The sequence below is a fragment of the Lonchura striata genome, chromosome 1 (assembly GCF_046129695.1).
Source record: "Lonchura striata isolate bLonStr1 chromosome 1, bLonStr1.mat, whole genome shotgun sequence".
NCBI classification, from domain to species: Eukaryota; Metazoa; Chordata; class Aves; order Passeriformes; family Estrildidae; genus Lonchura; species Lonchura striata.
This window is the reverse complement of record NC_134603.1, coordinates 29,428,711-29,500,799: the sequence shown is the minus strand read 5'-3', so window position 1 is coordinate 29,500,799 and position 72,089 is coordinate 29,428,711. Positions and strand designations below refer to the sequence as shown.

Genomic DNA, 72,089 nt, shown 5'->3' with positions numbered 1-72,089 from the left:
GATGCTATGAATTAAAAAAGATAGTGTTTTGCTTGTGTATTAAAAAATAAGTATTAAAGCAACGTGGAGACAAATGAAATAGACAAGAAATCTTTGAATAATAATTATAAGGTGCCAAAGACAACTTAGAAAGCTTATAAATGTAATTTTCACTAGAGTTTATTGCTTTCTTATCTTTTAGCTCGCTAATTATAGTATTCCCCAGTACAACTGTTCTCGTTCCACCACAGTTTCTCTACTTCAGGACAGAGTGAAACTTGACATCAAAATGTATATAAAATCACCTGCTACAATATATGGAATATTTGACCACATTAGCACTGATCATCTGCTATGAAAAGTATTATCACAAATAATGTGTAAACTCCCCAGTATATCACCTCATGCATCTATGCTTAGCAGAGATAGCTACTGCCTAAGAAGACTATTTAACATGGGATTGAAGTTCCACGTCCACAAAACTCACAAGTATTTTAATAAACAGTGCTTGACAATTATTTCCCTTTTTCTCAGTGACTAAACACCCAGTAACTTCCTTTACTCATCATAAGTTGGAATAATATGGATAGCAACAATGCAAATGTGTAAAGGATTCTGAATTCCAGACGATGATGAGCTATGAAGATCTGTTTATGCCTGGATTTTCATTCAGCACAATTCATTAACTTCCATAGTTTAAACCCCAAAATTCATACAAACTATCCAAGGTCAGTACAGAAGATGTTTAAGTCCCCTTAGCTAAGCATTTCATTATGTCATTCACAGATGTCAATCACCTACCATAAGTTTATTACTTACTTTCCATCAACTTCTGGTCTTTTGCACACACAGTGAAACTTGCCACCAAAATCTATGTAAAGATCATCTTCCACAACATGGAATATTTGACCAATGGCAATTTTATCTTTGGCAGGCCCCATCTGAATTAAAGGAGAGCGTCTCAACATGGATGCAAAGGATTCTGATTTCTCTGAAAGAACCTAAAGACAAATAATAAAAAAGAAAAATTAAATGTTTCACAAAACATGCTGTCTGAAGGATTTAAATTAAACTTTCAACATACAAGAGGCTTCATCCACTGAATAGCAAGTAAAGATTTCACATGTTTGTCACATTTTTAGCAAGACTTCTAAGGAAGCACCTGGTACCTTTCTCCAACTCCAAACACTTATCACATTAAAGGTAAAGTTTTCGTTAATTCAGTCAAAGAAAAGCATAACAGTGTGCATCTCCTGCAAACATCTGTCAGTTCTACTACTGGTTAGGTAAGTTGCAATTTAAAAATACATCCCAAATGTAGGAGATAGTCCCAAATAGAACACTGCTCATCTCTTGACCAAACCTGAATTAGTAACCCTGCAGCTATTCATGCAAGTATTTAATTATGAATTATACTTAAGTCTTTATTTTAAAGAACAAAGCCATTTTTCAAAGGCAGCAGAAGCAGAAAGCATGCACAGGATGGATCTAACATTAAAAAAAAATTGAACCATTACTTCTCTAATTTTTCACTCTACAAAATCAAAGTAAATAAACAAAATGCCAGTTTTTTTCTCATAGAGCTTTGGGAAAATGCAAGAACATAAACCTTCCTGCTATGCTTCATGGAGTGAAAGATGTCTGTTCTGTAACCTGAGAAAACTTACCGTCACAGGCTTACCATCATATGCTGGGTGTAAAATATCCAGATATATTAAAGTGAGACTCAATCTCACACATACCATCTCTGATATCCTGAGTATTACCACTTTTTATGATTGTCACCTTTGAAATGCAATTAGTAAGAAAGCCCACTTGCTAGGAACAAATGAAGAGGGCGAAGCATTTTGAGAGAAACACATATCCAAAAGTGAATGTAGGGAAATAATTGTATAGATGGCTAAATAGATTTTAAAAATTAGAACCTATTAATTTTCCCCATATTAAGTATAAGTAATTGATAATAATTATTTTGTGCAAGATTTCAAACTGTTTTGGAACCAGCAGAATAATTAAACTGAATAATCAAGCAATTAAAGGTTCAGCGCTCTACTGGCTTCAACAACACACTTTCCCATTGCTTCAAGTGGATGCTGAAATTCCATCTACATTTTATATGAATAGAGAATAATACCATCATTTTGCACTTGTACTTTTGGAAACTTTTATTCTTAGAGAAGTCAAAACAAGAGACAGTTTTGAATTCCAGCTCTGCTGGAAGACATAAACAGCACAGATTGTTCTGACAGGACAAAGCCTCGGGAATTACAAGCTACAGACCTGACACCTGGTACATTTGCTGCTTCAGAAACAGGAACTGTTAAACGCAGCATCCCAAGGACAAGGGCTGAAAAATGTGCAACATGTGCATATGTGCACACAAACCACAAAAAGAAAGCATCAAGCCATGGTAAACCACAAACAGAGCAATAGGATCTTACATGGGAAAGCTACTATCATATAGGGTTCCAAACACAGCATTGTTTGAATTGCACTATGCATTCTAAATTCAAATACATGAAAGTTAATTATACAGGATGAATTTGTAAGTGCACCAAGAAAAAGATGCAAAATGCTGGAAACGGTAAGAGGACATATTTAAATGAGATGATCCACATCATCAAATGAACTGCCTTTTCTTGCATGTAGATCATTTGACCAAAGCCTGAACTAGCAGAGAGATCAAGAAAACTTTTAAGTTTGGTCTGAAGGAGATTTTCCTGTATTATTTACATAGATGTCATTAGCAATGACATCTGAACACACTGAGCAACACTGAGATTTTTTGCTAAGCAATCAATACAATTCACAGTAAGTGAGCACTTACATTCACTAAATGGCATTCACCTCATCCATGCTGCCTTCATACAATGGCACACCCAGTAGGGCTCTCTACACTAAAAAAATCTCACAGCAATTAATGAAGATTAATACACTAATATCTTATAGATTTCCTGTTTTCACCACCTAAAAATGGTCTATCCTACTTAATAACATCTCTCTTCTTTTTTTCCCAGCAAGAAAAAAATACAGATGTAAAAGTCTCCCATGTGCAAACTTGCTTGGGAAATAATCCCTGTACACAACAAATGCTATCTTTACACAGTGACAGATGTGCTCATTGCTTACTAGAAATAAATCAAAGTAAAATACAGATGATAATGTACAGAGAAATTTTTTGCCATTCTTCATTGTGGACAGTTTTCCAAGAAGCCACTGGGAATCTGTCAGAATTCTATCATGGGCTCACAAGTCTGCAGCATTCTCTATTCTGCATCCTGGAGAGGAACTTCTCAGGAGCACAAATTGCTGATTTATGTATAAAATAATCCTCAAGAAATGTCATTAGTTACTGCCATCAAGGACTCTTTTGTGGACATTCTAGAAATACAGTGAGATAAAATGCAGTATTTTCTGCTGGGGTGCGCTTTAAGTTCCCCCCCACTTATGGTTGCTCCCTCTCCCCCTCTTTACGTTAAATGGTCCGGCCTCCCTTCTCCTCCCGCTCCGTCTGCAGTCACCCCTCCCTGTACCCCATTGGTTCATTCCTGCCGGGTCCCTCCCCTGGCCCCTCCCCAGGCCTGTCCGTCACTCTGGGGCCCCTCCCCTTCACCCAGAGAGTTCTACCAGGGCCTCGGGTGATAGGCTGCTCCCCGGGGTCCCCTCCCTCCCTCTCACCCCATTGGACGTTTCCCCTGCCCGTCACCTCGGTTGCCACCCCAGCTGTTATCCCATTGGCTGACTGTTGTTCCTGCCCCTGGTTACCTCCCCCATATAAAAGACCGTGCACCCAGTGCTCGGGGCCTTCTGGGGCTCAGCTCCCTTCGAGCTACGGTTGTCTCCTAAGACTTCTAATAAACTCGGAACGTGGATACCCCCGAAAGGCCCGCTCCTCGCTTTTGTCATTGTCATCACGCGCCTCATCCTGTCTGGCGGCTTCAGGCCCACAGGCCATAGTTCTTGCCCGCAGTGGCATGTGAACGTGGCCCTTGCTGCCTGCAGTGCCAAAGGTACTGGGCTGCCAGACACTTTGGGAAGGCACCGTGACAATTTTCTCCCATTTTCTGCATAACCTACAGCAGATCTCATTAAAGAGTAATTTATCTCAAGCATTTAAAAAGATTTAATGACCTTTTTAGTGCTTTCCCCTACAACTTCTAAATCTCCTTAACTGGATTCTCGACAGTAGCATTACAGAAAAACAGTAAAACTGTACAGTAACAGGGCAACACACTTTATTAAGCACTCTACTTTTCTGATTGCCAAGGAGTGTTGGCCATGCAGTTCTGATAGATGATGCACCGATAACATGTCAAGTCGCAAAAAACCTGGAGATTGTTAAAAATTCAGAAGCACAAATGGTACATTCTTTTCAAGTACCTGAAGTATGAAGGCTTTTTTTTTACCCTCCTCCTTCTTAAATGCTAAATCTGTTTAATTTTCCTTCTAATTTCTGAATTTTAAAGTGATGTTTGTAGATATTTAGATACCAATCACTTTCAGCATGCATAGTTCAATGAAAAAGTAGCAGCTCTTTCAGCAACAGAACTCTCCAAGATGATACATATTAACCACAGAGTGGTAAAAGTCATAGACTAAAACCCCAGTAGGATCCAAACAAAAGAAGTAACTCCAATGGAGGAATGCAACATACTATTTGTGGAGCACAGCCTATGACTGTACAAGCAGGGTGGCCCTATCCCACCCACTAAGCAAAACATCTGAAAACTCAGGCTATGTGTTTTATGTCTGCTTGCAAAGGCAAGTCGAACGCACACTGGAATGTGAGAGATACGGATGAGAAGAGATGGGAGATTGATAATCTGATTGATAAAATTAAGGGGTGAATGACATAGGAACACCAAGCAGCATGCAAAGAACACAACCCTCTGCAACTATCAAATTGGTTTTCCTCAGCATTGTCATCCCTAGCTAGACAGACCTTTAAAGTTAATTACACAAAACAACAAAATGGAAAAACCAACTTGCAGTAATAAGTTAGTGTGAATCCTCAATAGGCCCCAACAGCTTGGATATCCAAAACAGGACTAGAAATGGCCTTGAGCAACCTCAGCTATGTTTATCCTGCTTGGAACAAAGGGTTTGAACAGATCCTGAGATCACTTTCAACATGTACTATTTTACTTTGGAAAGGTGACTGGAGCCTGCTATAAGGAATATTAAAACAAAACCCAGTATATTAAGCTACCCATTGAACAAGAACATATTGATAAGGCATTTATTTCAACAAGCAATCTAAAAAATTCTACTATCTACTAACCCAGCAAACCTTTATTTAAAATACCTTATAACTATTGGAAGTGTGCACTGTTGCTTAGATATAAACCTAAATCCCAGGATTTTTTTAAATGTCAAAGGCATTATTAGGGTAACAGGTCATAGAGATTCATGCAGTTTATTTACCAAATTTCTCTCTTTTACTACTTTTTTACTCGAATGCAACAAGCTGTATTTAAGTCAGAACTCCATTATGCAGGAGAATATCACCTTAAAGACAGCAGGACCAACTCAGACACTTTACCACAACATCTGATATCCAACAGTTAATGGCCTTCCATCCAGAAGCAGCTCAAGAAGCATTGCTAACTTGAGAACTCTCCTGAATTCATCAAAGAATAACCATCAAGCTTTGTTTTCACCAACACTGTTTCCCTGACACTGAGGTTATCCCAAGAAACAGCACTGAGGAGCTGTTTCACACACAACAACACTCATCAGGAGTGCGAAGTGGACTGACATGACTAGAGTGACTGAAATTTTGATATATAAGCATACAAGCAATTACATCTCAAAGTGCCTTCTTTAGGTGCTGCCTTCTTTTTATGCATTCAGCTATTTGTTCTAATGCTGATGAGTCCTTCTTGAGAAGCTCCATGTATTTTATTCTCCTCTCAGAATATAACCGCTCAAATTTTAGGTATCATGTCTTTAACTCATCTCAGCTCTCAGTCTCCCCTGGACCAAATAAGTTCATGTAACTTCTCTATCTTCAACTTTGAACATGTTCACAACTTTGTGCCTAGCAGTAATCAGTGATTCTTAGAGCCTTCCCAAAGAAAAAACTCTGCTTCCTGTATTAGTAGGAAAAAAATGTTTAGGGGAAAAAATGTTTAAATATAAAAGCTGACATTAACATTTATTATTTACTCAAAAAGTAGAGACAACCTCTAGTACATGCCTAAGCTACATTTCTTAAAAACCAACTAAGCTTTGAATATTCAGGCTCATTCCACTGCACAGCCGTTATCTACCAAGACAGCATTCTCACTAAACCTGCACAGCCCTCCACACCTCAAGTAGTCACAGGCAATTTATCTCCCCTTCTCAACTAATTCTGCACTGGGCAAAACATCCTGCACTGCCCACTTTGGGTCTCTACCACCTGTACTTCTACCCAAGGGACAAGGTGACACATAAATGGTTTTCTTGCCTTCCTTGAAAATTTTAAAACCCTGTCCCACAGTTTAGATACATCCTGAAATGCAGAAAACACCATCAGCAACCACCTCAGTATACAGCACTAACTACCGTATTATACAACCTACTCCTTTGGAGAAGGTTTGTGTCTACCATTATTTTTTCAAACAACACAAACTATAGTTCTGCAGGCCAAGGATTCACCTACTTGTTTATTATCAACGGCTAGAACAATAAAGACAAACAAAATTTGATAAATACTTGCACTTGCAATATACATTACATAACTTGCTTATATTCTGGAGTACATGGAAGAACAGAAAACCTGTGTATGCCCCATCCCTGGAAGTGCTTAAGGCCAGGTTGGACAGCAGTGGGGCACCGAGAAACCTGGTCCAATGGTAGGTGTCCTTCCAACTCAGGTCATCCTTTGATTCTATGAAAAGTCTAAGATGAAATATAACTCAGGAGCATCTTTTGGATTTGAATATGAACAGTAATGTAAAGACAGGAACCATCTCTTCTCCATCTCTTGTCTAGTATTTGACAACCACTGGAAAAAGTACCAAATTACTTGTTATTCTCTTATTTGCCAATGGCATTCATCTTATGCAGTATTAAAAACGACAATCTGCAAATTGCTTATTAATATATGCCACTCATATACATAGACAACACATACAATAGACACCAGCATGACACCATTGATTCAAAAATTTACAAGGCTGTTTTAGAATTTTTTTGAAGCCCAATGCTTAATTATGCAATACATACCAAGGAAAACTTTAAAATACTATTATTTAAAAGCTCCAAATGTTTATGGATAAAACAGACAGGTGAAACTATGAACAGAGTAGAAAATAGAAAGATCAGATTAGGCAGAGCTGTATAAGCATAAACAAGGACACAGAATTTATTTAGCATACACATAACTAAATATAAAAGCCACAAAATTCACCTACTAATGCTTATAAATAGCAGCACATCATCCCAGATACAGCACAGGCACAATTATAACCAAAGACAGCACGAACACAGAGTCTGTTCTTTAAAGTCCACTGTCTATTTTACATTTATCCTCCCAAGAATACAATTCTTTTTCCTCCCCAATGAGTGGCCTGAGGTTTTGTTCCATTAAAAGAAAAATCAAAAAATCTGAAGTTTATGCTGTTTCCCCACATACTCAATTTACAACCCAGAGTGGTAAACCACAAAGGCAGGGAAGACCTCTTCAGTTTCCCTTTAAACAAGAGACTTTTTCACTTTATTCTGTACAAAAAGATTAAAGTGAAGAACTGATTTAAACTTCTTGTTAACAAAAGGTTTTGAAGACTAAATACTGAACAAAGCTTAAACAAAAGCAAGATTGGTGTTATTTAATAAAACTACCGAAGGGAAATAGTCCAAACAGAAAGCATAAAACAAGGATTTGTGATTCAAAGCAGTAATTTAGGGAAAAATCCAAGATTAATGACTGCACAGTCACAAAGAAGAGCTTTGAAAGCAGTCAAGGAGAAAACTGAAGCTTCCCTGCTATATATTTACTAGATATACAGATATATATATAGATATATATACAAGATATTTATAAAAAGCTTCATATTAATCACTTTCTATGCAACAGTTGTTACAAGGCCACACCAGCTAGCATGCTCTGAATTGAATTCTATAAGGGTATTATTTTAGTTATAAAGATTCTAGTCTAATATTAATTATTTAATATCTACAGGCCAGTAGAAGAAATAACAGTGTAACTAAGAGTTCCAGCAGACACCATATTCCTTCATTTCTTCTCAATCTGAGTAATGACTTGAATTGCACCTCAATGGTAGAAAACTCCTAATTCTATAGTTTTCAAATAAATAGATAGTATTCGTACTCAACTTTTTAAAGTCAAGTTTTGAAAAAAGTAGGAGGGGGAAAAGAAAACAGAATCACTTTTTAGTACAATGTGGTACTACAAAAGTGATATTCAAGAAGAACACAGTAAGCACTAGATTTTCCTCCAAAACTGTAGCATTTGGAGGGAAACAAATCTCTCAGATTTTATGATTGGAAAAAGCAAGGCAAACAGCTCTGCCTATAAGAGGACAAGGTAAATTGATTGCTATGTATTAATTCTTTATTAAATTTTTATTAACTATCAAAAACTTTGCATACTTCAGGTTTTAATTGTACAGAGTTATTTCTTATAATTTTAAAATTGCAAGTACCCATAAACAACCAGAAAGCAAAGCAAACTTCTGCTGTTTCAATCAAAAGAGGAACATCCATACACTCTCCTCAGCACAGAGAAGAGATATGGTTTTATTTTAAAATGCAAACCACACTAAAGTTGTCAGCTAAAAAGGTTGGAAGAAGCTGAAATAAGGCATTGATGAGGAGAAGTAAGTGTTTTGGCAAACCATCACTTCAACTTCCCACCAGATATTAAGATTTTTGGTGGATTTTAGATTTTATTGTCAAAGCCTTAATAGTATTTTGCAAAAACTCCCTCATGAAAGCCCTTGTTTTTGTTCATACTTCAGGAAGCACAAAAGAAGCACAAGAAGCACAAAACTCCACTCTCACTGCTAATTTGAAGGTAGAATCTCATAGTGCCTGCTGCATACGTGTGCTGAAAGTCTCTAAGTCCCACCATACTTGTGAGCATACTGAACTGAACTCTCTGGAGAAGAGCATCCTCTCCTCTGTGGACTATCTCAAACAGCATGATCTACTCCATAAGCCTTCTTTGCAGCTTGGACAGAACAATCTGACAGTATTTTAAATCTTAGTTGTAAACTGGTGAACTTCGAGCTGCTCTTGCCGCTCCATTCGAAATCAGCTAAGCTATAAGCACTGGAATATGAAGAATATCCTACTTAGTTATCAATTTAGACCTAAATAAACTACAATAACACTAATAAAAAGCCTCTAGGAAATCCCATTTAGATAGTTACATCAACTGGATATCCAACTGCCCTCAAAAGGCTGAAAACCTTACCAAAGGTAACACTGGAATAGAAACTTGGATGGATGTTGCTGTCCTACACACACATTACAATTGATATTTTTTTCACAGAATGGTTTGGGCTGGAAGGTACCTTAAAGACCACCTAGTCCTAGTGCCCTCTGCCAGGGGCAGGGACATCTGCCACTGGACCCAGTTGCTCAGAGCCCCACCCAACCTGGCACTGAACACTTCTAGGGAAGGGGCATCCACAGCTTTCTATTCCCATGCCTCACAACCTCCACCATTCTTCCTTTGGTCCAACCTAGTTCCACCTTCTTCCAGTTTAAAACCACTGCCCCCATCATTACAGGCCCTACTAATAAAGACTGAGAGAGATTTTTCACTTTATGTTAAAAGTACACAGAAAGGTCTTTCCAGAGCCTTCTCTTCTCCAGGCTGGACAACCTCAATTCTCTCAGCCTGTCTTCACAGCAGCAGTGCTCCAGCCCTGCAATAATTTTTGTGATCTCCTCTGGACTTTCTACATCTTTCATATACTGGGAACCCCATGACTGGATAGAGTACTCCAGGTGGGGTCTCAGAAGAGCAAAGGGTATTTATCAATTTTTAAGTCCACAAATTTACCTGAAAGACACACTTGCTAGAGTAAATGCAAAAGTCTCTGGCTGAAATTCAGTGCATTATGTCAGTCAAAGTCAACCTAAATAGCCCCAGTGATCATCTCCAGCCTAAAAATCAATAGTCTAAGCTTAGTTACATAAGTACACATTTTACTTTCAATAATGCAAATACCATGCAAGCCATAAAAACTTCTGGCACATAACTCCTAAAGAAAAAATTTAAGAACAGTACTGCTTCACTGACTTCCACCTAGGAAGAACTATAACTAATTAAGAAAGAGGCTACTGCACAAAAATATCTACAGGGGTATTTTGAAATTCATGTAATGCAGGAATAATTATTTTTACTGAAGAGTATCTTCATTTTGTCCAAGTTATAGCCCCTATTTACCAACCTTTCTCATCCTAAAAAGGAAAAAATATGGAGAGTACTAAACTTCAGTTTTACCAAGAACAGGATTATTCATATTTAGTAGCGTTGTCAAAAGGAAAGCAAACACAGTTGTAGGAAGTTATAAGGGTTGTCATTCTTGGCAAAGACCACTGGAAGATTTTGCCTGGCTATGGACACAAATGTTAAGCCAACTTCCCATAGTGAAATTATATATTTTTAAAAAGTGTTTAAAATCATATTTTGATTGCAGATTAGGAAAGGATTACACTTCAATTTTAAAAACAACAAAAGTTTCATCATACACTACTGGATATAAATTTATGTTCATTAATAACCTTCCATCAAGCTCCATATTTTGGTACTCACTGCAATGCTGACTGAAGACTATAGCATATTACAAACCTAGTTTAATTTTTGCACACAGAACAATTTCTAATTAAAAATATCTCAGCTGTGCAGAGAACACATGATATGCTTCAATGTATATATTTGTATATATATTGCCCTTATAATAATGAATAGTGTAATATTGTGAACTAAGCACATTTTTAGAAGAGATTCAAGTAACAATAAACCAAATACATATAGTACTAAACTTATAAAATACCATGGTGAAAACTACCCTTGTCTCTCACAATTACACTTTTCAAGAAGGATCATGTAGGTCTCAAAAGAAAAAAATCACAGGAATAGGATTTGGGTGCTGTGCCTAATATTCAATAGGTTTTTTTGAACTGTACTTTTAGTATCAAAACTTCTTTGTTGCCTAGAAACCTCCATTGTTAAAGCTATTTGAAGCTTTTTCTCTATTTGAAGATGGGATGGGTGCTTCTTAACCTTATCACTGGGATGCACTATACAAACTATCCTTCAACTCATGAAAGAGTATAATTATTAAGAATTCTTTGTAAATGTATTTAACTTACCAGTGCCTTACTACATGCTACTAACTCAAGTGTAGAAGTACTGTTCACAAAACAAATGTCAATTTTTTCAATTAACAGACTCATATGTCTTACAACAAATAGTGTGCTACCAGAGTAAATGAAAATTAAGGTGATTATTTTTTAGTCAGTTATGGCTATCCCTGTCCATTATCGGAAAAGTCAAATGTTTACACTATTGTGATTGAGTCTGGGTGTTTTGGTATTATAAACAGTGACACACATGACTAAAATTTAAAGATATACTTTTTTTTTCCTGTGACTTTATGTAACTGAGCATGTGCTTAGGAGGAATAACATAAAACATTAGAGGACATCTGGGGAGGGGAAGGTTAGCCCAGCTGTATCACAAAAATTAATCATCTGCTACTTCTAGATCCTTTTTTGAAACTTTTTCATCAATCAGCTGCCCATTTAAAACCAGAAAGTCATATTGCTAACACACTAATGCTACCCAAACCACCAAGGCTTACCCAACAAGTCTTATAAATGTACAATCTGCTGCACTGGTTGACTCAATACCAGCTTCTTTGTGTTTGTAGTAAAAGGAAGGTTTTCCATTTATCTTCACATTTTGACTGGATACACAGCAAAGAAACTGCAAAACAAGACTTTCATAAAGAATTTCAAATGCAGCTTTGAAAATACGCTGTTGACTAGCCAGGTGGATCATTTACTAAACAACGCTGAGCTAAGATTTTATTTCACACACAAAATAGCACAGAATTTGGTCACAATAAAGCAGCTTGTTTTTCTTGAAATTAAATAACTTCTATATAGAATTTAAAACATGAAATATTTATCCGTATATTTCTTTCAAGGGTAACTTTATAGCTAACAAATAGAACATTAGCATCTAAATCACAGAAAGTGGGTGAACCTACTGCAATGGATTGTCAAAAAGAAAATCTAACCAGATGAGCACACACAGTCCTGAGAACAGCCCATGGTGTTTTGAGCCCAGTATCTGCCTTTCTGCATTTATCACTACCCTGCTCTTCCAGGCACTTCTTTTTTTTCCAGGTTCCTGGGGGACAGAATGCTGTTTCAATAGTCATAATAGGAGAATAACTGGGCTCTCCCACAGCAACAGGGGATGTAAATATCCTGTTGATTATTGTAACCACTAGAAAGGATTTCAGTTCCTATTTAACTGTCACATTATGGTTATATACACCTTCTTCCAGATATCTCACATGCAGTCAATCAAACCTAGACAGCTGTCATGCACTTCCTTTTCTCCATGATACTGGCAGTCCCAAGAGTTTAATTTTGGGGATTTCACTCTGACAACCAGTCATCAAGGGCATATCACCTACCACTCATGGATCTCCAGCAATGCCAAAGCAACCAATTGCCAACCCAGAGCTATCTGAAGGAGCGAGTTCCAGAGACAACTCCCCCAGAGCTGTGATCTTCATCTTCCTCAAGTCAACCAAGGACTAAGGGCCCAGGGCTTTCCCACATGAATTTGTGTCCGTGAGTACATGGCTGTGATAGGCAGCAGTGACAGTGTCACTGTACTATAATTAAGAACTCCAAAGAGCACCATGCATCATTCTTCTGTTGTCCAACATCAGAAGTCCTGTCTGCTCCACTTCAGAGAGTGTTGCTCCAACACCATGTGAGTTTTACAAAATCCTGTCATGCAAGCACTTCTGTCACATGCAAAGCAGGTCATCTGACAGACCCAGCTGTGCATTCAGCTGGGACAAACCCAAGTCAGAACAGACAAGTTTTGGTGCCTCAGCCAGAGCATCCACAAGACAGAACTGTTTCTGCACAGAGGTCAAAAGAAGGACAAACAGGTTCATTCCTACTTTAATACAAACCAGCATTTCAAGCAGATCCAGCTAACAGGATGCTGAGAAGGTTGTGACACAGTCCTTATTTAGCACGAACCTGAAAGTACTGGGATGTGTTCACAGCACAGTATGAGCACACGTAACCCAAGTTTCTCAAACACAGAATTACAATCTGGCAAAGCAAATCAAGAGAAACTTCCAGGTAAAGACTACTCATTCCAGATCCCACAAACCCATAAATGGCAAGTCCCCCTCTCAGTCAGTCAGCAGATTCCAGCACCTATAATCCACCTAAAACAGTAACCTCTGTGCTTGTTATTTATTAGCACTAGCAAACCACTCCAGTCACACAAAGATAATGGGTATACTAAGAAATATTACAGTATGAAAATCACACGTGAAAATTGCACTAAATATTAATCAGCATTTTTGCTCTCAAGTAACTGCAAGTTCAGGAAAATCATCTTCTAAATGCTAACTTAAGTGGGAAGACAGATTGAGAGAAGTATTTCCAATCAATTATTAGACGAATATAATTTAATTTTTTTTTACTATTTCAAAACATCCAATGTCACAATTTTTTTTAACCTGAAGATGTCCAGATACTGCACAAGCAAGACAACTACACATTCTTTATAAAGATACCCATGTAGCTTTCCGAAATGTAGTACATTCCTTTTAAATTGTCACTTTTGTGTTTTAGTTTTTAATTCTCCCCTAAAACATAAACAAATGAAATAGCTTTTTATATCACCTATGAAAATATTTTTTCATTTTCTTTCTTAATGAATCCTGATATTTTATTTTTAAAATAGTGACATTTAAATACACAGAGATCTTCCTCAAATTTACTAATCCTTTCAGCAAAGAACCCATGGCTAAGTTAATTTAAAAACATGTATGTGCCTGGAAGAATAATTTCTAATCTCTCTCTTTCAGAAATTAGATATTATAATGTACTGATACCAATCCAATCCCGTCTATCTGAACTTTACACAAAATCAGTTACGTTTCTTAACAGACGCTTTCCCTTCAAACACGGTATTCAAGGAATTAAACAGGAAATCCCTCAAACGTGCTGCTTTCGCTGCATCTGGAAACAAGCAGTGCCCTCTGCTGTGCCGGGCGGGATGTTCAGGCAGCCCCGGCGCAGCACCCCTGCCCGCCCGGGCCCAGCAGATCCTTCCTTCTGAGCAAGGACAACTCTGCTCGTGTAACCAGTCCCTGACACGCACCTGATGGTTGTACTCCGCTACTCTCACATGAAAATGTCCCAACAGAGCACCTTCATCACACTGTGACACACAGAGCAAATTAGCAGCGAACTTCACTTTATGACAGTCCATTTCTACCTAAAAGAACACTTGACAAACTTCACCATTGACATTTGAAACATTTTTAGACTACTTAGTTCACAGTGAAGAAAAAATGTCTGTTTATTCTTAATTAGTGACATTATTCTTATATTTTCTTCAAACTTTAGTAACTGAGCTAACAACACAGCTCAAAAAACATTTCTGTACCTGTATCAAAAACCATCTCATCCTTCCTAAAGACAAGGTTTCCTATTTTACTAGGCAAGCAGCTTTAAACCATTAATGAAGGTAACACTTAAAGTATTTGGTCCTTCTGAAAGATTTTGTTAAGCAATTCCATAGAGAAAAAAAAAAGAACTTTAAACCTGTCTTTTTTTCTTTGTTGTTTATAATGCAAAACTTAAATACAAAAGTGCAGAAGGCAAACACAGCAAAAAGTGAGTTGGCTGCTGTAGACAAATGTCAGGGTATTTGGCTTACCAAGTTGCTACCTTTTCAACAATTTTAATCAACATTTAGGTGCCTTGTCTGTAAGTTTCGCTATTAACAAAACAGTAACAACAGAACTGTTAACTCAAGGTGAAAGCTAAAACAGAAACCTGAACCCCTATAAAATTACCAACACAGCAGAGACATCACCAGGCAGTTCTGAGTAAGGTCAGCAGCACACATTGCTGAAAAAAAAAAACTTAAAGAGCTACGTAGCAAAAGTATCATTCCCATGCTTTTTGAATCATCTGAAGACAAACACGTGTCAACTTGACCATTTATCAAATTTATCTATATTTGCCTAAACTAAGCCACCACCACCCAAATATCAGCCAGCTGATCTAGCTTCAAAATTGAAGAACAGCTGACATAGGAAAACTATACAGGAACTGTTATCAAGCCTCTTCCCAAAAGAAAGAGAAACACAAAGAATCCAAACTCTGGCTCTGGCTCTTACAGGATGAAGCACAGCAAAAGACAGGCAGCACTTGTTGGCTGAGATAAGGAACACAAGTTTTCCTCTAACTGTAGCTCAGGTAATGGAGGAACAAGACCACATTTCTCCTTCTTCAAAGAGCAGATCCTGCAGTTGCTGGGACCCCAGGAAGGCACTGCAAGTAGTGCCATCACAGCCTCTCCTGAGGGAAGTATGTGCTTCTCTTAGAAGGATCTTATCAAAAGATCTTCTAAATATTTGAGTTTTACCATCAGCATCCAGTGCATCCTGGATCATCCAGGGCATCCACCAGAAGTATTACCCAGCTTTACCAAAGTAGCATCAGGGTTCTCACATCTGTGGAAAGTTTATTTACCAAATAACATATTTTCTAGAAATCAAACATCAGCTAATAGCGGCAATAATGGGATTTCAAGAAAACTACACAACATGAACAGTTTACACTGCAGTCAGATCCCTTTAATTTCCTTCTTGTTGCATACCACCTTTGACTGTTAACTCATCTTCACCAAAACCTTTCCCTCTTCAGTAAACTACTCAAAGAGCAATCGGTGTATAAACATTAATCACACTCAGACTCACTGAGCACTACCTGGGCTGAGAACAGCATGAAGGTAGACTCATGCTTTCAACATCACTAGGCACTGCAAAGCAAGCTACTTTCCTTTCTCTGCTTCAAGTGAGAAAGTAGCTCAGCAAAGTGTACAGAAATTCAGAGTTGTGGTCCAGATATTAATTTTAAAACCCTAGTTTGAGTTCTAGTAATGCATTATTTGTATCTGTGTATGCAATTCACATGCTGTGAATAAAATGTAACATTTTAGTTAATTAAGAAGCTTTAAAGGCTTGTAACAATTCATTTACAGATAGAGATTATATAGTTAGAAAATGTTTCCAGCTACTCACTTCAACAGAAAAACAAAAAGGGAAAAAATTTAAATCCCCAAATCACCAAAATAGCATTCAGTATCTGCTACAGCTACATCAAATGATTTTGTTCCTAAACTCTTCTGTGGACATCTCCTCGGACACCACCTGAGCTCCTGGGCTAGGCAAACCTTTGATCTTTGCACAGCCAGCCTTGCTAGTGTGGATTTTCAATGGAAAACAGAATGTTATATATTGTGCAGTAACTTGGGATATCAGGTCTTGAATTCAGTGACAGGCATTTCCAGTTCTACACTTGCAGTACCGAATAAGTCCTTGCCATAATAATTCACAGCCTTAATCTCCATATCTTACCAAGCACATTCCAAGTAATCTCAGGTATAGTCAAATAGAACTGAAAAGTTACAAAAAGATGACTGTCAAGGATAAACACCAGCATGGAATCACTTCTACCTGAGGAATAAGCAGAAGTCAAGGGTTTTTAGTTTGGAAGAGATATTCTGGAATATGTCAGGACACACACAGAGCTTTTTCCTGTTTACCTACCTGTCTGCTAAAAGGCATTGTCATAATCTGTAGGGAAAACCAGCATGACAAAACTCAATGCATTGTTAGAGAAAGTGATGGTTATTCACAAAATCTCTATATTTATTTTACCACTCCCTCTTTCCCAAGTTCCATCCACTCACATTCCTATACCCCTGGATCCCCAACAAGCATCTGGGGAAAACCCATTTGGGTACAACACTGAGGATGAAGGTTGCCAGTTATCAAGGCCTCACCACACCTCTGACATTATTCCTGTTTGGCAAAGATGAACTAGATTTTGCACAGATCTTTTACAGCCTTCAGGAGTCAACAGTTGTTGACAGCGTGGTCCTTTGCTCCAGAATTCTATTTACTGAAGCCTCAATAAACAGCAGACTGCTGGTCATCATCACTCTCCATGACTGATTCTTGGTGGAGTAACAGGAAAACAGATTGCACAGAAGATATGGGACATAATCCTGTAACCCTCCTTGTGCACTTCAGGAGCAGGGTCTGCTCCTGATGAATCATTCCTGCTACAGCTTACCAGAGTGCAGGCCTTGCCAAGCACACCATCCTAATTTTACAGCCAAGGACAGCTTCCGAGAACTGTGGGTTTTCACAACAATATGCAGCAGCCTTTCAACTCTTGTCCTGATGCTTCTTAGGCTGGCTTCACACAGATACAATTCTACAGGTGTGTCACTCATAAAAGCCTTTATGTTTCCACTAGAAGTCTCTGGAATACTGGTTTAACAGGTTTTGATCTGACCCAATAAAATCATTAAGAGATTTTCCACATCTTCCCTGCCAGCCTGTAAAAAGCCAAACGCAGCTTTGCCCAAGCAGCAGTACCTTGCATTCTACTCAACCAAAACTGCTTGCATGCTCTCTGCATTACATTTTTGTAGGAACGTCTTAAAAAGTAATATGAACAGTCCACATTTCTGTGGGCTATTTATTAGGGTGAAGTGGTGAGAAGAGAGAATCAGCGTTGTTAAAGTTGGACATCATGACCTCTGGACATAATCAAGGCCAACCCTCCTGCCAAGGCAAGGTCACCTGGAGCATGTCACACTGGAATGTGTGGGTTTCTGGGTTTTGAGTGTCTCCAGAGAGGGACATTCCACAAACTTCCCTGGCAGCCTGTTCCAGTGGTCCGCCACCCTCAGTGCAAAAAAGCTCTTCCTCGTGTTGTGGTGAAACTCCTTGTACTTCAGTTTATGGCCATTGCTCCCTATCCTGTCGCTCTGGCACCATCCTGTTGGCACCTGCCTCTGAGGCATTGATATGTATTGATAAAATCCCTTCTCAGTCTTCTCATCTCCAGACTGAACAGGCCCAGCTCCCGCAGCCTCCCCTCGTAAGAGAGATGCCCCAGACCTCTCCTCATCTTTCTAGCCTCCCGCTGGTCCCTCTCCAGCAGCTCCTCCTCTCTTTCGTACTGACCAGACCAGAACCGGACACAGCACTCCAGATGTGGCCGCACTAGGGCCGAGGACGCTGCCCCGGCCCGATCCCCTCGCGCCCTCACCTGCCGGGGGCCGGAGCCCGCGGTGCCGCTGCCCGGGCGCTGCTCCGCTGGCTGCGGGGGAGTCCCGGCGGCTCCCGGCGCGGCCCCGCCGGCGCTGCGGGCCGCGGGCAGCAGCAGCGCCCGCCATGGCCGCGCCGCGCGGCCCCGCAGCGCCGCCGCCATCACTGCGGTGGGCGGCGCCTCCGCGCCGGGCGCAGGCGCGGCGCGCAGCGCTGAGGCGGGCGGCGCCATCTTGGGTGAGGGTGGCGCGCTGCCCCAGGCGACAGCGGCGGGACGGGGGACAGAGCTGGCCAGGGAACGGGTGGGTTGGACATCTGGGGGGATTTCTTCTCGGAAACGGTAATTACATTTTGCAATGCCCAGGGAGGGGGTGCAGTCACCGTCCCTGGAGGTGTTTAAGAAACGACTGGATCTGGCACTTCGTAGAGTAACCCGAGTTGGACAGAGCCCACAAGGATCGTGGAGTTCAACACCTGATCCTGCACAGGACATCCCAGGAGTCACACCATGTGCCCGAGAGCATTGTCCAAACAATTCTTGAAGTGTGTCAAGCTTGGTTCTGTGACCGCTTCCCTGGGGAACCTGTTCCAGTGCCCAAACTGTGTGAAAAACCTTGTAATACCCAGCCTGAACATTCCCTGACACAACCTTCTGCCGTCCCTTCTGGAGCCCCTTAGAGCCATGGTCTAGTTGACAAGGTCCTGTTTGATCAAAGGTTGGACCCCCTGCTCTCAGAGGTATGTTCCAGCCTAATTGATCCTGTGATAACTACACCAGCCCTGAAAGCAAAGCTTTGGTGGTCACAGCAGTGCCAACGCCACCTGCACGTGAGGAAAGGAAGCCGTGGGCAGAAGATTCAGCAAAAGCTCCTAGAGTGTAATAATGTGTTACAATAAAAGGACTGCCATTAGCCTTAAAAAAAAAAAAAGGCTTTCCTTCAGAAAACAGAAAGCTCAACTCTGGACTAGAAGACCTTTCTCTCTGTCAGATAAATAAATTAAAACCCATCCAATAAGGATCATGTTCCAGATAAACCTGCCCTACGTGGTACTGACCCAAAAGAGGAAGAGCTCCATTCTCTCTATACCAGTCAATCTTCTGTTCCTTTTGTTAAGTTGGAGCTGTCAGAGGCTGAGGGAATATGTCAACCTGTTTTCTGAACTTCACGATGTAACCAGGGCAGTTTAATTTTATGTAGTGGCAAAGCACTGGAACAGGCTGCTGAAGAAGGTCCTGGATTCTCACTCTCTGGAGACATTCAAAACCCACCTGTTCAACCTGCTCCAGAAGTGGCCCTGCCTCAAAAGGGAGTTTGGACTAGAGGTCCCTTACAACCCTAACAATGCTGTGATTTGTAATTTTATGTAAGCCACTAGAAGGCGACCTAGGCTCAGTATTCTTTAGAAATGCCAAGCTCAGCCATGCAGAGTCCCAGCAGTACAGTAGTATGTATCAGCACTTCTTTGAACCAAACTTGAAGGACTGCTTCAATTAGAAATAAAATTTCCATACTTATTTACAGTATCCTCCATGTTCACAGGACAAGACATTCCTCACATACATTTTTATTAAGCTTCTCACATTGTAATTAAGCATACATTCTACATCTGACATGCTAGCAAGGTTGGCAGGAGCCAACTTTTTTTTCCTCCAGACACCTGTGGCAGTTGAAGTTTCATGGATTTCACACAAATGTAGCAAAACTTGTTTCCAGTTCTAAGCGTGGTGATAAAATGTTCTAACCATGTGGCAGAAACACATAAAACACAAGAAATTTGAGGAGTACAGCAGACAAAACAAGATGAAGGAGGACACATCTTTTAGGAAAGCTATGCTGAGCAATGACACTGTGCACCTCTCAAAACAGACTTCTGGGGCTGGAAACAGGGGCGTGTTGCTTGAGGTACAGGCCTTAAATACATTAAAAAAAGAGTAAGATGGTGTAGCAGATGTTTTCAGGGTTCAGCCTACAAGAGAAACAACATTAGGATATAGGAGCCATTCTCTGGATGACTAAAAAAGAACTACTTCTGGGGTCAGCCTTATTCTTCTATTCCATGCTTTGATAGTGTGAATATGACACCACCACATGTGAATTAATCTATTTGTGACTGGTCCAATGTTCAGAAGAATGTTATCTTTCCACAGTGATATCCTGTACAAAAAACAAGGCTGAAAATGCTATGGTAACTGAACCAAACCAGCACTGAAGCTGGTTCTTGCTTCCATCTGCATTGGTCAGAAGTCTCTGAGGTGCACAGTGCACGGACAGATGGATAAGTTTTACATGTTCTATTACCTATCCACAGCTGCTGTATGAGGAACACACTCAAAAGACTGTACATTCCTACTCATGTGTGATCCTGCTGTAATTTGTATAAAGCCTGCTGAAACTGAAGTCCTTTCTTTAGCTGGGAGTGATCCTTTCTCCTTGTCCAGTCTCCTAGTCCAGTGTCCCTTGCAGGCAGCACTCAACTAAACAATCACAAGGGAGCGAAGTAACAAGCTTCAGTTTGGCAGCAGCAGTAGATTCATATGGATTAAGTTGAGCAATAATTACAGATTGAAAAGAAAATCTGTATCCACAGTATCTGTACAATATAATTAACTTCTCAAAAGAGTTTCTTTCATTGCTATATTTTAAAGGTTGTCTTCAAATTAGAAGTAAGTCCTTTAAATGCTTGAAAGGCATAGAAATTTCCCTTCCCACACAAAACCCCAAACAATGTATTTTAGTTTCAAAAATATTTTGAACCCACAAACAAGCTTGGTATCAGTTAATCAGGTAAAATAACTACGTGCTAAATAAAAGCACATCTGGTGGAAAGAGCGCAGAGAATGTTACACATGTGCTTGGTTTTTCCTTGCAGCATCTGGCAGTGGGTAGCAGGACAGAGGCAGAAATCTCAGTGGGTCTCTTCCTCTGTCTGTTCTGCAATAGTTTCTGTGGCACTGGCATTGGCAGCAGAGTTGAGAACGTCTCCAAAGTCTCCTCCAGCAGGTTTGCTTCCTCCAACTTTATACTAGAACACAGAGAGAGCCCCAGCAAAGCATAGTAGTTAGTTGGCATGTCAAACATGCTTAACTGTACAAAACCAGTACGTCTGGTTTAGTAACTCTCTTCAATAAAGCACCTTTTCCAGGTCTAGGAGACCTCCACAATATTCTTAAAATAAATCTGTACATATCTGGCAGGAAACACTCACCAGTAGATGAACACAGTAATCTCCCTTTGTCCTTGAGATACATGAAGCAGCCCTATTCCAGGGCTGATTCCAGAGTCCAAAGGTTGACACACCTTCAGTTACAAATGGATAAAGGTATGAAACCTTTCAAACCATGAAGTCTTATTTTAGAAATTCAGAGTTAAAACTCGCTACGTTTTTTCTCAAGAAAGAACTTTGGAGAGTTTTGAGTCTGAAGATCAAGTCCTGAGACCTTCAGAGCAGCAGAGCAACTATGTTACTTTCTCCATGTAACATGTTTGCTTTTCACTCCCATCCACAGCACACGCTCTGTGGGACTCTGTGGGACTGCAGGGGTGTAAATGCCAATTAGTTGCAAGAGCCCAGTTCCCCTTGCTATCACTTGCATGCTTCTCATCCACATCTCATCCAGCCCAGTGCGCCCAGGAGAAGTCAAATCTGATTCTGATTACACAGATTAGTTATTTTTGAAGTGAGTTTTTATCTGGAAAAGTTATTAATGGTTGTTTCTGGCACTTGAGGCTTTCAGGGGTGAAATTAAAATTAAGGTGCAAAGGCCTTTTGTCTTTTATGCCAGAAATGAGAGATGTATCCCAAGGTATTCTCCTGTGTAGGATACTAGTCCCTAGAAAGGCATGAAATAAAAGCCTAGACAATTTTGGATACCTAGCATTAGGTATTAATTATTTTGCATACCTAATACTAGCTGTTTGTGCAGGTTAGCTGGCTATAAGTTCTTCTAAAGGCATCCTCCTGTATGAGGTGCAGGCAGCCCATTACTTTATTTGCAAATCATTAGGCAGAGAAAGCATTTCCACAGGACTTAAAAAGAAGTTCCTCTAAGCACCTCTTTAACAGTTTACCAGTAACTAAAAAATAGGCTGCCCAGAATCCACTTGAGTCTTTTCTCTACATCCACAGCTGCACAATCATCAAAGGGTTTTAGAAATTCTTACCTTGAAGTTTTCAACCTTTTCCTCAAAGGATTTGAAAGTAGGAGAATTTCTACAAAAGTAAAAAAAAGGAACCACAGAATTAAACCCACATCTAATTAACATAGGAACATCACAAAACAAGCAGACAGTTCCTTTTTCCCAGCAGTAACATGAGATTTGTTTGGGGCTCTTTCCCTGTTTTAGCGATAGCCTAAAAATAGTTTACATCTGAATCCCCCAAGTACTATGAAACTAAAATTCAAACATACTCAAATTGTAGGCTCACTTTCATCTTTGGCAACTGAACATTGCCACGTCCAGTGATAGGATCCTTCCTATCTACATGGATGGGAGAACTAGCAAGTATTTTAGGTTTAGCTTATTATTCCCAGTAATTTCAAACATGTTTCTGGCTTAAAGCATTTGTTCAGAAAATCTTAGTCATCACTTCTGGTTAGTCTAATACATTATTGCTGAAGAGAGCTCATCTGAGTTTTTCACTTTTTATAGGAAAACTAGTTCAGTTTACGTTGCTACATGTTCAATAAATAAAACATGGTACACAGTGGCATTTTCTGCTAACGTTAAATTTAAGTGAGATTCTCCCCCTTACAAATAGTAAGTTCTGCATACAAAAAGCAGGACAGCTTGGGATTTCCACTGCTGAGGGCTGGTGTATAATTCATTAGGGTCAGAAGAGTGGCTTTATGCTCCAAGTAGCTGTCACTGCCATGTGCAAATTTGTACAACACTTTGTACACTTTTTCTGCTTTTATGTAGGATGGGAAATGTTTGCCTTCAGTAGACCAAGACTAAGGATTACTCAAAAATGTATTATATAAATGTTGAAGACAAGGGTGTTTTTCAAAAGAAGCCTACAGCTTCCCTTCTTCCTTTGCTTGGCATTTGTGTAGGTGGCCCACACTTAGCTGCACCCTCTTCCCTTGGGAAAGCACGCAGTGACACGTGCATCAAACCAGACTCTCAGGAGACAGAGCGACACAGTGCCAAGCAAGCGGAGAGAAAAGACAAGCACCCCAGATCACCAAGAGACTTTTTGTGAAACTACAGGGTTTTTTATATTCACTTTAATTTTCAAAAACATATGCCAAGCTACTGCCTTTTAAACTTGGAATCACTTAATAGCATTGCCTCTAAGAGACAGGGAAAAACTGTTACAGTTTTCCAAACAGTAGCAACATGTCACTTTCCAGATGTTTGTTAACTACCTCCAATAACCAGAGATAAACCAAATTTTATCCTATATTTTAGTACAGGAAATCCACTACAAAGCTGGGTGGGTTTTTTGGTTTTTTATGAAACTATGTTAGTTGACTTAAATTCAATCTGACTGTATTTCACACATGAAAATAAATAAACCAAAGAGCTGGATTATGCATACATTACCTCATAATAGGCATACTAATTGAATGTTGTATGGAGCGTATACTAATGCCAGCATTAAGAGAAAAGAAAGTCACAAGTTAGTTTAAGTATTACATTGAGAAGAAATTGGCATAGAGAGCTGACTTCTGTAAACTATCTTTGGTAAACAGCCAAACAGTCTTACACAGTCTTAGAAACTGTTTGGGTTTGCTTTTTTAAATTGCTTAGCCATGCACACACACAAGTACATCAGAGCAAAAGCTGCAGCAACATTTTTCTCTTTTAGAAAGATTCAAGTGCCATGCTTGTTAGTACTTGCTCTGCTAAGCTGCAACAGTCTGCCTGCTCCTTAAGTTTCTCAAGCAACAGGAGTCATGCTGCATTTACAGTTTTGGCAATAGCAGTAGCAAACACTTGAGAGTCTTATTTATCAGCTAATCTTCCTACTGAAAATATTATCTCTACATCCAGAAAGCTTCCATTTACATTCAGTACAAGTTTTTTACACGCATCGATACAAATTATCTACTCATCAATCAACAAAAACAGTCACATCAGTCAAGGTCGCATTTATGCTGGGAGCAGGATAAAGTCCTAGTCCTGTGTTCTGCAATTCATGAAGGATTTCTATAACTTGCCAGTGTTGCTGTACAGTTATTGTTTGTCTAGCAAGAAAACATATCTGCTCTTAGAAGGTAATTGGATATAGATGAAGGAGTTCCTGGATAACCTCAACACCACTACCACACATCTAATTTAGTTCCATACAGGAAATCCCTGTTTACTGCAGATACAAACAAGCCTTATACATGAAATAATTCTTATCAAATACCACAACAGTAACTTAGAATTATTACAAGTTATGATCTCAGTTTTTCAAGTTATGATCTCAGTTTTTCATAACTATATATGGAATGTCAAAATTTGTCTGGGCTTTAGGATGGGCTTTAGGAGAGGAGGGAAAGGAAACAGCTCTCATAAAATGCACATCCAAACTTAGAGTAAGCATCTCAGCATAATCAATGGAAGATACATTAACAGAAGAAAAGAGTTCTATGTTTATTGCAGAAAAAGTTTTAAGAGATTCTCTATGAAGGTTCATAAGTAAAATACCATTATAAAAAAAAAACATTGGGAACCCTTAAGGCAGATGCGCAACTATGGGTTGATTTGTAGTTACAGCCTACTGGAATCTGACATGAAAGGCCAGATGCTTTCCTGACACTTCAGTAATACACAGCTATGTTTCAGCTATTTCCCAATCCCATTTCTCCTGTGTTTCATTCTTATGGATGGTCTGGCTTCCAGAGGCTTTTCCAGATCACAGACAAGCTGATTGTCTTCTGGACTCTAATATATATTCTTCACTGTGATGTGGATTCCTACAAGTTCTGGGCTTGCTACATGGCAGGTTTTATTACAGAGCCACACTGACACTAACTAGTTTCAATCAATGCTCAGCCAATTCCCCTCATGCTGCAAGTAGTTTCTCCCTGCAAGAAGTTTAAAGCTAAAGAGGATTAAATACATATATTTACAAACTGTAGAACAGCCCACACTAAAAAACAACCACCTATAGTGTATTACAGATGTTTTAACAGTTTACTTACAACTTCACAAAAGTTTAGTTTCATCTCAGACATCATTTAATAGAATAACTATTCATGTATTTATGAAGAATTTACTTGCTGCTGGACAATACAGTTCTGTATACCCTCAGTATCCAGTTTGCAAAATAACAGCATAAGATATTACATAGTTTTATCATACAATGATCTGGTTTGCAAGAGAACTGAATTAGATAAATGCAGTTGATTTTTTTTTTTAGCATAAACCACCTATTCTTTAGGTAATTCTAGAGGCACAATTAAACCTTGAACAGCTTTATGAATAAGAGAACTAGTATTTCTTTCCCAAAAGACAGAATGCCACACTAAAGCACTCACTCAACTAGGCCATCAACCTGGGCACGTGGAAAGACAAGCCCTTTGCAATGCTCAAAAGCAAACCCATAGCTTAAAAAAGACAATAAATAAAAAAGGCACAGTAAGCTGCTCTCCAGTCTTCCATGTATTTTGTATTGTATTAAAGTTTCTTATCCTCTACACAATATTTTTTTTAAAGTTACTCCATTGCCTCACATTTTGAAAAGGCACAAGGAGGCATGCCAGAGTCCCAGCCTAGTAAACACAGCTTAACATATACAGTAGCTAGTTACTTTGTAGTTAAATTTCTAGCAGATATACTGACATGTTATGGTATTAAGGAATCCATGATATCATAGATTACACTTCTAAAGCAAGCAAAGAAAGTTATTCTGCAATATCAGACAAAGGCAAAGATGGACTTTGCTCCATTATAGGGATGCAGTGCAAGAAGAGCCAAGTGCAAAGTTGTGACTGCTCAGAACCTACATCTTGGTACTACTACTTTGCACAGAATACTGATGTTGCCTAGAAGGAAGGTTAGCTCATCAAAACCTCAACAGATTCTTATAAAGAGAATAAAGGTATTAAGAGAAACCTAAGATGGAACAGAGTCAATTTTCATCATTTTCATCAACAAAGAGCAGAGGAAACAAATACAAAAAGGAAGCAAAAATACACTGACACTGCACTATCAGTCCTCCCTTCGTCTCCATTTCAGCAGTTTCCAAAATCACAGCTCCAGCAGCTGCCTCACTCCCTTTTACAACTCCCTATCAAATCACTTTGCAGTGCCCAAATAAAGACCTGTGTGATGTTTGCTGCATGGAATATGTAGAAATAGTCCAACACAGAAGAAATCACGCCACTGTAGCTGAGAAGTCCCTCAACCAAAACAATACAAGGGAAGGTGAACCCACAATGAAGCCAATGTAAGAGTTTAAGAAGAAAAATGCACCTGCATATTCAGTATAAGTTCAAGTAAATATCAGGCCCATCAACTATCACTTCCAGGAAAGAATTTAGGCATCTAAACCTTTCTGAAACTCAGACTTGCCCTTGAGTAGTCATATAATCCTCGGACCTGAATTCACTGTCTGAATGAATTTACTTCTCATTAAAAACATCTTTAATATTTTGTTTCAAGTGCAACTAAGATCTTCAACAGCACTAATTCTTCACACTTTTCTTTTGTTTTCTAAACACAGCTACCCCTGTATTTATAACAATGCCTTGCATTTCCATCACCATGATTCTCCCTCAGAAGCACACCAAAAGTGCAGACTTCTGTGATACTGTTACATTCTTTTCCAGTAGCCTGGTTTCTGATAGAGTACTCAAGACCCACAGAGCCACTCACTGGAGTAATTACGACACTCTTAAGGAGGTATTCCTGAAGTAGAAGACAGCTCTGAGTCTGTGCTTGTCCTTGTCCAGTGCAATAGTCCAATACTAATTGGGGAACACCACAGCCTTACAGCACAAAAGTGACTCCTGTTAAGCGAGCAGCTGAGCTCTGCATCCAGAAGGAACCGAGAAGTCTTCCAGGTTCCCACTGTCTCATCCCAGTTAATACTCTAGGAGCCAAATCCCAACATCTTTATAGAGATCCTACTGCTGTCTTTAGCTGCTTAGTGGGGGAGTACAGAAAAGTTTAAATCAGACTCAGGTGTGCAGAGATGGGCTGAGAGGCAATGGACAGAAGTTGTTACACAGGAATTTTAACTGCTGAACACACTGAGTATTTGCTTAGATCAAAGTTAATGTAGATGAAGTAACTAAAATACTGGCACTGCTAATGTAATCAATACAAGGACTATTTCTCTGGACAAACTATGAACAAAGAATGTATAAACTACATTTAGACTCCAGTAATTTAGTTAGAACTACAATGCTACACAGCCATTGTAATAGACACAGAAAGGGGAAAATCTCTACTCTACTATGGCACAAACACTGTACAGACAAAGAAGGAGGAATCCTGCATGCCATTGACCCCAACACCATATTCTGTGACCTGATAAAAAACCTTGCAGAATCATTTTAGGAGGTTTCTTTCTAACAAGGAAGAGAGACTAATTAATTATTATGTATACTCAAGATTTCACGTTCTGAGATAGTTACCAGGTGAACATGAAGAGACATTATCCCTGACATTAAAAGGACTTCAGTTTTACCCTAACACTAAGAAAATAAGAAATTACATTTTCCAGACAAAACTTAAATCAAAAACTTTAATGGAGACAGTCTGACTACATGCTTAGTTTGAGAAGCAATTCTTGTGCCCACCTTACCTAAAGGAATGTGAAAATGCCTGTAGTCTGCACAATGCCAGAGTAAGCATTAAGGAGAGAAATTAAGTTCTGATAAATCTGAAGAAAAATCTGTAACTGTGTAGCTGTACTCACTAGACTTCAAAAAGCAAGAAGTTAATGGCAGCACTTTAAAATGGCTGATTTTATTACACTGCTGCCAAAGCAGCAATACTCTGTGAGAATGTGTGAATTTTTATTTGCCCAATAACTGAAAAATAAGTTTAACAACAACAATAAATTACCTGTGGAATTGAATAATTGTATAGGTTCCAGCAGTAAGAATTATATAATCAAGGAATTGTAAGCTAACCATCTGACTGTATTGCATCCAGCAGGATTTTTGCAAGCAGCTCAAAAGAGTTCTAAAAATGACTTGGCAGATTTACCTAATGTGTATGAAGGGCTGTGTCATTTGGCACAGAGTCAAAATATGTTGCATGCCAAGAATAGTTAAGAATTAAAAAGTGCCAATAATCTCTTAAAATGTAATAAAATCAAGCCACTTCTATGAGGCAGAACAGCTTAGAAAGAAATAAAACACACCTGGAATGAATCGACACACAAAACAAAAACAAACAAAACCCAAACAAAAACTAACAACAATTACCAAAAAAAGAGTAAAACAACAAAACACAAACAATTAAAGATATTAGTTGTTTGAATATAATATTCCACAAGCCGAGAAAGAGAGCAGAAATGACAGTGCTGTATGTATCCCACAGAGGCAGGCAGACAGTGCCACCTGTAATCACAGCAGAAAAGTAAGAGCAGCAGTGGAGGTGGTAGCACACATTGCTTTCTCTTGCCTACATAAAACAACAACATACCACAGAACCCCTCAGCATCAGTGAGGACATTCAAGCAGATTCTGCAGTGTCTTACCTACTCTAAAACAGTTGCTGAAGACTCTTGATAGATTAGCTTTTAGAAGGACTAGGTATGTTAACAGCATAAACTTATTGCAGTGATCATCTGCTTAAATAAAAATGCAATTACTTGGGAAAAGGTAAATAAACCTACCTGACATCTTCAAGTTTCTTGGTTATGACTGAACCAACAGAAGAAAAAGCAGCAGAAGCCTTCTGACCAGCCTGAGACAGGGTTTCTGATGTTCTCTTATATCTGTGTTCAGAAAAACGTAGTTTTTAGTTATTTTAATAAAACACATAAGGAAATTTTTAGTGTGTGTCTATTTGTATTAAATGCAGAGGTACACTTCAGCTTTGGGGTCAAAAGGAAAGCCGGCTTAAGACATTATTTTGAGCCTTTGCAGTCCCTTCTGGCTTACAGCATCTCTGCCAGCTCTGACCAGATGCAGTTCACCAACATTCACCTACTACCCCACCCCTAGAACAGATCCTATCTGCTATTGTAAGATTTATAAAAATACAAAATAAACTCACACAGAAAACACTCCAATCAAGAAAAAAACAACAACTCAAAAATACAAAAGAAAACAAAACACAAATAAACAAAACTATGCACACACACTGAAAAAAGTCTATTTTTTGTGCCAAGTGTCTAAATTTTTGTACCACACAGTTCTGTCAATAAAATTCACCATAAAAAGTTTGAGGTACATCTGTGACATTCTGTGGTTATTAATTGCAGAAGGCAGCTTGCTCTAGACCTAATAATTGTGTTTGGCAAGAACAGTAACTGTGATTTCATACTCTTTCTGCATGGGCTCAGTTTACAATAATTTTTCAGGGTGGAAAAGAAGGGTATTTTGTTGGACTTAGGACACCTTGGTATCTCAGACCTATCAGACAATAAAAAGTGTGTTAGAATAGCCCATATTTTGGTCAACCATTCCTCTTTCACATGAGATATGGCTTGCAGTGTTCTTCTTTTTAAAAAGTCTATGTTGACTTACCCAGAGAAGTTTTAATACAACTTAACTTTGTATTTTTCATACTCATTTCACAAGAACAGAGTGTTTAGACATGACACAAGATCTAAACAGTTTTCTCTTCAACAGTCTAAACAATCACTATGAGTTGGTACATACGCTGTGGTTGATGTAACATCTTGCCAACTTTTGGTAATGTTCTGCTTTAGTTCCTGTAGTGAGTTAATTCCCAGCTTTCTCTTGATTTCTGCTAGATGCTTCTCTTTGGCAGCTAGCACTTGTGAGAGTGTCTGGATTTCCTCTTCCACCTGTGGCATGGGAGTTGTTAACACATGGTTAGCAGCTAACAAGGAATACACACAACCATTTAACTATGTATTTCTTTAAAGCATCTACTAGACATCAGTAATGGGAGAGCTAACAGAGGTTTTTAGCATTGCCTCACAGTCATTCCTAAATGCTAAAAGGGAAATCTAATAGACACTACAAGAGCTAGTGAGAAAGTAATCTACCTGCAGCTAGCTCTGTTACTGGAAATGTACAAGGAAGTTGGTAACTAAAAGACTGCATGGTTAGAAATTATTATCTATGATATGTAAAGATTGAAGATTAGTCAAATCCAGGACAATTGCCAAGCCTGTATTCTATTCTATATCAGAAGATATACGAATGTGTGACCAGTATCAGGAAGCTCAGAGCATGTCTGATCCATGCACAAATTTTGTCTCCTTGCTTCAACAGAAAGGTCCTTTTGTGGCTTAAGCCAGCACCTGTAGACCAGATCCAGCCACAGGAGTACCTTCCCCAGAGCAGGTGTGATAATGGTGGCAGAATGAGCAGTCAAAACCCACACAAACACCTGCTCTGTAACTAGAAAACCATACTGTCAGTATACTTCCTTCTTTACTCAGATGGTCACTTAACCCTCTCCTGGAAACATGACCAGAGATGTCAGCACAGTTCTACAATGCCATTCTGTGAGCTTTATAGAAGTGACAGAGGCACTAAGGCCGTATGTATAAAGGCAAGGGCACCCCTCCAATCTTACTTCCTCATCCAGGCAAGATCACCCTAGTTTAGAGCAGCAGGCTGCCCAGTCATTTAAGATCCTTACAGGAGTACAGCTCCTTACTCTACTCCTTACAGTATCTTTAATGCATCTCTGTTTTGGATATCTGTCTGAAGTCCAGCATGACATATCCTAGCGGGACCAGCCCACCCCACTTATCTTTGGCATGAAATGATACTCAGGACTGCCAAATACAAGAATGTATTAAAAGCTAACCTTCGTTTGCTAACCTTAGATTTAAATTAGTGCCTTCCATAAGTGTCCTAAAGTCCCATAGAGGTATTAAAGAAAAAAGACTGGCTGCTTGATAAGGCTTGACTTTGGCATTGTCAGGCTTGAATATTTGCCTGTCAGTTCAAAGAATGCTACATTTTTCACTCTAAAAATATTCTGTTATGGACAAGAACAGTAACATGGTTAGACATTAGCAATACAGCACATACACAGATACTACTACAAAGCATTCTTCCTGAAAGAAACAGCTTTAGCTACTCCACACCAGCAGAGGCAATACTTGGGTTTTGGCTTTCAGCCATGTTCTTGTTGCTGATTTACCCCCTTCTCATCCAAGAAAAAAAAAAGGGTTAGGTATTTATGCATCTTAGGTTAGAATCTGTACATTTAGCACTTCCAGCTTAATTCCCCATCACTAGAACTGGCTGTTCTTTTTTCCTTGACACCCTTCCTTCCTATCTGTGCAATACACAGGAGTGCCAACTTTAGACACTCACAGAATAACTGTGTAAAGTATTAACTTTATGTTCAAAGATAACATTATCCAAGATTTTCATTATTAAAACAAATTTAAGAGCTATTTGCAAAAGAATTACCTTGGCAAGCTCTTTTCTTAGCTCATCCCGTTCTTCTTCTGAGAGTGTTTCTGCCATACTGACTGTAGCAGCAGCATCCTCTCCAACCTCAGGTATAGAGTCACTCCTCAGCAGCCCTTGAGATGAATAAAGCATTAAAAGTCAGATTATCACAAGTCTGCCAAACAGCAGCTAACATTAGCACACAGCTTTTTTGTGCCAGTGCACAAAAAAGACTGATGAGAGGACACCAAAGTCATGCTCCCCAAATACCAAAGGCATTTTATGTTTCATTCTATCAAGCTGTATTAAAGCTCAATATAATGGCAACTGCTGCTATAATAGGAGACTGGAGACCTGTTGAGAACAACAGATCCCACTACTCTGTGAGAGAAACCAAGACACAGAATGCTATGTCCCAATCAGTCTTGTCTGTGCATACTCTGATCTCTCATTCATCTGGCACAGAAACTCTGGAAGTGCTGGAGATGCTCAAGGCCAATGCAGAGGCTCCCACCCTTACTACTCTCTACATCAGATTTTAAAGTGTCCATTCTGAGCACACTGGGTGCAGCCACAAGCAAGGTTAAAAACAGTGAAGAAAATTACTGCACTGCAAGTATGAACTCTGTACCCTGCTTGATCTCTCTGTCCCTAGTAACTGGGACCACAGTGCCTAGAAGGTTGCAGATATCATGGAACTGGAAGTAAGCAAGTAAGCTGCTGGGTTACACCTGGACATAAAGACGGGAAAGATGGGAAGCCCAGAGACAGAACTCAGGAACAAAAGGCTGCTGCTTCAAAACAGGAGAGTACTGAGAAGGGACTGATAAGAATGTGTATCCACTCAAACTGCTGCCTCTTCCTCGTCCAAACCCAGAAACCAAAACTCTGCCAAATTCCTATATAAACCACAAACATCCCCATGGTCTTCCTCAACTATTGCTTTCACAGCTTCAGGGCAAAGAAGGAGGATGATATTATTTGGATTATTACGATGCAATAACTTTAATGATTCTGTTTTTTACTCCTTAGCACTTGCAGTAAGACCATTTTAAACACCTTTTATGCAACAAAATTTCCAGAAAAAGATTTTCCATTTTGAGTCTTTGTAGCTGACACTTAAACATAAAGTTTGGCAAAATCAAGGAATTCTGTTCTAATTGCAGCGAGACCAACTTGCAGGGAGACTGCAGGCTGGAGTGATTATGGATTCCCAGAAGTAATTTTCTATTCAAGACATAAAACAGACTTACAGATAATTAAAAAAAAAAAAAAGAACGCAAATAAAAATCTTAGAATACAAGAGGAAAGAGATCAGGATTGTCTGTTAATAAGTAGTGAGGAAGAGCGTGTGTATGTATACATATATAAGTGTGTGTGTATTTACATAAATATATCATTCATCTAAGTTGAAGATGCATTAAGTAACATTTCCTATTAATTACTATAGAAATTAACCATCTAACCAATAAAATTATATTCTCATTTCAGGAGCTTCTGGTGTCACCCCATACTATCCTTTGGGAACCAAAAACTCATTAATCACCACTGTGATTTTGCTGTGAGGTTTCATATCAAACAGCTACATCACAATCAACTGAAAAATCGGGGGAAAAAAGATTCTATGAGTCCGTAATTAGTTGTATGCATTCTATGAAGCATGCTCTTAGCAGTTGTCAAGCTGAAAAAAGAAGAAACCTTTTTCTTGGATCAAATTACTGAACTAAGGTAAAAGTCAATTTCACAAATTCTTTCCAAAATGGTGTGTTGTCTGCCCATATCTGTGTCCAGAAGACTTGTCTTCTAGAAGCACACTGCTACATGGATAGGACTTTTGTGAATGCTGTTACTACTAAGTGCACTGAGAAGGAAGCCTGCAGGAAGAATATTAAACCTAATTCTGCATTTATTCATGAGATCTGTGCCATGAGATGTGTCTTCTACACAAACATAATGTAGAGTTCCTGTGGGTTTCCCAATACACTAATTTCTGTCAAAAATCTAGGGCAGTAAGAACTTCAAAATCTAATACCCAAAACAAAGCATAGCACTATGGCACCCAAAACAAAGGATTATGTCTCACAATCAGATAACTTCTGTTTTATGCATAAACATATTTCCTTATCAGTTAAGAATGCCACACCTTTTTGTTAAATTGCTGTTTAACCTATTCATTGCATAAACCTACCCTGAAGGAAATCAATTTGAACTGTGTTTCTCCTCCACACCCTACACGCCCTCAGTATGTTCTACTGTGATTCCTGACCTTGCTCTCACCTGCAGCCCTTCCGGACCACTTGCCTGCCATCACAAAGCCACTTCAGAAAGTTTGCAAGTACCAAAATCACCCTGACTCCGAGAACATTAGCACAACCAGCTAAAAGTCTGTTCAATCTGATTATGAGGAGTCATCTGGATTAAATCACCAAAAATAGATCAAGTGAATCCATCAGTAAGAAAACATGCCAGACTGTCTCCTGCAGCAACAGCTTCCATTTGGGGAATGTAGCTTCTCTTTGGAAAAATCATTTTAAGACTGTTCTGCTTCTTGCTTACCAAATAGAATTTAAGGCACAATGCTAAGAAGCAAGGGAATGATCTCTCTTCCCCTTCACATTCCTGGAGTTTTTAGGGAAACAGGAAATCACTGCTATTCAGAGTCCTCCATATCTTACCCTGCACAACTGACTATGCCTTCCTCTTCTTGCCTTCTGAGCCCCTCCCATTTATTACTTTTTTGAGCTCCACATGAAGTATACTAACATCTTCCCATCAATCTTCATTCTGACACCTCTGCTCTCTCTCCTGTCACTGCTCACCCCTCTGTTCCCTTTGCTCCCATTCCTCAGTTCAATACCTGCAGGACACAGGGATCATCCATTCTGTGGGCAATGCTGCACTGGGCCATCTGACCAAGAAGCAATTTTCTACATAGCTAACAACCCACAGACCTCCACAATGCTGTGGCTACAATCCAAATGTATCCCCATAAAGTAGGGCTGACAGCCAGTAAGATCCTGGCTTTGAAAAAACTTCATAAGGAAACGTGCACAGCCCACCTTAGATCTTTCTATGGGGCATGGGGCAAAAAACCAGGAAATCAGCAATCAGGCAACAGATGGAAATGCTTTGGCTCAAACTACTACTAAGAGAGCATTTCTCACTTATGATCTTTTTATCCCAACAGAACTGTTGCTATTATTCTTTTATATTGCTAAGTAAAATTATTATTATGGCTTTCAACTTGTTACATTTTGTTATGTTAGTTCTCTTGCATCATTAGATTATGAAGGACTTAAAATTCAGTCATTTGGTTTTCTGTTATAAGCAAGTTTAACTGAACATTTCATGTCTCTCAAACAGAATAAAAAATCTGTTTGGGGGGAAAAAATAAAGACTTAGTATTGAGAAAACATACTAGCTATAAGGTCAGTTTTTAGGTCTGTATTTCCAAGATTAACATATTTTCCCAGCAGTTTATTAGATCTACTTAAATGAACCAAATAAAGACATGAGCAAGTTAGTTGATTAGGACTGCATGGATCACATTCAGGGAAATGGCATTTAAGTCCCTATTATTCTGCCAGGGTAGGCAAAGCATTAGAGTAATTCAATTAACACTCAGTTTTTCTGATTTGTGGCTTGCTTTGGCCAGTTTCAATGCAAGTTCATGCTCCATTTTGACCAGAAGTCCCTACCTCCCCAGCCTGAATTCAGAGATCAGCAGCAAACAGGAGCCATTTTAAGAAGTATTTTTCATTTTGGATGAGCAGCCTCAGGGTGGGGGTGGGTTAACCTCCACAAAGCTTTTTTTTACACCAACATGTTCTGCATGTTACACTCAGAATGAGCATTGTGGTTATCACTATACAGTTGGCAAAGCTAAAGAAAAAAGGTGCTTGTTATAGTTCAGGAGAAAAAGCTGTTTTTGCAAAGATATAAAACTATTCTAACATTTGAGTAACATACAGTACTACAGAGCATATTTACTATGCAGTATATAAGAAAAATCAGATTTAAGTGCTTCCCATTTATCTGAGTGAAAAAGCCAAAGTGAGACATATTTCTTCAACCTGGGGGAGAAAATTCTCGGGATTCTCCCAAATGCTAATTAGATATTCATTCAAAGTGAATGAAAAATAAAAGAAAATAAAGCCCAGAAAAGGCTGGTGGTAATGGTGATGCATCATCACCTGACACAGAGAGTTGCTTCCCCTCTCCTTTAGAAGAGCTGAGAGATGCAGTAATTGCAGAAGTGAATGCTGACCACTTTTTCCCTGGCTCATCAAGTTCACCAAGAGGATTGTTATAGTTCACACAGAGGTTCCCCATGGGATGCATGTTTCTTTAAAATTTTGAATAAAAAGCCCATTACAATAAAATTAACACCTGTGTAACTTTGTTTTGCCACACCTCAAGTAGGTTTAAGCTTTCTATATTTAAAATTATTTTAGAAGATTACATCTGGCAGCAAGGAGTAAAAACAAATGATGACAGTAAAACCAGACTAGATGTGTTGGAAGGCACAGTTATAGGTGTTCCGTACAACAGGCTACCAGCAAGAAACTCATTGGGTTAAGCACTAAATGGATGCCACTGCAGCACAGCACAAGGCAGTCCCAGTGCAGCTTGTATCTGCAGCTGGAAGGTTTGCAGCATTTTAAATGCTAGGTGGAATGGAGTAAAGGTTTTAGAGAGATTTTTTGTTAATCAGTGAGATTTTCAGTATTAAGGCAAAAGCAGATTTTAGACTATCCAGAGCTCTGAAGTCCTACTAAAAATGCAATTTTTACCTCCTCTCCCCAAAAAATCTAATAGTCAAACTAGGCAAGTTATTCCAATCTTGCACAAGTTTTGTTCCTAATTGTTTTTGCCTCTTCATTTTCCCTCAAACTGCCTTTCTGCTGAATAAATAACAAATAATGTAAAGCCAGTAAATGTATAACACATGAGATATTATCTACATGACACACTGAAGCTAACACACTACGAGAATTAACAGGAGGCTAACTTCTATAGATTTTTAATTTGAGAAGTTTTACAGGTATTAATTGCTAAGCATTTCGTGTAGAGATTTTAAGGAAGGAAGAGAAGGAAGTTACCAGTCTTTGCCAGCGTAGGTGATCCAGGTGGAGAAAGGTTTATGCCAGGCGACAAGTAAAGATAATTTCTGTTCACTCCAGCATTGAAATCGAAGGGTGATTTGTAATCCTCATACAGATCCATGCCAGACAGTTCAGTGCGCGCAGCCATCCTCTTCTTCCATTGAAGCATTCATCTTTGCTTTCTGGGGCGACCCAGACAGCAGGATTCAGAAACCCTCCATTTCTCCACATGACACTCACTGTGCCTCCTCAGAGAATTCAGCTCTGCTACATATGATAGAGCTGTCTAGCAAGTGATTTCTTAGCCATCCTGTAGCTGCTGCTGTTTACATGGCACAAAGTTAAGTTCCTGTAAATTTCTAACTGAGGCTGGACTTAAACAGACCGTTCCTTTAACAAACATTCACAGTGTACCACTCATGGCTTCTGGAAGAGCTTTGGTCCTCTGCAGAACTGCATCAACTATGTTCAATCATTTAAATAAAAAAAGGTCAGCTGACTGCTGCTACACCAGGATATCCTTAATCTTCTAGGACACAAAAGGATTACCAGCCATAATCTATCCTATATACCATCTGTGTTGGAGTTTTTCCTCTGATTAATGGAAAATTCTGTGTGCATAGCTATTTCTCCAGCTGTTTGCATCAGTATAATAATCACCAGTGAGAACTCAGTCTCTGCTGCCCAGGTATCACACCATAGTGCAAGTTCGGAATAGGAGGGAGCAGCGCTCCTCTCTGAAGGCTGGGCTATAAACACCTCCTAGGTTTATTGATGAACATTCTAATGTGCATTATGATTTTTGTTCATGAGGCTAAACATATCTGGGTCTGAGAGGGTTTTGTTTGGGGGAGGGGGTTGTTAAACATTTATGAAGTATATCCTTGGTGCTTCAACCAGCATTGCTTAGAACAGCCAGTAACAGCAGTAATGCATCGTCTGAAATATATTTATGCTTTGACACATACACCATAAAGAAAGATCAACTTACATAAGCCACCTGACTTCATGCCAGGCCTTTAAGGTTCAACTCTGGGAAACAGAAATGCTTCTTACCTAAAAGAGGCACTCAGCACAGTTTTGCAGCACTTCACTACATTGTTTTATTTTTATTTCAAGGTCAGCTTCTTTCACTGAAAACACAAGGTTACTAGCAATGTAGATCATCTTTAGAGCTGAGCAACAATTTCCTCCCAAACTCCACACTTTCACCTGGGATTCTTACTGCAGCCTGCACACAGAGGAGCATAATCAAATGCAAGTTAATCTTTTCCTGCACAGTAAGGACAGAGCTGATTAGGCACTACTGATTAGGCATTATTCCAGAGAAGTGAAGGAGCCGTGCAGCATTCCGAAGTCAAGTCCAAGCAAAATAATTCCTGGGCATGTGAGAAGAAAGCACATCCCTTCTGGAATTTTAACTTCCCATTTCCACTGCAGTCAGTCAGTTGCCACAGGAGCAGACCTTCCAGCTAATTAAAAAGCAGATCCTTTAGGCTAAAGACCTACATTTACTTCTGGTAAAGAGTACCTGCAGGCTCATAACAATGAGAGTGCTGGAGCCTGAAATACAGGTCTCTGCTATTTTCCAATCCCACTGAAAAGAAGAAAATAGAATGCCTCCCTGCATTTCTGACACATGGTTGTGACATCTGCCAGAAATACTGCAAAGTTCACCAGGCAAAGGTTAAAGCTTTGGTCACATATTGAGGTTAAAGCACCCAGAGGCAGCAGAAAACTGCAACACAGCTATGGTAATAATATACTCTATTAACCAAGTTTGTTAATATGAACAGCTACAGATTGTGCTTCACAGCTTTCCCTTGTATAAGTCAGCAGTCAGGGGCTGCCTTCTGTGCAAAAGGCTCAGGCAGTAGTTGTGCTAACTGGGTTAGGCAAAATGACAAATTATCAGATGTGGCACACAAAGAGCTGGGTGTTTTCTATCATCACTCTCCCAACACAGAGAGAGAGAAGGGGAGCCTACACCCTAGAACTTTTTCCTAACCCTAGATAATCATTCATTTTAACACTGGCCAGTGCTAGCTGGCTACAACTGCAAGTAGCTGTTATAGGAAAAAGAACCCCTTATGAAAATCTGTTGATCCCTGCTAACAATCAAGAATACCATTTCCTAGGTATTTCCTGGAGCAAACATTACATTCCTGTTTTTACAGGAAATTCCCTACAATAAGATTTACCCATTACCAACCATTCAAAAAAATCTGGCACTCTTCCTGTATCTCTGTAGCGCACAAGTTTGTTTCATGTCCCTAGAGATATCTGGATTGCCAGTCTCAACCACTGACCTGGCCTGCCACCCCTACTGATAGAAATCTGTATGGGCCAAACTCTTCAACACCTCTTCAGTGTAGTCAGAGACACTGCTGGAACATACATTTGGCTTACAGGGAAGATTTGCTGAATTACAAATCTGAGCTACCACCTGAGAGCCTGAATTGTGCTTTTGTTCCTCCATATGCATAGCCTGAGCACAAGTCCAGAAGTCACCCAAGACAATCTCTAGTTTTTAGAAATATTACAGATGTATTACTGTTCTAAGGTCATTGCCAAGAGAGGGACACCATGCAAGTGCTCCTTACTTCAAGTTCCTCTCTGCTCAATTATAGTGGCCATACAGATGGGTTGCTACAGCACCTACCAAACACATCACCTAAACACATGAGCCTCCTGCTCTCTTACCTTCTGGACTTTACAGAGTGTTGGTCCTCACTTTTCTCAGGTACAAATCCCACCTGGTAATGAAAGAAGCTGCTTTGTTGAATAAGCTTCATCACTTAGGGAAATTTGATGGTCTTCAAACTGAAGTCAATCTCTCTGTACATAGAAAGAACTGCAGTCCACCCTTCCAAATCTCCTGTACAACAACTTCTAGGCTGTCATTCCTAACTCATTCACTTCAGGGAAGAAATCTCTAGTTTTAAGAGATCCCCTGCCAGCCATAACAATCATTTTATCTGCTTCTTCCCCAGAGTTCCTTAGCACATCCAGGGATTCAGGGCAGAGCAAGGCAGGACTCCCCCACACTGCCTAAAGGCAGTCTAAAGAAGATAGGTTCTGCTCGCTGTGCATTTGGAGGAGGAATGAATATCTCTCCAAGAGATTTTCAAATTCAAGTGATGACCTAAGGAAACAAAGCAGGATGGGGATGACAAACAGCAGCTGCACAGAACCAAAAATCAAGGTTTTTCTCTGCAGTGTGAAGCTTTCTGACCAGTTTAGCAGCTCTTACAGTCACAGCAATCAAGATTTCTGTACACTATGAAAACAGGCACATTATGAGGCCTTTCAAAAGGGCCCTCTCATGACCAAAACATCCTCTGGATGGGCTTCCTCTCCTTCACAATAATTCAGAGCACTTGCAGCTGGCTGGAGGTGGAACTGAGGTTGTAGAGCCATACCCTAATAGAAGGATGCTGCCTTCCCAGGGCAAGACACACACATTTCAGGGCTGAAGCATACATTTAGGCTTCTGTTACATGGCTCAGAGTAATTAACTGTGCATCCTCAAGTGTCTCTGTTCTTTGCCCTGAATTGCAAATTCAGTTTTACTGTGTACCTTGGATGTTGCAGATACCACCTGCAAGGTCTTGATTACCTGCAAAGCAGATACCTGCAAAAATCTTGAAGTCTAAGGAAGGAGCTGTTCCAGAGTGAAGTAGCAATTATTTTTCACTTACTATGCAAGGGATTAAAACCGAGTTTTTTGCCATTCCAGATGAAGCATTCATTTGCCCTTAACACCTCAGGATAACTTAAAGGCTAGTACTTAAGTCATCCTTGGCATTTTAGAAGCTGGTGTCTGAGAGACTGGCACAAAGGTAGATACCTTCTGTCAAGGATGCTTGAACCAATTACTGACAAGTTCAACTGAATGTCACAAAGTGCCTCAGAAAGGCTTGGCAAGCCTCAGCAAAGCATTACCATTGCAATTCCTACCATTAACTATGTTGTAATCTCCTCTGTTACGGTTACAGAGTGTACTTAAAGCTTTCCCAGGTAACTATGTAGCATTAACAGTCAGTAAAGTCTTGTGCACCACAGCTCATACTTCTGGCAAGGCTATCATGACTCCAGCATTTAATCAAGCAAGCAAAAGAAAATAAGGGAAAATGATAGGAAGACTTTGTTGACAAAGAGGGGGAAGAGGTGCAAGAAGCGCTTGCTCTTTGGAGGCATAGCAAAAAGATTCAGTCTCTTATTTCAAGGTTGCCTGTGGAGATTCAATTGCTTTCTCGGCCTATACTTGGTCTGAATTTCAACTTCTGCAGTCTGCTAAGAGGCAAGATTGATAAGAGGCCTTCCAGTAAGTGTGTCTGGGGCAAAGATTTCCAGCCAGGTGGTGTTCCACCACCCCCATCTTTCCCGAGGAGATCCCAATCAGGCAGCAACAGTCAGGTTCCTCTCCCCACTCCAACAGTTTTATATGGCATAAGCCATTTTAAGAGCCATAAAGCTACTTAAGCATCTTAAACCAATCTAGATTCTGTAGCATCAATTTGATCTTCGAAGTCTTACCAGTTTACTGACAAGTAAAGCCTTTCAGCACCTGATCTGAGACCTTAAAACTGCATTAAGAGAAAAAGATGCTGTGAAGCAAGAGGACAGAAATCCAAAGACTAAACAAGCCTGAAATTTGTATATTAGTGCTCCTTTTTTCACATTGTGCTCTCTCCCCTTCTTTTAACAGCACACACTTCTTTCAGTCCGCTGAGACTTGTGCATGACATGAATGGAGCTGCACAGCTACAGCAATTCCTGAATAGTACCAGCACAGGCTTCTGCAGCCCCGTTAGTAATGCTCAGCAGAATGTGGCTGAAGGGGTTAAGTATCTGCTGCCTTCTAGCAGGGTACAACTCAACACCATATTAATCTCAGTACTTCAGCCTCCTTCACATGCTTTCTCTGGACAAACTCTGCCTGATACAACTACATCATTCAGTACAGTTCTTTGTACAGAAATATCTTCTCCAGTACTTTGTCTAGCCTAAGTGCTGCCTTCACTTACTCTTATTAAAACAAACAAAAAACCCAAAGAAAAAAACACCACAAATAACCACCACCTCTTCAAAGATGTATCTCCCTGGAACACAAATATTTCCAAATGTTACAGGTAGGGATCAGGGATTGCCAGTATTGCTCTTCTCTTAAACCAAAGTCTCAGCCCACAGTATTTCAGACAGCTGACGCACATCTTGGCAAAGGCAGCAGCTCTCGTCTCTCCTCTCAATCCAATTATAAACTCAGACTAATTTCCTGAGCTCTTGTGAGGGAGTAGATCTATGCTCCAGCATATTCTGTGACTAGACAAGCTGACACTACAGTAAAATACTTAACCCATTCACGTCAGACAATATTCTCTATATTTGCACATATTCTCTACTACCTTGCAAGTGTTTTAGCATTTAAAAGATTAGGCAGAAATCCCAGATTTATAACAAAGTTCTGTGTCTCAAACAGTGCTCTAACAGTAACAGGTGAAAAGCTTTCCTATCTATGAAAAAGAACTAGGCCAAACACAGAGTACCACCCCAAAACCAGTGATTAGAGTTTGCACTGACTTGGGAGAAGTCAGATCAAGCCCTGCAAACACAGAGGAACACTTCCAAGTGAGATTAACAGAGTTAAAACACTGTCAGGTAGATTTTAGAGGAATGTATTTAGTTATTTCACTTCAGCCACTTATCCCAATTATGCTGCCATTCTCTACAGACTCCCATCCCTCAAGCAAGAAACTGACCCTGTCAAAACTGTAAAGAAACAGTGCTGAGCTCCAGCTAGATGATAGCTGGAAAAGATTAGGAACACTGCAGTGCAGAAATGGGATTGTCACAAGCAAAGTTGCAGTAAGTAATCTTGCAATCTAATTAAAAGTTTTATTTGAGTGACTCTGGAGTGACTCCCAGCCTCCCTCAGAAGACAAGACTGCTTTTCTGCACTCTTAAAGCAAACTTTCCTCTTTTAACACAGCATCCCAGAGCCTCCATTTCTGAAAAGCAGCTCCAGAAAAGTCCACCATCATGACCCTTTGATACCAGGTCCCACCATGACATTGACACTGAGGTTTTAAGAACAAAACAAATTCAATTACACATTAAGCTGAATTACATATTGTGATATATAAAATTAAAAACACAAAAAAAGCCCCCCCTGTAGTCTTAGCAGTACCTTAATAATACCAAAAAAATCTTCATTGCTTGTGGTACTCAGTAGCTCCCATCATGTAATCACCAAGTTGATGCCTGTATTTGACGCAGTACAGAAATTCCATCATTTACTATCAAGGGCAGAAGTACTGAAGCAACCAAGCAGCGCACAATTTGATGCAAGCAACAAGGGTTTAGGGTAAGTACTTCACAAAATCCATTCTTCAAGATATTCAAAAGGCATCTGGACATGATCATCAATGTGGGCATGGATATCAAGGACCAGTAGTCTTTAATATCTTTATTGATGACACAGTGGCAAGAACTGCACATTCAGCAAGTTTGTAGATGATACAAAGCTGCACTGTGTAGGTGACAGAAGAAGGACAAGGTGCCATCCAGAAGGACCTGGATAAACTCATCAAGTTCAACAGGTCCAAGTGCAAGGCACTGCACCTGAGTCAGGACAATCCCAGATATGAGTACAGGATGGGAGAAGTCCTTGAGAGCAGCCCTGCAAAGAAGGACTTGGGTGGATAAAAAGCCAGACATGAGCCACCAGTGTGTGCTTACAGCCCAGACAGCCAAACACATCCTGGGCTGCATTGAAAGCAGAGTGACCAGCAGGTCAAAGGAGGTGAGTCTCCACCTCTACACTGCCCTTGAGAGACACCAAGTAAAGCACAGCATCCAGCTCTGAAGTTCTCAGCAAAGAAGGGCATTGACCTGCTAGAGCTGATCCAGAGAAAGGTCACAAAGATGATCTCTCTATAAGAGATCCTATAAAGACAGGCTGAGGAGGTTGGGGTTGTTCAGCATAAAGAGGACTCCAGGGAGGCCTCATTGCGGCCTTCCAGTATCTAAAGAGGACTTATAAGAGAGGAAGAACAACTTTTTACTTTGTAGGTAGATAGTGACAGGACAAGGGGGAACAGTTTCAAACTCAAAGAGGAGAAATTTACATTAGACATTAGTAAGAAATTATTTTTTCAGAGGGTTTTTTCAGTCAGACACTGGAACAGGTTGCCCAGAAGTGGTAGATGCCCCATCCCTGGAAGTGTTCAAGGCCAGGTTAGATGGGCCCTGAGCTACCTGATCTAGTTAGTGGGTGGCATCCCTGCCCATGCCTGGGGGCTGAACTGATGAGCACTGAAGTCCCTTCCAACTCAAACTATTGTGATATGGTCCTGGGCAACCAGCTCCAGGTGCCCCTGCCCTAACAGAGGGGTTTATGGGTATTCTCAGTTCAGTCAGAGAGAAAGGAGAATTTCTAACAGCCTGGTTAGAAACTCTCCTTTCTCTCTGACTGAACTGAGAATACCCATAGGGGTTGAGCCTTGAGAGGTCCTTCCCACCTTAACTATCCTGTGATTAACCCAACGGCTGTAATAGGTCACGGGCTGCTCCTCCAGATTCTCCAAGGATCTTCCAGGGACCTCTCTTCTTCAGGAACACAAGGAGTCCTGGCACCCTGCCTTTGGGGAGGTCTGTGGCCCACCCTTCATCTTGTGAAGTAGATTTAAAAATACCTACTTGCTGAAAGAATAAAGTACCATTTTCTCCCACTTTCTAAACTGAGATATGGACAGAGACTTCATGGGAGACTTTTCACTTCTGCACATCTACCTAGTGGTATAGGAGTATTATGATGTTTGACAAGCAGAGCAAAAGCATTTGCAGCAGTAGAGACTACACTGGTTTCTGTTATGAGGTTGCAGGAAAAAGGTGGCTGACAGATTCTGGGAGGGGAAAAACATCTCCTGTATTTTCATAAAAGGGACAGGCTTACACTTTGATCACTAAATGAATGAGCAAGCAACTTTTTGGGCCTGACATGTGACTCCAGACACAGAAGAAGCTCTTGGCAAGTACAAAAGTCATCTACTTCCCCCTGACACCCCCTTCTCCAGGAGGGAAGTGAATGTATGACTCTTCAGCAGGAAAAGTTCACTCTTGTACAGAAAGAAAAAGTTGCAGTAGACAAATAAACTACTGGTGTCACTGAGCTAAAGCTGCCTTTCAGCATGAGCCTCTCCTCCTTTTACCCTTTATCAATTGCACAGAACCCAAGGAAACTAGGCTCAAGTTAAGTCTTTGAATTCCCTTCTCAGACTCCTCAATTTTTCATCCACTCCAGTACAGTTTCCTTTACTCCTCCAGTAACTCTTTCTACTGCATGCTCTCAGGTTCCCCTAGCAAAGTTCCTCAGCCCAGAAAAAAGCTGATGCAAAAACTTCCAAACACATGTCAGTTTATCTAGAAATGTCAGCTTGCCCTTCAGAAGCACTGGGAGAGTCACTTCTGTGCTCAGGACACAGTAATTTTTAGCACAACCACACAAATCTCCCCAAAATAGTCAGAGCACAGTAATCTCCACATGAGCTTCCACAAAGGATGCACACATAACACCACAAGGAGTTATTTTCCAAAAGGAGACATTTTCTAGAAGTACTGCTAATTTTACCACACACAAGTGACTGGTTGCATGGTTAAGGTGCACTCCTACTGTACCCTGGCACTTTATTCTGCTAACCAGGATAAAGATCAGCTTTTTGCTTAGCAATAATGACAAACCACCAGATTTTTTCCCTTCTCAGGACTTGACTAAGTAAGTTTATGATTTTGACTTGTACTGTCAAACAAGTATAATTACATAAAGAGTAAAGTACAACTTTTCAAAGGCAAGCAACTGCAAGTAGCAAGCTGTATAGAAATCCTATTAACATTTCTGCTCTTGGCTTATCTGAGAGCATAGTATGAAATACCTGCAAAACTCTGCCTAGTCAGCAGCAAAGTGTACTAGTACTATAAATTCACAGACATATATGCCTCAGAAATGTTTCAGGTCATAGGAACTTGTTCCTGATCCCCCTTCTTCAACCAGTCAATTCACATCTTTAGACCAGTAATGGGTTTTGCTGCAAACCCTTCAGAGAACCAGCCTGTTCATGAGGTACCTAAAAGCTGACAATAGACACTGAGCCACTTACAGCTTTTCCAAGCAGATAAGCCCATAATGAAGACAAGCCCTTATTATTCATCTACATTTCTCACACTGCAGCATTTCAGTGCACCTTCCTAAACTTAAGAAAGTAAGACCTAACAAAACAGTGCTAATGGCACACCACCAGATTGCTGGTATAAAGTACTTGTGCAGCAGCTCACTATTACTTGGAATCTGTCACTTAAAAACCCAGAATAAGTTGTGTTGTTTTCCCTGCAGCATCAAACAAGACACATTAGCTATTCCTTTATAGTCCAGGACTTTACCAGTCACCCATTCAACTGTGCAGTACCTGAAATGTCCTGTTCCAGATGGAGTGGCTGCTGCTTGCCCATACTGCTAAATTCCACATCTAGCTGGGAGGCACCAATTCCTACAGTGCTTCCTAACAGATTTGGATCAATAGCTATCACTACTTAAAGTACCTTGGACACATCCTGCCAAGCCTGCAAATTGGACAAATTCAGGATGTGAGCTTCTGCACTGCTCTTAATCTCATTTAACAGATAAGAAGGAGAATCCTGCAACTGTGCATGCAGCAACAGCAATTCATTAACAAACCAACTGCACTGACCAGATTTTTTTTTTCCTAATATAATGCAGATAATGCATCTACCTTTAGATTATTATGACCACTGAAGCTGCCATTATATTAATAAGTACTCTGAGATTTTATCCAATTGGTATGTCCTTGACTGACTTTTAATGCTGCTTGAGCTGACTAAATCCTGTTAGGAGACATTTGCCCCTACTCCAAGTCATATTAGGACAGTAAATTAAATGAAACCGTTAGCCTAGAGACATACTGCTGTCACACAAATCAACAGACAGTCATAAAACACTAATCACTCCAAAAGCTGAAGGTGGCAAAGATAAGGGTCAAACAAGTTTGTTCAGTGATGATTCCACAAAAATATATAAGGCTTTAAAGGACATACAGGTCCTAGAAGACTTGAGCATACCTGCTTCCATCAGATCAGACTTTGGACATGAAATGCTACTTTTTGCTGCTGGGTGATATTACAGGCAACCTGTATTTCCTTTTTAACAACCTAGGCAGGTTCAGATCATGAAAGTACTAATCTCTCAAAATCTCCAAGCAATATTAATGTATTTATGCACCATCTAGCTGTGTTCTAGTCTATTCCATACAAAGAGAACTTTTTCTAAATATCAGCATGCTTACATAAGCATCCAGGCTTCTCATTTATATTTCACCACAAAGTAAGTAGAATGAGTTTAACCATTCATTTTACTGAAAGATATTATACTGGACAAAACTGTGTGCATTAGATAGGTCTTTTCAAAGTCAGGCAGGCATTTTTCCTAATTTTGGTGCAGTTGATGTGATGAAAACTACAGGGGCAGGTGCAGGTTTAAAGAACCAAAGTTTGAAGGTTATTGAGCTTCATCTCTAAAAGCAGACAGGAAATGAAAAAAAGGAAGGGGAGGGGATGACTGGGTTTTGGTTTCTTTTTTAGTTTTATGTGGGTTTGGTTGGTTGTGGGTTTTTTATGTTGGGATTTGTGGTTGGGGTTTTTTTCAGTAAAGAAAGCATGCCTCCACTGTTTTCAGTGACCAGCTGCTCCAGAATGGCACTGTTCCACAAGCTGCCTCTTCCCAATATTTGACCTGAAACAAAACATCAGCGCAAACTCCAAGAATAAAGCTTTACACTACAATGTGAAATCTAAGTTTAGCATCACTCCTTATTGCACAAGCTAATCTACCACACAGCTCATTTCACAACTGAAAATGTCAAGCAAAAAAATACATGTATTCATAGCCATTCTGAGTGCTGGTCATGCCCTAGTTTAATGGCTCCATTGTGTTTAACAGATTAGTCTGGTAAACTTTTCAAACTTTATGGTTAAGAACTGCTCTAGCTGGAACCCAGGTTATTGTTACATCAGATTTGGCACATCACAGCTCGGTCATCAGCACAAAAAAACATTCAGAATAACTCAGAGCTTAAACAGCTATGAATAATGCAATCCACAATTTTTCATTCTGGTAAAAACTTGACCAGGATATTGAAGAGGTGGGAGTCAAAACACTGCCTTGCATACTGCTAGTCCTCAGCTGTCAATCAACATGTGTTTGTCATTATTGCCCCATAGCAGGGAGCTGTGATACAGCATTATTACTGAGAAGCCATCACATCCCTCAGAAATGCTGCTGGCACCACCTTGCATGAAGGGGAAACAAGGCCTCTACAGTAATATTACCTTGGAACAGGAAGACTGGAGAAGTTATTTTACTTGCCCTATCCTTAATTCATCCGTTTTCCCTTCTAAAAATATTAAAAAGTCTTCTCAGCTCCTCTTGACAAAACACAAATTTGCTTTGAGTTTTTGTCCCTCTTCTCATATTTTCACTTTCTCAAAAGCTGCTTTTGAATAGGAAAATACTCTCCATTGGGGATGGGAGGAAAGTATAATTCTGGGATTCACCAAGGTGGATGGTCTTGAATTGTAAATAAGAAACAAAAGCATACCAAATAAAGACTTCATGTATCAGTGTGCTAACACAGAATGAAAGTGTGTACATTCACTCCAGTAAAGCTCTCCCTTTTTTATTTATCCCAAAAACATTTCCCCACCACAGAGGAAGTACTCAGCACATCACTCTGCTGATTCCATTGACACTCAAGTTGTTTTCCTTCTTCTACAATCTCCAAAAATCTGTCATGCCAAAAAACCTGTGACAGGCACAGAAGCCAGTCGAAAATAGCTTCAAAGCAGTGACTCCAACAGGTTTCACTTGCTACTGTTCAGAAATGTGCAGAAACTAATTAGCCCTGCTCACTGCTGCTCATGAACCATAGTACTCACAATTCACACACAAAGGCAGCAAAGCAGGATGCCCCAAATACCCTTTAAGGGTGGTCTACATTTCCCAACTAAAGATTTGGTCAGTATCTCTGTTTTACCACAGAATGGTTTGGGTTAGAAGGGAGCTCCAGTTCCCCTGCTAGGGACACCTTAAACTAGATCAGGTTGCTCAGAGCCCCATCCAGTGTTTCCAAATGTCCAGTGGACCACTAAAAACCTCCAATGTTTTGAGGAATCGTGCATCCACCACCTCTCTGGGCAACCTATTCCAGTGTTTCACCACCCTCATCATAAAAAAATTCTCTATATCTAGTCTGAAGCTACTGTCCTTCAGTTTAAAACCACAATCCCTTGTCCCATCACAACAGGTGCTGCTAAAAATTCTGTGACTATCTTTCTCTACTGAAAGGCTGCAGTAAGATTTCCCTGGAACCTTATTTTCTCCACACTGAACAAGCTCATTTCTCTCAGCCTTTCCTCATATAATAGGTGTTCCATCCTTCCCATGATTTTTATGGCCCTCCTTTGAACCTGCCTCAATAGGTCCAACAGGTCCTGTTCTAGAGGCTACAGAACTGAACACAATACTCCAGGTGGGTTCCCATGGAATCCAAGAAGAGGGGCAGAATCATCTCCCTTGACCATCTGGCCACTGTTGCTTTTGATAAGGCCCAGATGTGTAATGGCATTCTGGGCTGCAAGTGCACACCGCTGACTAATGTCCAACTTTTCATACACCAGCACCAGCCTAAGTCACCCTCTGCAGGGCTGCTCTCAACCCCTTCAATCCCCAGCCTGTACTGATATACTGCAGGTTGCCTTAATCCAGAATAATTTACAGGAACAAATTACACACTTAAGAGTGTGAACAACTTGCAGCTCAGAAGTTGGTGTTTGAAGCAATGCATCCAGAGGGGTGCATTAGGCAGAAGGCTCACCTACAACTGCAGCTGTGCTATGAGAGCAACAACCACCTTCCCTGCAGGATTGCTGGACTGTTAAAACCAAGTCCTCAAAACCACATTTGAACCTGAAGGATCCCCACACATACACCAGCAAAACCATGAAACTTCTGCTTCTTTACAGAAGTGCTCTGTATTGTCCAACCAACCCAATCAGTGGGCAGCTAGTGCAGCCCAGCACACAGAGGCCATGTCCTGCAATACATGAAGCACCTCTCTGGCCCTTGTTACGTGCCTGGTGAGTTGCTGGATTTTTCCTCCTTTGATATTAAACAGAATTCAACAAGTTTATATTGAATGTCAGCACTGCTGGAAATGAATAATCAAGAATGTATTTGCAGTAGACTGATTTACTGATTTCTTTGGAAAAAGTCAACTGTTGAAGACACCACAGGCCAAAACCAAATTCTTCCCTCTATACCAATAAGAGATTCCTCCAGAAAAAAACAAAAACAAGTTAACTGAGTATTTAAAGATTAAACTGAAGGGCAGGAAAGCAAAATTTCTTTGCATCTAAAAATCAAGACTATATTCAAAAAGAGATATTTAGTCACTTCATTTCACTTTTCCCAAGAAGCATAGTACTACCTGCTTAGTGTCCACACTAGTTCTGCTACATCAAGTGTTAACAAGATCAATACACAAAGCTCAAGTAGCAGTTCACAAAGTACAGACAGGTGTCTCTGTGGTACCCCATCATTTACTGGAAGTGCACTTAAAAATTCAAATGTATTTTAGGAAGGCTAGTGTTTAAGACTGATTGCTATAAACAGTTTTTTAAATGGTAGCAGCAACTGTTTATTCCTTCATCAGAGTTTTCAGGCAAGGAGATTTAGAGTGGGTATCTAAAACACATCTTTACTGCAGTTAACAACTGCTTTATTGGAGAAAATAACAGTAATGTTTCAGAGTCTTCCCCTCCTTCCAAATTACTGCACTTAAATCATATGACAGTAGCAGCCAGCTAGGAAGTGCAGTAGAGTTTTTAAACTACATAAACAACAACTTCCATGACTCACACAATCCCCCCAATAAGCTTGAGGCTGAGGTCCTGTCATGGTTTGACACAGGAAAAGAATTTTCTTGGAAGGAAGAGGTCAATCCAGTCAGGGGTCATGTTTGGATACTGACACTTGGGGTGACCAACTGAAGGTGGACACACCTCTGAGAACACAGAGGGGTTAAAAGCAGAATTCCCAGGAGAACTCTCTCTCTGGTTCCGGTCATCGGAGGGTGCAGACCTCCCCTGCCCAGCCACGAGCTGGGTGGGGGAGGGAAGCCATGTGGCCTGGGGAGGCAGGCCAGGGGGTGAAGGGTCTGGAACTGAGCTGGGCCAGCTCCTGTGGACGGAAGGGTGGAGAACGTCTGAGATGTCTTTGTCCCCCCTCAACCTAGAGGAAAGAGGTAGAGAGCCTGCAGACACCTGGAAGTTTGCCAGCAGAGGAGAAGGAAGAGGGGGTGGGGAAGATGCCCAGCATGGGAGATGGAATCCTGGGCCAAGAGATTTCAGCTGTCTGGGGAGTCTGGGACTTTTACCCTTTCCTGGGAAATGAAGGCTTTGTGAAATATTACTCCTCCTCAATCTGAAGGAAAGAGAGACAGTTGGGGACCTCAGATGTTAGGTAAAGAAGTTTGGAGGGAGATGATGGAGTGGCTTTTGGCTGGACTCTTCTTGTTAGCCATAGACTGAACCAATCCTTCCTCCAAGAGAGACTGCATTTTAGGGGGATGCAATGGTGAGCCGAGAAACTCCTCCAGCAACTACCAGTTCAGGAATGAACAGAGAAAAGCTGAGGAGAGTGTGAGGATGCCCTCCATCTTCAGAGAAGAAGAGAAGACGAGCTCTGTTCTTGGACCCCCGGCCCCAGAGGAAAATGGGGGGGACTGTAGTCCCAAAATGAGACACTGGACTGTTGTTTCTGTTGGTCCTTGGCAAAGCATCCTTAAAGCAGCCGTATAAGCAGTCTCTGTCCATGCATGGTGGTGAGAGCACTGTGACATGGAGAGGAGAGTGTCACACTGGCCGGTGTGTCTGGGCGGTGCCATGTGTGACATGGAAACACAAGAGGTGGCAGCTGTGTTTCCTGGGGTCTATGGTGCAAGGGGGACTCCTCTCTCCTCTGATGGACCCAGTATTGATTATGTGGACGGGTGAAGACTGGATTAAGGGTCCAAATGTGTCTCACTGTGTTTCGTTGGAGTTGGGTGGTGGGAGGAGGAATGTTTTGAAAGGTTTTCATTTCTAATTTTGTGTGTGGTTTTTTCCCTTTCTTTTTTCTTTTATAGTAGTAGTGGTAGCTTAATAAAGCTGTCTTTTTTTTTCCTTTGTTATTAAGCTTGGCCCTGCTTTGCTCTGTTCTCGATCACATTTCACAGCATTCAATTGATAGGTTGCATTTTCATGGGGGCGCTGGCATTGTGCCAGCGTCAAACCATGACAGGTCCCCAGACACCCTGAAACAGGAGCTGGTGGAAAAAGATACTGTGCAAGGATCCAACCGTGGCCTGAGCCCTGGAAGAAGTAGGAAGCCAGACCCACAATGTGCTCTGTCTTGCTCACCAAGAAGATCAGGGATGAACACCTGCTTGGCAAACAGCAGCACAGCATCAGTTTGCCATTTCAGACAACAGCAAGTTGGGGTTGTGACCTTCTTCAGATGTCCAGACAATTCTCTTTGGGGTCCTCTGCAGGAACTTCTCTTCCCTGTTCCTTCAAGTGTCTCCAGAGATGGTGACAGATCATATGGCAATGCTCTGAACACAGCAGGTGGACCCATCCATGACATTCTTGGGATACCAGAGCTGCACAGCACCTATAGAGTCTGCCCAGGCAACAGACAAAAAGGCTTGTCACAACTCAGAGCACAAGAAGGTAAAACATACCTGCTATGCAGGCACCAGAGCAGTCTTAAGAGAAAGACAAGAAGTCATTTCAGGTCTTTCCTTTTACTCAAGAATAAACTACTTGTAGAGAAAAAAAAAAATTGTTTTGGAACACATTTGCAAGTAGCAGCTTGCTGAGGAGACGAAACAGAGCATGAATGGTGCTTTTAAGAGCTCATAGCTCAAAGCAAAGCACATTGCAGTAAAACAGCCTGTTTTCCTAATGCCAAGACAGTGACATCTGGCAAGAGGAAAGTCAATATTTAAATCAGGCTCCATTCCCACCCCATGCCTAGGCTGGTACTACTTCTGATGCTCCTCATCCCTGAATGCACATCAGCTGCTCAGCAAAGCCTCTTCAGGGACTGCCTGGCGCAGATTTTTTTGGTGCTATGGAAACAGCCTGCACAGCAGCGTGTGATCTGCTCATGCACACCAAGGCCTGTGTGTGTGCAGGCACAGAACTAACCTCTGCCAGCAATAATCAAAGCAACTCTGAGCAGTCAGCAGGTTAAAAACAGTGACTGATCTGGGGCCTTTCTGCTCTGCCTTCACTCTGCATTTCAAGATTCCTCAGATGCAGGCAAAACACTTTTAAGATGCGCTGAAGGGATTTGTCTTCTGCATAACAGTAGAAATCAGACACTAGAGAGACAGGTGCACTCTGGCCAGTGGGAGCTGTGTCCATTTCATAACCCCGACCCTTCTTTTCAGTAGGAAGTACTGGTTCCTACTTAAAGGACAACTTCTTTAAAGGTGCTTATAGGCAAATCCTTGTACAGCCCCACTCCTGGGAACCTGCATGAGGAAAAGCAAAGGACGCATCAGGAGTCTGATGTACTCCTGCAGGGACTACAGGGTATCAGAAGATCTGAGTTCACGGCCTTCTTCAAAGGCAGCCTGTCCTGGCAGCAGCTGCAAATGTCCACTACAATATGTTACTCCCAGGGACTGGATTGCTGTAGAACACTGCAATGAACATCAGACAGAGATGACTACAGTAGAAGCATAGGAGGAGTTTCTATCAAATTCTGCTATCCTGATCAAATTAATCAAGACTTTCTAATGTCATGATGTGATACACATTTAGGCAGAGCACAGACAAAGACACATGAGTAAGATCACTTCTTCCTCATCTTGGAATCCCTGATAGTAGTTTAATTAAAATATTTTAGGCAAAAATTAAACAATGTAAAACAGACACAAGCAACATCCCCAAGGCTCATAACTGAAATACACAGTTTTGCCATGCTAAGGAGTAGTTAAAAACATTACTTAGCTTTGTTTTCAACCTTTTTGAATTTTTTCTCATGACCAAACATCACTGCCATACATGGAGTCTAATCCTAGCAAAGCACAAGAGCAGCACCTGTCTGAAAACACCAACTCCAGCCCAGGTGCCTCCCTTGGCACATCTTTTCATCCTGGGGGTAAGGGGGTTCTGATGAAGCACCACTTCCCTCTAGCTGCTAGAAAAGGGAAAGCTAAACAGGAAAAATACCTGTTCTTCTGCCTCTGGTTGCCTAACCCACCACCCCCAGCAAGCTGCAGGTGCTCTCCAGCCTCTTTGTTACTCCACAGTACAACACAGGCATTGCTAGTGACAGGACATAAGCTTTGAGCCAAGCTTGCAAGGCCCCAGGACTAGAGACTTGTCAGGCTTGCTCTGTCTCTACCCTTCTTAATCTGCCTGAGGGTTTGTATTACTTGGTGTGTCTCAGAGTAGAGATGAGACTATAGGCATGCTACAAGTAAGGGAGCACAGGGTTGACAATGGAGATCCCATGGCTGTAAGAAAGCCATCGGTCACCAGTGGAGATGTGCAGTTGGACAAAACTATTCTAGAGATAACAGAGAACAAAGGAATAATATCTAGCATATATTAAAGGCACTTTATGTAATAGATTTGATGAAACAGAGCTTGCAAAACCATGAAACAAACAGCACATGTGTAAAAAGCAAACATACCAGAAGGATTCCAGTGGATCCTACCATGAGGAAGAAACCACCACCATTCTAGTCCTCCCAGAAAAGGAGTCACAATTTGACAATTTGCTCTAATACACTTGCCACCACCAAAATGATACTACCACCCTCAGAAGCCAGAGGAAGGATGAGTAAACCACCAAGAAAAAGGTGCAGAAGCTAAATTTGTACATTAGCTTTATTATTACTAAGAATTCATGTGCATAATAGCCTTTTTCTAAACTAATTATTGAATTAGATTGCTAAAATTTCAATCACATTAGCAATAAACAGATTTTCTTTCCATGTACACACACAAAGCGTGCTTTTTCTTTATCTATGAAGTTTTTAGGCACAGTACACATTTGTTGCTCTGCTGGGAGGCTACAAGCAGGAGAGGGGTGATTCAGAACCTGTCACTCCAAACCACGTGTCACAGCATGTTCCTACAGACCTCAGTTCTGCAGAAAAGGAGCATTCCAGGCTTGCCCAAGGCAGCATTTGCTGGGACGCTCCACTGTCAGTCAGCATCCAAGGAGACTTATTGCTCTTCTCACACTCTGGAATAGAGAAGTCAGCTTGCAAAACAGGAAAGCTGCCTCTTTCAGCGACAGCATTCACACCACAGCAGTAGTGCTGGTTTCTCTCTAGATAGCACCAAACCACCTCTTTCTGCCCACAAGCAACAGCACAATAAGCATTTTTCCACACACCAGCATTTGCTGTGCTGCTCCCCCTACTCCACCCAGGGACAAGTGGTTGCAGACTCCTACAGCTGTACTTGTACTTGCACTAGCAGAAAATCCATACAGCCATCTATAGCTCTGCCAGAAATAAGTGTTTTCATATCAGGATAGCAGGGCAAGGATACTCCAGACCAGTTAGCATGACTCATGGTATAATTCTGCCAAACAGCCAAAGCCAACACACAGCTATATATTCTTTCACTTCTGCTCCCTTAACCAGAGGCAGAGGAAAAGGAGGAAGATAAGTAAGAGGAAATGGCAGGAGTGACACTGAACCTTCAGGAGAGATCCAGATTAGAAAGTTATGGGTATCTGGTCTGTTACTGCAGCCCTTTTCAAAAGGAAAGGCTTCCAATAGAAAGTCTGTCCTCCAATACAAGGCTTTGCAGTGAAGGTTCCAAATCGCTCTGGCTAACACACCCAAACATGAGCAATTCTGAAGACACTCTCCACCTTTAACAGGAAAGAAAGCTGTGCCTCTGGAGACTTAAATTGAAGCTGATACAGAGTGACTGTGTTGGCTGAACGAGAGCATTTCAATTTAGTGTTTAATCTCACTTAATGCTTGCTTTCCCTTTCAGTCACCCTTTGTTTGACATTTTTCTGCTTACTCACTACAGGATATTAAAAGAACAAGGGTAAACACCTCCCTTCCTCCACAGAGGAAATCGCAAATCAGAAATGCCCATATTACAAAGACTCCAGTGGAGGAAACAGTGGGGTCATCATTCTCCTACCTGGAGGACAGCATCTTGTAAAAGCATAAAAACCCCACACCCATCAGGCATCTGCTGCACAGGGCTCAGCAAACGACACTGTTGCTCTCTCCTATTAAATTAAGGAGGAGTTTGGATTATTTTATTTTGAAAATTGGTCAAGAAACATTGGCTTTCAAGAAAACTCCCTGCACTGTATCCTGCTACCATGGAAACATCACTTTTGGAAGAGATACAGCACATATCCTCCCTTACCTGCATCAATGTCCAGCACCCTCAGGAATCAGCAATCCACAAACAGCTCACTGATTTTACATGGTAAATCTAGTCCCTTGTTTTCCTGCAAGACTTTTCTATACTGGCTGAGGGACTTCCTGCCAAAAAAACTGTCAGGACAGTTAAAAAAGCAAACAGTTGTGAAGAAACAGGACCAAGCCTTTGCAGCCTTTACAACACTCAGGTCAGCCAAAGCAGATTTTGGGATGTCCTTACCCAGCAGGGTCAGTGCATGGCAGAAAGCATCAGAAGCCCCAACATCCACTTGCTTTATTACCCAGTTCCTCCTGGGACTATAATGACATCTGGCTCACAAAGCAGAAGTTGTTAGTCAAAGGCTGCTGCATTCAGCAGCTTTAGAAGACAAGGGGAAAAAACGAACATACAAGATAGACAGGAGCATGAATAGAAATATGAATGACATAAAAATGAATAAGATAACATTCCCAAGGCAGAGTAGTGCAGTATGTGGTTACTGAGAGCCCCTGCAGATGGAAGGGGCTGTGCTCTGCAGTCTCCAAGCACAGTTCATAGCAGCTGAAGTGCACTCGTGCCTGGCCAGGAGAGGTGCTAACATATGGCAGCCAACTTTCAGCCACAAAAACCAGCTGTTCCCACTTTACTCACAAAGCATCCAGATCAAGCAGAGCAAGGCACTTCTTCAGCCTGCACCATCACATTCTTAAACCAAAGCCAAGCTGCAGTGCCTTATTATAGGCCAGAAGCGTCAGCCTGAGCCTCCACGGCCTCCCATTATTTTGGTGGGCATTTGCAGTGGGAGAAAGGGGGAACTCATGGGCTACCTCAAAGTGTGGGAAACTGGAATAAAAAGGAATTGCATCATGTTCATGTCAGATTTTAAAAGCCCTGAGCAGTTACAGCTTGGCCTCTTGGAGGATCAAAGGACACAGATCCTTAGCTAAGCTTTCCCTGCACCCAAAGGTCTGACAGTAGACCTTACTCTGCCAGAGTGAAGGACTGTATTGACTGCTTGGGACAGTGTTCCTTGTAGGGAACAGGGAAAAGGATCCATGCACACCACAAGCAGCAGAGTCTTTCCACAGTTGGAGCACTGGGCTGGCCCCCTTCTCCATATCCTACTGAAGTGGGTGTGAGTATGAATGAAGAGTTCAAGTTACCCTCCAATGCTCAAGCAGTGCAGAAGGCAGGAACAGCTGACACGGCTCCAGCCTCCAGCTGCCCACCCAACAGCTGTGCATCACCTGCTCCAGTGTCCCTCCAACACAGCACACTGATCCTCCACATTTCTGTACCTCAATCATGCACTGGCTGAGAGGGGACACCAGCAATGCCATCAAATAACTATGTAATGCCACCCCACCAAGTCAGGACCCTCCGCCTGAGTCAGAATAAGGCTTTCCTCACCAACACAGTTTTTCTTGCAAAATAAATGAAAGCCTGCTGCTGTTCAAGGGACTTACTCATGTAAGTCTTCTGATATTTCTGTCATATTCAAGTCACTGTTACAGACACTCAGCTCAGTGAAATCATTCTTTCTTTGCAGTTCCCACAACAGCTGTCCACTTGTATTTACTTACAAGTGTTTGATTTCACAATTGCACATTAAGTGAAAAAAAAAATCATACAGTACTGCAAGTACCTAGTGATAAGAAACAAATAAAGCAGTAGGAAAAGGTGCAGCTTTGTCCAATGGACAATGGGGGAAACTTGTCCTACTGCCAGAAACAAGTTCTTTCTGCATGAAAAAGAATATTAAAGTCCATTCTGTAAGACCCAAAATTGCAAGTCAACGTTCCAGGAAAAGACAGCCTTACATAGTCTCTCAAGAAATCACATGTAATGTTTTGGGACTCCTTTTAAATACCACAAAAGCCTGAAGATTTTGAAAGGCACCAGATTACATAAGTGAAGTGTTGCTGAAGCACAGGAGGAACCCCTGAACACAACATTGGAGATGGATCATTACCAGGTAACTGTGCTGTGGTGCATGTGTTTGTGAGACTGCTCAGTGGCACAATTTCCTCACTCAGAACACTGCTTCCACTGTAGGGGCAGCTTCAGCTTTATTTTTCCACTGGTAAACTGTATCAGCACCAACAGCAACAAGTCAGAGAGAGACTCTTTTTGCAAGCAAAATCAGGTGTGTTTGTGGTTTGGTTGTTTTGCTTTCTTTTGGCAGAGGGAGAGTAGGGAGGAAGAGGGAACAGCAGCATCTTTAACTGCACAACTGCAGTTAATAATTTATTCAGCAACTAAATCCATACAGTGAATCAGATTTTTGTTCATGACAAGTTAAAGCAAAGCAACAGAACAAGGAACTCCTCATCTCAGGATAATATTATATCCACTTGGCCTGAGCTGACACTACTGCTTTGGTGCCTGTAATCACAGAGCAAGAGACTCAGAGTGCTTGGAGACCTATTTCCAGAGCTGTTGGAGAGCACTGAGAATCACATGGAGCCATCTAGCCAGTCCAAATATCCCTTCAATGAAAACATTTCAAGTCAAAAGTTGCCCAGTGATTCTGATGCTGCTGGTGGTAGGCTAGAAACAACATTTTAAGGACTGCTACTAAACCTGACTGCTCAAGAGAGAGGAGAGACTTAAGCACATTCTACACCTGGAGCATTAGCCTTGTCTAGTTTGGCTGCAGTCTTAAAAATAACCTAGATTTTCTTCCTACCTCCTAACTACCACTATCTGAGAAAGCTGTCACCATAACAACAAAGAGTGCAACCTCTGACTCGCAATTTTAAACAAATTAATTTCTGTTTGGATGTGGTAATCCAGAATGTTTATGCTGGCACAGAGACGGGACCTGATGGCCTGGACTTTAATCATATATGTTGGCTTTAGTGAGTAATAATATTGTATCATTAAGCAGTTTCCAATGCAAGAACCCCAGTTCGCCAAGAAAGGTGGTCTTTGAAGTCTAATTGGCAGGGTATTAGAAGCCTTTAATTAACTGGCACAAGTGTGTTGACTAGTCTAGATTTTCCCACTGTATCTGCAGATCTCCACCTCACCATGAAAGTAAGCAGCATAATTACTCCAAAAAGAAGGCAGAGGAAGAAGTTGTTGCACCACATTTGCTCTGTAACAGGCCCTTACATCACACTAGGTACACTATTCTGATAAACATCCTGAGGTGCAACACCCTCTTTATACGAAGCAATTTATAACAGAAATTAGTACAATAGCAAAACAAGCCTCTGGTAAGTGTCAAGACTGTCACTAAAGTTTTCTGAAGATCATGTTATTTTACTCTCCTTTCCCCTCAGAAGTTGTTCAAGACCCTGCAGTTGCAGTAAAGATCTTTACCTTTTTATAGGAGAGCCTCAAGAACTTTGAGACGAATACTGATATCAGTTTTAATGCTCCTGCAGTTGGAATTAAAATTCTGAAGGGACTGACAGTTGTGCTATTTTCTGGCACAATTCTGTTTGTTGGTACCCAAGAATAGGGTTTGGAGGTTGTTTTCTTTCTTTTTTTGGCAGGGGGGATTTGTTGGTTTGTTTTGTTTTTAATTTATACTTATATTGAAGATAGACAAAGGACTTCAAAATGGTTGAAGAAACCTCCCTGAGGTGACTCAGTCCCTCGCCAGATTACCTTCTGGTCAGGCAGAGATAGCCTGACCTTTCCTGTAAGTACAGAGAAACTCAGAGGGAATTGTTAATTGTACAGATGTACTACACATTCCTCAAAACACTTAACTGGGAGCAAATCAAGGCTGGCGCCTGCTCAGCTGGCAGAGCACAGAGCTTGACTGTGGCAGAATAAGGGGTACATTCCCAGCAGCTCCTGCAGCTCCAACATCCCAGCTGCCACAAGTGCAGGCTTCCTGCCATCCCAAGCAGGAAAACCCTGAATGAAATCAGCCCAAGGGCACAGACACCGAGCTGAGCCAAGCACCCCTGCTAGCTTACTGCAGGTAACTTCGTGACCTCAGCCTGCCCTACCTATTCTAGAGAGCAGCTGGCGTGTCGTTCGGTACCACATCATACAAAAGGCTCCAACTAATTCATAAATGGGCTGGATAAATATCCCACACCTCTGCGGGATAAGCTTATACAGCAAGAGAACGTGCTGTGCTTGCATTCACGTTAGTTTTCATCAGTGCACCAACTATTATCTTGGGCAAGCAGATCCAAGGTTTTTGGGTTTCAATAAATCATGAAGTTTTACGAAAAGTATTGCACCCACAGCAGCCAGGACACCAGTGAAGCACCACAGAGCCACAGCGGCGCCAGCACTGCTGCCGCTCAGGGGCCGAGGGACAGCTGCCCAAATAGAGATGCCAGCTGCGGAGCAACGCCGCGTTGGAGAGAATTAAAAGGCAACAAACCCTGCGAACAGCGCTGGGCAATCGAAAGTTGCACACTCGTGTAATGGAGGAGGTTTACTTTTACTGCAGGGTGAAAGTAGAAAGTTTATCTGCCGGCGAGGCGCCGCGGGAAGGCCGGGATGCGCTGCCCCTGCATCCGCGGCTCGGCCCGGCAGCCGCCCCGCGCTCCGCCGCCCGCCCGCATCTCCCGAGCCCACGGCCGGCGCAGCCTCGCCCAGGCCGCGGGCAGCTCCTCCCGCACCGCCCCGGCCCCAGGCTGCCCGGCCCGGCAGGGCTGGGCTGGGCAGGTCGGGGCCGAGCGGCGCAGGGCTGCGAGCGCCGCCAGCCCGGGCGCAGCGGCAGCGCCCACGCCGCCCTACCTTGGTCCCTCGGGGGCTCCATGGCGGCCCCGCGCCCGTCCCGCTGCCCGTCGCGGCTGCCCCGGCTCGGCTCGGCTCGGCTCGGCGCCCGCCCCCGCCTGGGTGGCAGCGGAGGCACCGCCCGTGCCCGCGGGGCGGGGCCGCCGCCCGTCACTCAGCGGCGCGGCCCGCCCAGGTGAGCGAGCACCGCCCGCCCCGCCCCGGTGAGCGAGCACCGCCCGCCCCGCCCCGCCCCGGTGAGCGAGCACCGACCGCACAGGTGAGTGGGGCACGGCCCGCACAGGTGAGCGAGCACCGCCCGCACAGGTAAGCGAGCACCGCCCGCCCCGCACAGGTGAGCGCGGCCCGGCCCGCCCCGGTGAGCGAACACCGCCCGCACAGGTGAGTGGGGCACGGCCCGCCCAGGTGAGCGAGCACCGCCCGCCCCGCCCCGGTGAGCGAGCACCGCCCGCCCCGCACAGGTGAGCGAGCACCGCCCGCCCCGCCCCGCCCCGGTGAGCGAGCACCGACCGCACAGGTGAGTGGGGCACGGCCCGCCCAGGTGAGCGAGCACCGCCCGCCCCGCCCCGCCCCGGTGAGCGAGTACTGCCCGCCCCGCACAGGGGAGCGAGCACCGCCCGCCCCGCACAGGTGAGCGCGGCCCGGCCCGCCCCGGTGAGCGCAGCCCGCCCCGCCCCGCCCCGCCCAGGGGAGCCGCTCCCGAGCCTGCCCCTCGGTCAGCCCCTCACCGGCTGTGCCCTGGCTCCAGGGCGGCGCCTCGCTCCGCAGTGCTGCTGCACCTCGGCTTGTGCTGGCTGACACCGCGCGGCACCGGCTCGGGGAGGAGAGGCACAACCAACCTGCTGCCCGCAGCTGGTGCGGCGGACAGGAGGGAGCTACCACCGAAGTTCTCAGAATCAGTTCGGTTGGATAAGATCTCTGAGGTCACCGAGTCCAACCTATGAACAAACACCAGCTTGTCAACTCGACCATAGTGCTAAGTGTCAAATCCAATCTTTGCTTAAACACCTCCAGGGATCATGACTCCATCACCTCCCTGCGCAGCCCATTCCCATGTCTAATCCCCCTTTCGGTGAAAAAGTTCTTCCTAATGTCCAACCTAAACCACCCCGAGCATAGCTTAACTGTGTCATCTTGTCCTGTTCCTGATTGCCTGGCACATGAGGCAGATTTCCACCTGGCTACAACCTCCTTTCACGTGGTTGTAGAGAGTGATCGCATCACCCCTGAGCCTCCCTTTCTCCAGGCTAAACAACCCCAGCTTCCTCAGCCATTCCTCACCAGACTCGTGCTCCAGACCCTTTAGCAGATTTTGTCCTTCTCTGGACATGCCTCAGCACCTTTGTGCGGCTGTGGCATCTTCCTTCTCGTTGTATATCAAAATACACCCACCCACACAAATTGTGCTGCATTACAGAATTTAAACTGTGATTTTATTCTCACTTTAGTGATTGCCCTGCAAGACTCACTAGCATTTACACTAGGCGAGCTAATGCCGTGGCTGCCTTAAAGACACTTCAGCATCTGAAGAGAAAACCAACAACTGTTCTAGCTGCAATCCTAGCTGCAATCACAGCTCTTTCCATTAAAATATCATTAAATGCAGAGAAGTTTTCATTATGCATTTTGACTAGCAGGCTGCCTTACTGAGAATATTAAGATACCAGATAAATATTTGTTTCACCCTTTTCAAATCCCCAGCCTTGACATGTATGGATTTGACTGCTTGAAAAGATCAATGTTTGTGCAGAATGAATGGCAAGGCCTCCATGGCAGGGCTGTGTGAATAGCCAAATTGTCCCCAGTGTTCAGCATGCATAGTCACATGCTAAAGCAGAGCACAATAGAGTCATGAGGTGCCAACTCAGAATGTCCTTGCTTTGGATAACAAACAGAGGCAGCAAATCCAGGTAGATTTCGATCCACAAGGCAGCTGAGGAATGTAAGCTTTTGCTAGGGAAAAGGAAGGCATGTTTATATTCTAGGATATGCATAGTTATAGCAGAAGGTTGTTAGATTGATGCCATGAAAATAGGAAGTCAATCAGAATATACCCTGCATGTTTATATTTTTCCCCAGATTTTTTCCCAGTTTCAAAAAATAAATTCAAATAGATATTTGAGAGGGTACATCTGCTTCTATTAAAAAACAAACAAACAAACAAACAAACAAAAAAAAACTGATTTTTTTTTCCACCACAGTACTCCACTTGAGGTCCCAAGCTTTCCCACTGACCAGCTGATATGTGATACATTATCTGTAATTATAGTGGAAGAATATCAGTAGCAATAAAATTTGCCCTCCTTTGCAGATACTTTTCATTGCCAGCAGGCCTGGCAGCTCTGAAATGCCTGTCAAGAACCAACTTGTAGAGCAGTGAAGATGTCAGCATCTCACTGCCTCTTGTAGGGGAAGGGACATTTCACTAGCACATCCATAAAGGCAAGAGCTATCATCAGGAAAGGACTACTGCCTGGAGAGGTGTTTCAGTAACCTCTGGTAGTGACACTCCCACCATCCCACCTGTGTCTGAACAGAGTAGAGCACTGCTGATTCACTCCCCATCCACCCAGCTGAAGAACACCCTGCTGAATGCAAGTGCAGCCTGAATGCACAGTTTGCTCCCACTTTGCTGAACTCAGTGTCTAAGCTTAGAAATAGCCCCTTTCCAGTCCTGCTGGATACAGTGCTGTTCAACTTCTCCAGCAGCTGTGGCCCACTCAAAGTAGCAATGGGGCTACATGTGATTACAGGTCCCAAGCAGGTCCCCAGCTGTCCTGCTCAGACAAATTTTAGATGCAAGAGACACAGTTAGAACCCACCATATACATCCAGATACAATGATGAATACACCATTGCCTTTTTACACATTGCCTTGACTAGCAAGGAGATGGAGTTGTAACAAGCATCTATTACTCAAACTGAAGGCTGTTAAAAGTTGTATGAATGTTGCCTAGAGGTTCCAATTATGATCACAGAACAGAAACACATGAACTGAGAAGAAAAGACTGCATCTGGCCTGAAAGTCCCATTGTGTCTATGAAAAAGGACAGAAGTGTAGGACAATGGGACTAGGGGTGTACTGAGCTCAGTGCCTGCGACTTCTTCTTTCCTCCAATCAGTTATAAAAATAAAAACAAACATATGCATGTATAGCAACCTGGTCTAGTGGAAGTTGTCCTTGTCCACTTTAGTGGGCTTGGAACTAGATGCTCTTTAAGGTCCCTTCAAACCCAAGCCATATTATAGAAGACAAGCCTATTAGAACTTCGAATCACCTTAATACAGGACTTGAAAATGCTTTGTCCTGAGTGATATTGGGCCTGTCCTGTGTAAAGCATGTTTATTGCCAGGGAATATGAGTAGAGCAACAAACACAGAAACACCTGACATTATGGCTGCATGTCACATTTAATTTCCCACTCATGACCCTGGAGCTTTCCCAGCACTGTGCCATACTGATAGGCTTGGTCTCCCACTGTGGAGTCAGAGCCTAATTTTAAAATACATTCCCCCTAGATCAGCTGCTTATTGAAAATAACTGGCAAGGCAGTCAGAAGTGAATAAAAGCCAAGGTGTCAAAGAATTAATACTGCCAAAGTGAATGTATGTAGAAGAATATACATTTAAGACTAATTTATTTCCATTTTGTTTCAAAATCCAGTAAAAAAGCACCATTGGCTTAGCTTCTTTCAAAGCCTGGAATTATTTTATTAAGCTAAACCTCTGTTCAACTACCTCTGTTCTTCTAGGCAGAGAATTAAGCCCTTAGTTCCCACAAACGTGTCCCAGGCTCAGGAGGAAGTACTCTGCCACGGAATCATGTGGCAGAACCTCCAATGTTCATGTTTAGGATCATGTTCAGAACCTCCAATGGAAATGGTTCCAGTGCATATAAAAGAAGTTTACAGGACCAAAAGAGTGTGACATTCAATTTTAGTGAGAGAAGAGCCTTATTGCTCAGCTATGTTCTACTAAGGACATTTGTAAATGTTCATTGTGATGTAGCTAAGCACACCATTCTCTGGCTCACCTTGGAGCCCCTTCCTCATAACCTCTGGCTTGGGCACTCTCTTGCAAAGCAAAATTCAAAACCTGTTTAACAGAGGACACATATACATTCTGAGCCACCAGTATAACAGGTAAATAAAAACTGTAATGAACTTGTATTTACCATATGCCAGGTAAATATAACTGGGATATTAGGGGAAGGAAAACAGACAAGCAAGCACACTCTCTTCCTCTACATTATTGCCTGATGCACCAAGCATAACCCTGAAGGCACTTAACTGGATCAAAGTCCTGGCAGCCAAAGAGGGACATATATTGGATCAGAAATACCATGCAATATATCCCTCCTGAGGAAGCATTAAAAATCCCTAAAATCAGATCTACCTATGTCAAATCAGCTGTAAAATCAAAAGGAGACACTGAAAGTGTAAGAGCCTTTTTAGGCTGGTATCATCTGACTCACTAGTCAGAGTTTATAGTTTTTAATTATGTATTTCTTGCTAAAACTCTTCTGTGAAAAATAAATTCTTCATACCTCTTGTTGTCTACAAGTCAAGATCAGACCATGGTACCCACTGGGACAGATAAGCAGATGCCTAGTGGGATTCTAAAATCTCACAGGCTCCCACCTCACCACAAGCAAAGTGCAGCATGTTGCTGAAAATATGCACGAGTGCCTTTCCACCTCTTTAAATGCCTGAGTGTCTCCAAGTCCAAGGCCACTTTTTAAACCAATCCTGAACTGGTTAAATGCTGAACACCCTGCAGTTCTAAGCATTTGAGTGAGAACACATTGAGGCCAGGGCTGTTGGAGATGTCTCCAAAAGAACTTGGAGGCCTTCAGCTGAGTAGACCACCATGAACATTGCACAGTGGTCAGCTAGCTGTGAGGCTGTTATTTGTCCTGGGTCAAATCCCAAAATCCTTACGGGAACTAAACCTTCCATCAAAGGACCAAGCTTCAAATGCCTACATGAGCTTGTTTCCTGTAACTAATCTGAGTGGGTGCATGCAAAAGACTGTTAACTGGGAGTTTGCACCTCCCACCTATAGCAGCTTTAGGCACCCACTGTGTACAGCTGCTAGCAGATGAGGGGTAAAAGGACTTGGGGCAGGAAGTAAACATTCTAAATTAATAAATAAGTAAATAACTCTAATCTTGTGTTAAATCTGCTGCAGGAGCACTAGAGGGAGGGCTAGAGCACCGCATGAGTTTAGAATTCGTGTGTCTCTTGGTTATTTCATTATTTCCCAACAAAGGAAGAGTACCTATATGTTTATTTTCATTAAGTGCCCAAATCTCATTTTGCATGAGATACATACAAGAAATTGAGCACAGACGTGCACAGAGATGCATGAATGCTGCAAATGTGTATCTAGGAACACCTCACATTTCGCTTTCCTGTCTCTCCCCATCCCTGGTACCTTCACTTGTGAGCAGAAGAAATGTTTCTAACTTCTCATTACCCATTTATCTTGTACCACAACTGTCTTTGATAGCATTTGCCCAATTATAGCTCCAGGAATAATGTGATAAAGTGTTCTCAAGCCTTCTAGCAGTTTCCAGTTATGACATAAATATATTGATTGGAGAGCACAGTCTTTTCGCCATGCATCATCATCTACAGCAAGCTTTATTGCTGCAGTAAATATACCGTAGATAAAGCCCTAGCTAAACTAAATGCATGCCAATTAACTGCTGCTAGTCAGTTAGTTAGTCACAATTATTCTGTTTCAGGAAATAGATTAAATGGAAGATTTTAACTTTCTAAAATTGAATTACTGGGAGTAAAATGAGGTCATGTCTTCAGTAAGTCATTACTAAATTATTTTTAAGGCTGTAGTGTTGTACAGTTACTACATGATAATTAAGAACCAGAGAATCTAGGTTTAAATTGTAGTTAACCTTCAGTATGCTCTTGTGAAATGACTATGTACTACCAGATCTACTTTATTAGTGGTAAACCAAAACACAAGTATTATTTAATTTTTTTAGAAGCAGATTAAAAAAAAAAAAAAAAAAAAAAAGAAAAGCAGAACTGGGGCCAGAAGAAATATGTAGGAGTGCAATTACAAGGTTACAAGGGAGGAAAAAAAAAGCAATGATCCAATTAACTAAAATTGCTGCAAATTGTTTATGTATTTTACAGGCAGAAGACAAATGTGAAAGCCTGCTTGCTTGCATAACAGAAGCTGTAGGATACCAGCCTTTTGAATTGCCTCAGACATTTTTTCCTTATCCATTTTACAAAGAAGAAGTCAAGGCTTGTAGTTCCTTGATAATGTAACATCTAGCTTGTTGAAGAGACAAAAATCTGTGTTTCAGGCTTCTACGTATATAGCTGTTTTCATTGAAAAAGCATACCACTGAGCTAGACAATGTAAAGTGAAAATAAGAGGAAAAAATTAGACTATAAACACTGAGATTAAACTTTCATTCATCTCATTAATATTTTACTAGTAACACTGTCTACTCCCTGCTGCCATTATTGTAATGACTAGGCAGTTCCATCAGTCTCACATAGAAATGTTTCCAGTAAGAGATGCACAAATCAGATATAGCTCACATAAGTTAGCCTTTCCTCCAGACTGCTGTGAAGCCAACTATGCTACATGTCTTAACATAGTTCTTAGCTGATCTTATAAAGCTCACTTTGAAACTCCTTGCAAAAATCATGCCTCGAAATTTCCCCAAAGAAGACAGACCATAATTCCAATTTCAGTCACCACAAAACAGATAAAGCAAGTGTCCTCCCTTCTTTTCCCACAACCTATCTATTTGTTTAAATGCAGCACAGATTTTATCCAGTGTCTCAGAGAGCCTAAACCTCCACCAGAACTTTTAAAAAATGGGGTGGCCACTTCCCTGCCAGTCAGCAGCAAGGAGGCACAGGTGTGGTTCTGTGAAGTCAGACATCATCAGCCCCCACCCCAAGCAGGTTCCAGTTTTCATTTCTTCCCTTCAAAGAGAAAATTACCATACTAATTTCATTTGCAATAGCCTTATTCATTTACAATTGGCTTTGTGTCTGAATTATACATTTCTGCATATGCTAAATGCAAGCATGAAGACATCCTTGTTTGTCCATGCATTCACTGAAGTTTGTGTGTGCAAGCAGTGATAAAGCCACACTGCTGACTGATGGCAAGCAGTACATTGCAGTTACCCTCCCACTAACCCAAAGGAGAATGTGTGCCTCTTAAAGCAGTACCCTGCCCTCCTACAGCACTAGATGGGCCACATATAGATATTTATGCCTTCTTTCCAAACTTGTATCTCTCAGCTCCTTCTTGACCTCAAGTTGTCCTCAGTTCATGCTTTGAGACCTTCAGTCTTACTCCTCACTGCAGCAGCAGCTGCTCTCCAGATCAATATATAGACATGAACTGGGTGAATAACTGTGAAGTTCCTGTGTCTGAGAAATTACCCCTACTGTATTTTTTACCCCAAAACTGCATTTTTTCTTTACACATTCTTCATTCCCATTACTACACTAAATAAATAGTCTGAGTTTCTCATATGAATCTGACTAACAGCTAGACTTGGTTTCAGTACAGATTCTGTTTCCTTCAAGGCGGCAGAGGCTGTTGACTGTATACTTGGCAAGACAGCTTTCCTTTGTTACTTTGGAGGAAAGTCATTCCAGGCATGTGCCTACCTCACTGCAGGGCAGGACCCCACAAAGCAACCCAGAATTTTGGTCACAGTCTTGTGCTTTTAAATCTCCTACGGGTGGGTCCACTGAGCTCCTGGCTCGAAGCAGGTATGTGCTGCACATAATGACACTCACTTTGCACTGCAGTAAGGGTGCTACAAGGGCAAACTCCTAATCCATTCTGTAAAGCCCTGGGAGACTGCAAAACACAACAGGAGGTCTGAGGAAACAGCTGATTGCTCTTCCTACTTCTGCTGAAAGCATTTGTATGTACTCCCTTTCATTCAAAACCAGGAATCAATACATGACAGCCCCCCTACACTCACCAACATCTCTAGGTGCTGTGGTTTAAAGGCATAGGAGAGTGTGTAAATTCAAAAGCTGTAAGGCAGCATGTCCTGCAATTCACAGGTTCATGATAATTAATAATTTAATCGAGGTATTCAGAGTTTTATGAGCAATATGTTGGTTTGCTGAAGGAAACAAGCATGTGAAGGGTTTTGTTGCTCAGCCTGGAGCCAGACCCTACTTTTCTGGGTGAAATACTAATATTTGTGGCTCAGAACACTGAAATCTCTATTTTTATTTCTCTTGTGAAAATGGTACATAATGGCATCTTCGGTGTGCTTTCTACTTAATGTATTATCTACTGCTGTCAACATAAAACAGCCTATCACAAGGCCCATAGTTCCTAATGCAGTTCTTGCATGGTTTATCCTTAGGGTTAATAAAATAAATCACTATGTGGCTCTGTGTTTCCAGCCAATTTCAGCATTAAGAGGAAATATCACAGATAACACAGCTAATTCTCTTTTGTGTACCAAGACACAGTCAGAGTCAACTCACTGGTGTGCAGTTTTCACTGTTATCAAAACAGAAAATGACAGGGGAGTTTAGCAGGAACTCTGAAGAAATTCAAGGCATGCTGCACATTCTTTTTCCTTATTGAGTAAAGCAGTAAAAAAGAGGTTTGTCTAATGGTGAAAAAGTAATTAACATTTGAAGATGTATCCTGCTTCTGTGAGGAAGCTTGATTTTGTGCAGAGTATTTCTTTCAAACTAGTCTCCAAGTGCCTTGCAGCTTTAAATATGTTAGCCGAAGAACTAAATAATAAATAAGGGCAGGGTAAGACACATCTTTTAGAAAAGCTCTAAGTGGTCACTTCTTTCATATTTAAAGAGAATGTACACCACTTCCACTCAGCCCTGCCCCCCTCCAAAAAAAATAAAACAAAGCAACAATCCTCTTTAATTGGCTGATGATAAGTACTCCACCTACTTACATGCTCCATCTCTCTGCACTAACAGGCACACAATAAGAGAAGGTGTCGATATTTAGGGAGTCAGTTTCCACATGGGTGATTTTCTTGGCTTTTACTTGCCTTAGCTGCATGACTCTTCCAGAGACCCATTTCTGCAGCAGCTGCCACCTCACTGCCACTGTGCTGTCTCACTGTCCTCGGACAACATTTGGAAGGTGCCTGTAATTATTTATCAAGCCAGGGAAAACTCCAGCACCCTCCATGTGATGTTTATGAGCTACCTCCAGGCGTTGTGCAATGCATCTTTGCAGGGGCTGTAGTTCAGCAGTCTGGTCTGCTGACGGTGAATTCCCCTCTTGCTTCTCCATACACTGCTTGCATCTTCCCAGCTGGCAAGCCCATGGATCCCTCACACCTATCAAAACAGGAGGAAAGCAGAGACCAGCAGACCAAAGAGCAAACACAGCCCTTAAGACAGCAGCTGGAGGAAGACATTCCTAGAAGCCATTGCCAGGGACAAAGACAGACAAAGCTCCAACAGCCTTCCCTTCTCATGAAGCTTCTTACATGGCTTGTCTTTATTCGCCTTGTCTTTTCTTCTTTATAGTCAACAGAAATAGAAATACTAAAAGATTGGGCAGGAATGTACCCTTTCACAGCCTTAATGAATGTGTGTGTGCTGGGCATGTAAGCAGTGGTAAGTGGCCAGACTCCAGCCTCCTTATTGCCACTGTTGAAGACAAGATAAAGTCTCCAAAATCATGAAAATGGTTTTTAAAATGGCATTTGATATAATTCTGGTTCTTTTAACTTTCTTTTCCCATCAAGCACCTTGAGGATGCTTCATGCCCTCAGACTCACCTTTCTGCCTTCTGGGCAGCTCTAACGACATAGTGCAGTCTTCATCTAGGTCATGTGCAAACCGGGGTCAAAACAGCTTAGTTAATGCTACTGCGAAAAGAAAAGAAGAAAATTTGAGGTGAATGCCATACATAATCAAGAACTGGGAGACAGTGAAACTTGAGCAAAAACCCCCAAATATTATGTTTACATCAAGCATCAAGACTTGCTTACCACAAATCTGCTGTCTTGTGCTCAGAACTCATTTTCCAAACCCATTAGTTACCATTTTTATATCATTTCTACAAGTTTATTACTATTATCTCTACTTGCAAAATAATGCCAAATTCAAACAGAAATGCATTTTGCAGGCCCAGTCAATCACATTGTATCTTTGGTTGTGATGCTGCAACAAATAGAGACATACTTGTATATTGCTATTAATCTTTTATTGGTATATTTCTTTATTTTTCTTACACAAATCTTTAGAGCATAAAGCTCTTATGAGGAGCAGCTGAGGAAACTGAGGTTGTTTAGCCTGGAGAAAAAGAGGCTCAGAAAGGATCTTATCACTCTCTACTCTCACTGCCAGAAAGGAGGTGGTACTGAGTTCTTCTCCCAGGTAACAAGTGACAGGAGGAGAGGAGGTGGCCTCAAGATGCATCAGGAGAGGTTTGGATTGGTTATTAGAAAAAATTTCTTCACTGAAAGGGTTATAAAGCATTGGAGCAGGCTGCCCAGAAAAGTGACTGATTCATTATCCCTGGAGGTAGTTAAAAGATGGGTAGATGTAGCACTTGAGGACAGGGTTTAGTGGTGAACTTGGTGATATTAGGTTAAAAGGGTCTTTTCCAATCTAAATGATTCAGTGATCCTGTTCTATGGAACTCTCTTGCTGTCCATCACCTGTTGTGTCAAGGCAGGCAGAAGGACCTGCTGTGCCAATCACTGCAGCTACTCCAGGCCAGCTCTGAGTACCTAACTGTGGGATGTTCAGTAATGTAACTGTAGAGTGAGAAATTGAGTTGCAAGTTGTAATCTAGCCATGGGGCAGCAGAAATATGGACTGCAGATGTGCCCTGGGCTTGCACAGCTACACACAATCAGATCCTGAACTAGACAAG

At 41.5% G+C, this 72,089-nt stretch overlaps 1 protein-coding gene across 4 annotated transcripts; it reads right to left on the bottom strand.

Moving 5' to 3' along the window:
• Positions 1–19,897: 19,897 nt before the first annotated feature.
• Positions 19,898–61,306, bottom strand: TPD52 (tumor protein D52). Of its 4 annotated transcripts, none has more exons than XM_021550575.1 (8): positions 61,197–61,306; positions 31,867–31,982; positions 30,127–30,275; positions 29,136–29,237; positions 28,095–28,121; positions 23,897–23,938; positions 22,511–22,559; positions 19,898–21,371 (listed from the first exon to the last, which is right to left on the bottom strand). In XM_021550575.1, the coding sequence occupies exons 1-8, from the start codon at positions 61,216–61,218 to the stop codon at positions 21,255–21,257; spliced, it is 624 nt and encodes a 207-aa protein (XP_021406250.1). In that variant the 5' UTR covers positions 61,219–61,306; the 3' UTR covers positions 19,898–21,254. The 4 variants fall into 4 exon arrangements, with proteins under 4 accessions (XP_021406250.1, XP_021406254.1, XP_021406255.1 ...); XM_021550579.3 differs by lacking the exon at positions 61,197–61,306 and adding an exon at positions 36,951–37,784; XM_021550580.2 differs by lacking the exons at positions 28,095–28,121; positions 61,197–61,306 and adding an exon at positions 36,951–37,784.
• Between the last annotated feature and the right edge of the window lie 10,783 nt (positions 61,307–72,089).

Bases quoted from the DNA above. Each gene is read 5' to 3' on its own strand.
- TPD52 (XM_021550579.3), bottom strand. From the start codon at position 37,122: ATGCTTCAATGGAAGAAGAGGATGGCTGCGCGCACTGAACTGTCTGGC. The intron at 30,276-31,866 runs GTAATTCTTTTG...CCCATGCCACAG, and splicing joins TAAGAAAAGAGCTTGCCAAG to GTGGAAGAGGAAATCCAGAC. The intron at 22,560-23,896 runs GTAATGTATGCA...TTACTTTTGTAG, and splicing joins ATTAGTATGCCTATTATGAG to AAATTCTCCTACTTTCAAAT.